Source organism: Bidens hawaiensis, unplaced genomic scaffold, assembly GCF_021521415.1.
Source record: "Bidens hawaiensis isolate Kalapana, Puna unplaced genomic scaffold, B.hawaiensis_p1.1 tig00018162_1, whole genome shotgun sequence".
Taxonomy (NCBI): domain Eukaryota; kingdom Viridiplantae; phylum Streptophyta; class Magnoliopsida; order Asterales; family Asteraceae; genus Bidens; species Bidens hawaiensis.
Genome location: NW_027492750.1, coordinates 160092 through 232180, shown reverse-complemented (window position 1 = coordinate 232180; position 72089 = coordinate 160092). Strand labels below are relative to the sequence as shown.

General features: G+C 34.4%; 4 protein-coding genes and 6 pseudogenes across 9 annotated transcripts in view; 5 read left to right on the top strand and 5 right to left on the bottom strand.

Annotated features, from left to right (window-relative positions):
- Positions 1–4066: 4066 nt before the first annotated feature.
- LOC143555594 (protein LOWER TEMPERATURE 1-like) lies at positions 4067–7619 on the bottom strand. The gene is made up of 6 exons (XM_077045116.1): positions 7452–7619; positions 6397–6442; positions 6082–6190; positions 5890–5954; positions 5400–5500; positions 4067–4135 (listed from the first exon to the last, which is right to left on the bottom strand). The coding sequence occupies exons 1-6, from the start codon at positions 7557–7559 to the stop codon at positions 4067–4069; spliced, it is 498 nt and encodes a 165-aa protein (XP_076901231.1). The 5' UTR covers positions 7560–7619.
- A 4892-nt stretch (positions 7620–12511) lies between these two features.
- On the bottom strand, positions 12512–14970 carry LOC143555580 (uncharacterized; annotated as a pseudogene). Its single transcript, XR_013139226.1, has 9 exons — positions 14786–14970; positions 14456–14531; positions 14328–14367; positions 13533–13591; positions 13410–13448; positions 13217–13280; positions 13083–13136; positions 12882–12983; positions 12512–12637 (listed from the first exon to the last, which is right to left on the bottom strand). The product of XR_013139226.1 is annotated as an uncharacterized LOC143555580 (transcript).
- A 1501-nt stretch (positions 14971–16471) lies between these two features.
- LOC143555593 (TITAN-like protein) lies at positions 16472–20832 on the top strand. Its single transcript, XM_077045115.1, has 7 exons — positions 16472–16779; positions 17403–17529; positions 17599–17878; positions 17968–18008; positions 18851–18911; positions 20184–20584; positions 20677–20832. Exons 1-7 carry the CDS (start codon positions 16472–16474, stop codon positions 20695–20697), a joined length of 1239 nt encoding a protein of 412 aa, XP_076901230.1. The 3' UTR covers positions 20698–20832.
- A 1096-nt stretch (positions 20833–21928) lies between these two features.
- On the bottom strand, positions 21929–25665 carry LOC143555579 (protein NUCLEAR FUSION DEFECTIVE 4-like; annotated as a pseudogene). Its single transcript, XR_013139225.1, has 3 exons — positions 25333–25665; positions 23230–24142; positions 21929–22451 (listed from the first exon to the last, which is right to left on the bottom strand). The product of XR_013139225.1 is annotated as a protein NUCLEAR FUSION DEFECTIVE 4-like (transcript).
- An 8309-nt stretch (positions 25666–33974) lies between these two features.
- On the top strand, positions 33975–37076 carry LOC143555592 (F-box/LRR-repeat protein At5g63520-like; annotated as a pseudogene).
- An 8262-nt stretch (positions 37077–45338) lies between these two features.
- Positions 45339–47072, top strand: LOC143555576 (UDP-arabinopyranose mutase 1-like). The gene is made up of 4 exons (XM_077045104.1): positions 45339–45650; positions 45748–45998; positions 46107–46275; positions 46725–47072. The coding sequence occupies exons 1-4, from the start codon at positions 45339–45341 to the stop codon at positions 47070–47072; spliced, it is 1080 nt and encodes a 359-aa protein (XP_076901219.1).
- A 4671-nt stretch (positions 47073–51743) lies between these two features.
- LOC143555577 (F-box/LRR-repeat protein At5g63520-like) lies at positions 51744–54973 on the top strand (annotated as a pseudogene). The gene is made up of 9 exons (XR_013139224.1): positions 51744–51988; positions 52071–52178; positions 52527–52796; positions 52865–52966; positions 53062–53101; positions 53191–53340; positions 53577–53762; positions 53864–53983; positions 54541–54973. The product of XR_013139224.1 is annotated as an F-box/LRR-repeat protein At5g63520-like (transcript).
- A 5125-nt stretch (positions 54974–60098) lies between these two features.
- LOC143555575 (uncharacterized) lies at positions 60099–64733 on the top strand. Its single transcript, XM_077045103.1, has 7 exons — positions 60099–60251; positions 60581–60762; positions 61358–61532; positions 62106–62314; positions 62971–63096; positions 63175–63281; positions 64127–64733. The coding sequence occupies exons 1-7, from the start codon at positions 60100–60102 to the stop codon at positions 64580–64582; spliced, it is 1407 nt and encodes a 468-aa protein (XP_076901218.1). The 5' UTR covers position 60099; the 3' UTR covers positions 64583–64733.
- Positions 64734–65755: 1022 nt separating this feature from the next.
- LOC143555574 (UDP-arabinopyranose mutase 1-like) lies at positions 65756–67217 on the bottom strand (annotated as a pseudogene). Its single transcript, XR_013139223.1, has 4 exons — positions 66891–67217; positions 66538–66788; positions 66272–66440; positions 65756–66113 (listed from the first exon to the last, which is right to left on the bottom strand). The product of XR_013139223.1 is annotated as a UDP-arabinopyranose mutase 1-like (transcript).
- A 4302-nt stretch (positions 67218–71519) lies between these two features.
- The window catches only part of LOC143555573 (UDP-arabinopyranose mutase 1-like), a 3226-nt pseudogene continuing 2656 nt past the window's right edge, over positions 71520–72089 (bottom strand). Inside the window, exon 4 of the transcript XR_013139222.1 lies at positions 71520–71992. The product of XR_013139222.1 is annotated as a UDP-arabinopyranose mutase 1-like (transcript). The remainder of the gene's footprint in view (positions 71993–72089) is intronic.

Genomic DNA, 72089 nt, shown 5'->3' with positions numbered 1-72089 from the left:
TGGACCAAGCTCATCCACAAGTTGCAAAACATGATGACATTGTGGCTTTTAAAGTAGAAATGTTGGAGAGATGTCGTTTGACTAAGGTAAACAACAAAATAGTTGTTTGTGATATGTAACTTCAAAAATGACACAGTGAATTTTATTTTGAGAAAATATTTGTTTATTTATTTATTTTTTTTAAACTTACTGTTTTTTTTAACAGTGTTTGAAACTCAGTGGCGGAGCCACATGTTGATCACAGGGTTCAGCCGAACCCGATCTTCTACGATTTTATACATAACCTATAGTATTGAATTAACAAGTGAATCCATACTTTTTCAGCGAGAGAACCCAGTTTTATTTAAAAAAAATCGAACCCGTGAATTATGAAAAATTTAGTTAATTTTATTTTAGATATAAATATTTTTTTTGTAAAGTATATATAAAGCTTAAAAAACTTTAAAAATTACTAACAATCATCGTGAATGGACAAATAATAACTCGTATATAGATTATAAAAAAATGCTCAAAGTTATTTATAAAATGGGTTAATAAGCCCAACCCAATTAGCATTCTTAAATATAACACCTAAATAAAAACTATATATAATGATGCGTAATTAGATAGGTGACGGTTGTATGGATGATGCTTGCATTTGTTACATTGAAAACGAGTTCTTTTTTATAGTCACGATTGAATATATGAACCGTTTTCAAAACATGAAAACGCGTAGGGAATAATTATAAAATGTTATACATTTTTTATTTAATATGACTTTGTATTTTATTAAATGTTGGATAATGATATTGCGTTTTATTTATCTTACCGAATGACCAAACTGACCCAACCCGATACATCCGGGTTTGAAAACTCTAACGTCTGAAAAAAATCGAGCACCGAAAATCCTGAACCCATAGGATAAATTTCCTGACTCCACCACTGTTAATACCACCCCCAATACTCGGCTGAGCCTTTCAGAGACGGGATGCCAACCGTCCATGCAGATTGACGCTCCAGACATGATTCACCCCAAAAACACCATCAAGGAAGAAACCAACCATTATGAGAAAAAACCTTTGAGCTAGGTCCAAACTTAAGGTCTTAAAATTCCAAACATTAGCCACACCCAAATGTCATTAAACCTAAAGACCAACTACCTTACTGTTACCAAACACACACTACCAAACAATAAAGATCATAAATTGAATAGTGTTTATTTTGAGTTTTATAGCATGACGAAAACACATTACACAGTTGCGGATTAAAATAGTAGACCTTAGAATAATAGGATAATACAGGTGAAAAATTGGCTCGTGTACAGAATAACTTTTTTTTTATCAAGTTCACGAATATGCTAAAATTTATTAACCCAATTATGCATCGTGTTTCCCTATATCTACAATTACCTTGTAAGAATCAAAGATTCTGTGTATTGCTGTGTGATATTGGGTTATCAATTGTCTCGGTTGACAGGTTCAGATTGAACTATTTTATTTATATAACATAGTTTAAACATATGATACACACAACAAGAATGATAAATATTAAATTGTAAGTTCAGTTTACACAACTGGTTTGAAGCTCTAAACCGTCATCTAAATAGTTAAACCCAATTTTTTAAACAATAAACGGAAACACAATGTCTTAAAGTGGCTTCATCAATTTCAAAGATTTACAAATGCCATTCGTTTTTCAATAAGTGATTTTTATTTTATATTTTTTTGAAAATAAATTTATATATCTTCAAAGACTTGAACTGAGAATTTTTAAATATTTAATAGGCGTTTTCTTTGTTTTTAGCTCTCTGCCACTTGACTACCAATCCCAACACATACGTGATTTTATTTTACATTTTCCTTTTCATTATCCACTAAAACTATCAACAAAGAATGAGATGCATAATACAAACCACTTTAATTTTATATTCCATTATATAAGTAGTAGTGTGTGAATCAGTTTTCGTAGTTCATTACTTCATTTAAATATAAGATACAATTTATACTTTTAGTTATTATAATATAAAAAAATTTATATTTGAATATTTTCATTTATTTATTAAATTTTAAAACTTATACCAAACACACACTACCCAAGAACTAGACAAGAAATTGAGAATAGTATTTGTTTCGATTTTTTAATCCTGCTTAACACATTATACACTATTACACTTACATATTAAAAAAGTAGACCATGTGTTAATAGGATAATATACGTGAAAGTGACTAATGTTCAAGCCAATCTTTTATTAACTTCAAGCATATATTTAAACTACTTTATGGGTAATCCAAATAAAATACAATACCCTTGTCAAAAGCAACGATTCGGTATTAAAACACTAGTGTTTTCCTTGTCGTATCAATAGTGCCAGATTGACAAGTTATGAAGAAAAATCAAATACAACCTATAATTTTTACTATTTGAACAAAAACAATCCTAACCCACACACACTCCTTAGAACTCGAACCATCACACACTTAAATGTTTTAGACGTGTTTATCAAGTTGTAAAACATGTAATGTTGGGTAGAGATGTTTTAAGTAAATGGTTTAAGCAATGGGTTAGATATGACAAACCCAAGACATTTTTGTTTGAAGACTTAAAGTCAGTTATATATTGACACCCCTAGGTTTATTTATTTTTACAATACGCTGTATGTTTATGACCAGACAATTCAGACCGCACACTGAGACTGAGAGTGGCTATATTAAAGCCTGAGTTGAGCTAAGCGTAAACTATCCCAAGCCCAAGCCTAAGCTTGTTTTATAAGCGAGTCCATGATATACATAATTCTAATTTTATAAATTATATATGTATTCAAATAATAACTATATTATTATATATAATATTATAATAAAAATATCTAAATTAAAGATACTATGTGATATGTAAAAATTAAAATTAGAATTAGAATAAAAATATATATACATACAAATCATTATGAATGTATTTAAATTAAGGTAAACTGAAAATAAATAATCTCAACTTTTGTATATTAACCGTTAATAATCCAAACTTTAAAAAATCACTACCAGCGGTCCCAACATTCAAATATTTTTGTCTCAATGGACCCCGTTAAATTAACACCGTTATGTTTTCTCCCAAGTTTCAAACCGATGTTTTAGGACTTTTGATCGAAAGAATGATACGATTCGACTAATGTAAAACTTACCTCGAAACGGTGATTCAAATGACTTGATTTTTGTTAATTGGAAATTCAAAGATGATTGAAGCATTGTTTCATCGATTGGATAACCGTTTCGAGATAAGTTTTACATCAGTCGACTCGTATTGTTCTTTTGATCAAAAGTCCTAAAATATCAGTTTGAAACTCGAGAAAAAACTCAACGACGTTAAATGCTTTTTGACAGGTCCATTGAGACATAAATAGTTGAAAGTTGAAACCTCTGATAGTGATTTTCAAAGTTGAGATTATTATCGATCAGTACACAAAAATTGGGATTAATTATTTTCAATTTGCCTTAAATTAATTATTAAATAATAAACAAGCCGAGCTTAGATTGACACCTACACGTGAATTGAGCCCCCACGGTCTAAGAGCATTCTCATTCGGTTCCCTAGATGTGTGTGAGGGAAGTTTGTAAATTATAGGGTGGGGTTTTAAATGGTTGTGAGTGTAAATTATAGGGTGAATATAGAAAAGGTAGTGATTTTTTGTAAATTTAGAAAAAGAATAGTGAGTTATTGTAAATTATAGGGTGAAGAGAAAAAACTTTAACGACTAAAGTATAAATAAAATATTATTTAATTATACAGAAGAGAGAAATGTAATGTTTTTTTGGGTAATTATAGAAATAAAGAATGTTCTAAGGTAGGCTAAACGTAACATCACACAAGAATCAAAATAACTGTATTACCAAAATGAACTACAAAGGTAACAAGAGTACAGTACACCCCATGTGCAAGTAGTAGGTCACATTCAGAATGCACATGCACAAAACTTCTAATTAAATAACTGTTAGGTGACAACACCACAAAACACAAGTATTGGGCCCAGTAAGAGTCTTGAGGGTACACTTAATATATATATAGATATATATATATTATTACATACTGATTCACAACCTTACAACGGGTTGGCTGCGGATGAGCTTGATGAACCAGCACTTGATCTCAGGCGTCCGATTAATTCGTCCTGTCACCACAACACAACACAACACAACACAACACCATATCATATTAATCTATTGCAAGATAAAATGAAGAGCATAAAATAAGGGAACCAAATACAAACTTGAGGGTTTTCTAATTTGAAACAATACATATACATACGCACACATATATACACACAGTAGCGAAAGAGAGAAAGATTAGAGTGTAATACTTGGGTTGGTTTTGGGTTCAAACCAAACTTAAAACAGAAAACTCAGAATTCGGAATTTTGAAAACAGTTCGATTTTGGTTTTCACAATGGGTTCGGTTCGATTTCAGTTTTACCAGCTGGGCTCGATTTTATGTTTTTAAAAATGATTAATTATAAATTTATAATGATTGAGCTTGAAAGTTTGGGCCTAATTATTTTTGTTAATTAATATGACTGTTTGATTTTTACTCATTGGGCTTAAAATTTTTGGACGATAACATTTATTACTTTCTAATAAATTACTTAAAATCATTTTTCTGTTCGGATCGGTTGCAGCCTATTCGGTTTTTCGGTTATTAGCAAAACCAAAACCCAACCAGAAAATTATTTTTTAAAAACATTAAACAAACTCTCGGTTTTTAATTGGGTTCTTCAATTAAGTCGGTTATTTAGGTTTCATGCACACCCCTAGAAAAACAGGCGGTTACAACACCAAACCAAAAACCTGTATGGTCCAGTTCTCTGCCCATGATCTGGAAAAAAGGCTTCCAGTCCGGTCCAAATCCAAACCCAATTTTCCTCAGTTCCAATATTTTGAAAACCAATAAGAAAAAAGACAGTTCAAGCTAAGTCAGACGGGCCTGGGTTTGGATCTTTTTAGTATTGAGTATGGGCCGATATATGCACACCCGTAAGTTAATATCCCAAAATGCTAAACTGGGTTATTTTCTGGCATAATGAAGCATTTAATCCTTGAAATTAAATGTGACTTTACTCGAGTTGTTTTCAACTGTACATTGATCAACATTTCTTAATTTGGAGGGAACATTAACGATCTTTTACAATTATGAAACTGGTGATTCAAAATAAAGTAACTATAACATAACATAGGACCTAAGTTCTAAATTCTTATGTGCTTATACGAACAAGACAAGAATATGTTTATCCATTCCAAGCTTTGTATAATACCAATAAAAAATTCAAGTGATTATTGTATGCAATATAATGATAAATAATTCATGTGATGTTTAAATGCAGTAAAAAATCTTAAATCGTTAAATGTGAAGAAAAATTAAATAATGCAAGTTATACATACCTTCTTCCCTCTAACGGACAGACCTCTCTCCTTCAAAAGCGCACGAAGTCTTTCAACGGTCAAACTTTGAAGATGTTCAGGTAACTTTGTTCTTGGCCCGTCTACATGACGAAGAAATGTCACTAAATGCATCATAATGAAAACTTTTGCCACCAAATTACCAAATGAATCGATCAATTAAGTTAAATTTAAGTAGCAGCTGCAATTCAACTCATTTACTTATAAACGTGTCAATTCCGGTTATTAGGTCAAACAAGCCAAAAAAAAACTAGCTTGAGAGAAAAAGGTTAAGCGTAAAAAAATTCAAGCGTTACCCAAAGTGTGTTTTAATGAATAAACCTCCAAAATCATGCAACTAAAAAAGTAATAAACAATTAATGAAATAATATAATTTCGTAAATACGCTAACTATTTATGGAAATTGTGTTTCGGATCAGTTTTGACTGGTACTTATTAAATTACTAGTTTTGACCCGAATCTTGACACGTACCATTTTGGGTGGTGGATGCGGCCCTCTTAGCCGAAGCCCTACCATCCGCCGCTTTTTCTGGGGCCCTATAAGTAGAATAATAATATGATTATTAACTAATAAGCAATAAACAAGAATAACTAAATACTTACCATCTTGAAGACGTGTGCCAAATATTAAAATTCAAGATTACGTGTAACATATAAAAAATACCTCTTTCTTGAGTTTTCACCAGTACTCTTTGACCCCTTTGAACTTTGTTGCTTAAGCACAAGCGATCTAATCAGTATGTTCACTTGATCCGTCTTTATAAGTTGACTTTCTGAGAAAACAAAACATCAAGTCAACTCTTACCGTTAAACATGCCACATTCGGTATTCCTCTGTTGCCATTATCTTTATCACGTTTACAATTCACTGTCAAAACGTGACGTAAACGTGCATTGCAGTTTTAACACAGCGAATCAAGTGACAGTCTTTATCGTGTCATTTGTATATATGGTAAAAAGATAAGATTTTTGAAACTGACCTGGAGGTGATGTGTCCTTCACAGGTACGTAGACCTTCATTACACCCTGCGTAATGAGGTGAAATCAACAACCAAAAATAAATTCATATCAAATGTCCCACAAATTTAAATCTTCACACATTTTAACATTTAGGTGTATCAATTTGGAAGGTGTTTATGACTGATCACAAGTTTAAAACAATAGATCTTTAATGTCAGCTGATTAAAGACCAATCAAGTTCAATTTTTGTCAAACAAAAACTTAATAATCTTAACAATTCAATAAAAAAATACAAAATTTGGGGGAGCTTAACAAACCCTAATTGAAAAACAATTTGCATTTCATCAAATTTATTAGTCAAATCCAAAGTTCAATTCGCATTCTAGATCCTCGGAAAGTAAGCATAACCCGATCGAATCACGATTTCAAACATAATTAGAAAACTTGAGTTACATTTCATAAAATTCAATTTAATTTAACAGCATTGATCAAATCTGAAGCTTGATTCGCATTCTGTACCATCAGAAGTAAAAATGGTCCGACTGAATTGCAATAATTTAAATAAATAAAAAAATTTGAGAAAAATTAGGGTTTTATTGAAAATTGAGTTACATTTCATCAAGTTCAAATAATCCTAACGTCATTTATCAAATTTAAAGCTCGATTCTCACTCTATACCATCGGAAATGAAAAGGGTCTGATTGAATTGCAATAATATAAAATAATGAAAAGAAATTGAGAAAAATTAGGGCTTTCATTGAAAATTGAGTTACATTTCGTAAAATTCAAAATACGCAAATGTCATTGATCAAATCCGAAGCTCGATTCGGATTCTATGCCATCAGAAGTGAAAAGGGTCCGATTGAATTGCGATAGTTTAAATAAATAAAAAGAATTTGAGAAAAATTAGGGATTTTATTGAAAATTGAGTTACATTTCGTCAAATTCAAAATACCCAATGTCATTGAACAAATCCGAAGCTCGATTCGGATTCTATACCATCGGAAGTGAAAAGGGTCCGATTGAATTGCGATAATTTAAAGAATTGAAAAAATTAGGGTTTTTGAAGAAGTACCAAATTGGAAGAAATGACGGGTGATGAGAAGAGGCCTTTGGAAGGAAGATCGATAAGGAACTTTGAGGCGCCGTTAGGGTTCTTAGAGAGAGTTGCAGGTCCGTCCATAGCGCCGATTGAAGACAGGTTTGATTTAGCGCCGACGGACGGTGGAAGAGGAAAGAATTTGACTACACAAGTGCCCGGGAAGAGGGAATTTATATGGTGTTTGTTTAGGTTAATTGTTATTATAATTTCTTTTTATTTATTTAAAAATTTAATGTTTGGGAAATTGATCAAGTTAATAAACAAATTTTAGAAATGTTATTTGAGAGTTGCTTGTGACTTGATGCTTTCTAGTAAAAGTTTAGATTGAAATTGGTTTGGTTTATAAATGAGTTTAATATAAGGTAAATATGACTTGCTACTGATTGCTCATTTGTCTCGTTTAATTGACCCTGGTTTTTTATATTATATATCTATAGTTCGAGCATAATTAATAGATGTTAGAGCTTTTATTTTTTCTTGTTCTAGCTTCTAACACGGACTAAATAAAAGTGAAACTAAATGCTTTATGCCCTTACTCCAGCCATCCTTCATCAGCTTATCGACTCATCAATCATCCATGATCATGCATACCCACAACTTAGGGATTAGGCAAGGTTCGAAGATTGCAATGTGGTTTATGAAATCTAAGAGATTGTTACTCATCATGAGTTCTTGATTCTCGCAAATTAATTTCCTTTCTTGACTCGTCCAATTAATTCGCGACTTAGGGCTTAGGTGGCTCGTCAGCAATGTTACGTAAAGATTCTGTAAGTGAAAGAAGTTAGACCTTCCGCATCAAGGCCATCCATAGCTTATGTGGAGGAAATTTGTGAGAAGAATGGAAAAGACAAGTGTTGTGGAGGTTGATGTGGAGGCCATCCATCCTTAAAGATCCTTCATCAAGGATGGTGAAGGATAGTGGTTTGTGGGTCCTCCATGTTGATGATATGAAAATTATGAGGTTGTTTGTGGGAAGAATGAATATGTTATTGTTGTAGGTAAAAGTGTTTGTGAAAAAAATAAATAGAAAGTTGACGTGGCAAGCTGACTAGGCTATTTGTAGAGAAAATTACTCTGAACTGATGCAGACGGTCTTATTCCTGATTTTGTTCTCCTAAAGATTGTATTGTTTAATGTAGTATGAAATTAATAATGCATGTGATGTAGAAATATGACTTTGAGCTGCCTTAGTTTTTATGCTTCTGATAATGTGAGTCTAATATGTAGCCATTCTTGTGTTCACCATACTTACAGGCGTTAGCCGCTAGGGGTTATATATGCTTTTCAGGATACCTAGGCTTCAGTGCATTTTTTTTTATGCTTTTGATATTTTGAGTTACATATTGTTTGTAATTTCAGGCTTTAAGTCATAACTCGGTGAACTTGAAGGACCAATATTGTCAAGTAGGTCATACATGTCATGTTTTCTTAATTACAATGTGTTTCCATTATAACTAAAATAAGTAATATCTTGGTTAGCAAGCTAGCTTAGTCTATAAAAACCGAGTTATGGCTAGACATTACTGAATATATGAGATGTAACCGAGTTAGGGTTCATCTAGAGTCGAACCGGGTTAGTTTTTGGGGTATTATAATCAGTTTTTTTAGTTATATTTTATGATTAATATACATGAGAGTTCTTCACTATAATCATTTTTGCATATTTACAATTTGGTGAGTTATGTCAGTTCGTCCTTGGCATATGCACCTTTGTTTGTGGTTTGTTGAATATATCTATTTATCATTTCACTAATTAAATACTAGTATTCCTTCACCTTTATTACTTCGTTAGTTGGTATCTGCTTTGTAAATATATTAGAGTTACGGGTTATTTAGCGGAAGTCTTTGGTTATAACAAAATATTAATTTATTTCAAAAACATCTCGGATAATAAATATCCAAGTGTTTGATTTTATAAACCTTGTTTGATCTTGTTCGCAATATTTTTAATAATTAAAACTAAGACATCTTCATAAGCGGACATCTAACTCCATGAGTGACTCTTATTCCCTGCAATCTGTACTATGCTTTGCTTTCCTGTAATGTGGGGGAAAAATACGTCAGCGATATGATAGCGAATCGCTGACTCTAAAATATTTAATAAATCTTTGACTGACAAGATAGTTTTCTTGAACAAACTCAGCATAAACGTCTCTTATTTATAGGAACTTGTGCCACTTGTCATACACACACAATTATGGTTTTCCGGGAACTGATGCCCATTTGAGAACTTTCCTTATGACTATTAGCCTGCAGCCATGTAGCCTTGATTGATAGGCTAGATAGATATGTTTGGATCCAGACACATGTGTACTCGATCTGAGTTACTTTTATTTTCTACCTTGTGACCTAGGGATCATGTAATCCCTTAAATTTAGAGATAACATAATCTCATATAAACATTTGACTGACTTGTTAAGATAAACAACCCGTTTATCTTAATGACTGACTGTAAAAGGTTTAACGTATTCACTTGTAATTGTCTTTTCTGAAGATGTGATGATCTTGTTTGAAAACCTTTGTGAATGAATGATGACTGGCCTATAATAAAATAAGTTTATATAAATACCCGGATCGTTTCTTGATCCAGCTAAAGACCTTTAGTCTGGTTTTGATAGCTTTAAACCTTGACTGATCACTTGTTTGAATAAAATATTTAGACCTGTAGTCTTTTCATTTATATACAAATCATGTGTTGAGTTTCTTTTTTATGAAGAAACATCTATTGATAGGTTTCTTCTTCAAGAAGAAACATTTGAATGACTATAATCTTTGTATATAAAACCTTATATTTCTTAATCACAAATAAACATAAATTTTAACTATATCTCTTGCATGCAATGTTTTTTAATCGTGAAGAAACTATTTCTAACTATATCTTCTTACATGTAAAAGCTTATATTTCTTAATCATGTAGAAACATTATTTTAGCTATAACATTTGTATGCATAAAGCTTTTGTAACCATATTTATGATCAAGGTTTTGGTTATACCCCTGACTATGGCTTAAGCCATATAATAATAAAATAACAATTAAATGGAACCCCTACCTTACACGGGTGTTCGGAGTTTATATGCCTAAGCTTGTACGAACAGCACCTCTACTTTCTATCGCGTATTGAGGCTTAAATCGTCAGAGCTTCGGAGTTTGGCACGTTTCACGAGGTCGGTATGCTTCTCGAGGTAAACGTTTGAAAGTGGTATGTGATTGGTGTGAGTTCGAATGTGCCGTAGACCTTCTTATTTATAGCAACTTTTATGCTCCTTCGTGTCGCGCGAAGGACAAAAGCAATGGCCGTTCGCATCGCTTGAACCGCCTTGTTATATGTTTGAATTAGTAACGTGTTTTGTTTATATTTCTATCATATAGCTGTTGGCCTATTAATGGTAAAGATATCAAGTTATTTAAAGCTTGTAATATTATGCATACAACGGTCATATTTTGAACTTTTTTTTCGAAAATAAGGCATTCGAGTTTGAATTTCAAACATATAGCCCGTTGGTTAACGTTAAAGATGTTAACTTATTTAAACCGGCACTTCAGCTTCTCTCCTCACCTCTTAGTCTATGTTCTTCCCTTGCTCGTTTTCCTGACAATAGTTTCTTGATTATTTTGTCAAACATAGTTCCCCTTAATTTCTAGTCATGCTTACATATTTCTCTTTAATGGGAATATTTACCGCATTCGACAACTATTTACTCTTCCCGGATGATCTTACGCCTCCAAATGATCTTTTGTGGCCAACAAAGTCTTTAAAGAAAATTCTAATGTTGGTCCTTATGGGCAGGATGGCCAGATGTTTCGGATCTCATGGATTGACATAATTCAGGTGATTTTTCTGAACTCTTTTCACTCTCCAACTCTTAATATTAATCAATCTTCGTGTACATACAGTATACTGCAGCGTATTAATTAGCTTAAAAATTTATTTAAACTATAAACTCATTATGGTCTTTATTCTGTTCATGGTTTTATGTAGGTTCGTTGCTATGCATTTGACGGAGCCCGAAGCATTAGTTCTGAAAAGGGGAAAATGGTTGATTCCTGCAACTCCCGTTCAGGAGACGATCGAGAGTCTTCTAGAATCCTCAGTTTTCTCATGACTCTCATGAGAGTTTTCAAGGATGAATTGGGTGACCGTGATGACCATGACAGCCGTAAGCCCATGCTTTTAGGACTAACAATTCGTGCTGCTTTACTAGACTCCGTTTTTGTGCAGACCGGTCCTGTTTCAAACTCAACAAGCAGTCAGGTTAAAACAAAGTGGTGTCTTTCTACATTTTACGACACCCTTCCTGATATCATTACCAGTGGTAAAACTGAAACCGTGAACATCAAGTTTCAACACCTAGGACAAAGGTATTGTAGAGTTTACGGGTGCTTGGTTGGTGGGAAGTTTTAAAGTTTTGGAGAAAAGCCAAAGACGGGCTGCAGGTCCACCTTGTTTTATGCAGCTGCCAGATGAACTCAAACTCAAGATTTTGGAGTCGGTTTGTGGGCCTGATTTGGCAAGGGGTGACTACCTTGTAGTATTTTTGTTCTAATTCTTAATCTTTGTCTGGTGGTTTTGGATTGAGCAATCTGTGTGGGTAGGCTTGTTAGATGTAGGCAGTGTCTGTTTGTCTTTGAAAAAGTTTAAATCCTTGTGTATGTTTGTGGTTTAAGATTTTATGTTGTTTTATATACATTTGTTAACTAAACATTGTAAGTAAGATAATTTACATTTCTATGTCAAGTTTTATAAAAGGTGATTTATATATGTGTCTTGTTATAACCATATCGCCACTCATTTACTTATTGGTTTACTGATATTTTGGCCCTTTGATTTTTAATCAATCCGTTTAAGTTAGAGGTGTTAGTCGGTTTGGCGGCTTGAATAATTGAGCCCGAACGTCATTGGGAAAAAAAAAAACTTTTTATGCTCTCAAACACGATTCAATAAACATGGTTTAAATATTTTAAAACACATATAACACGAGTACAACACATCACTATGAGTAATAAAATCACTTAAAAACCTAATAGTTCAAGTTATGATTACTTCATTTAATGGTATAAAAAAACACCAACAAAAAAACAAGCATACAGGTAAAATGATATTCTAAGTCTCGAGAAATCTGAGTAAAATCTGATTCATCTTTGGCTGATGTTTTCTAACCTGCAATTCAAAAAACACGTGTCTGCAACTAATACAAGCCGAAGAATTAGCTGCTAAACGAGTCGCATGTGAACCTAAACATGGCGCCTGTATATGCTAGTTGACACGAACATGACCCGTTCACAAAAAAAACATGTATTTAATTCTTTTTTTTTTGCTTTTTGCATATTAATACTTTAAAATTACAAATTCACATACAATTTTATTTATTTAAGCAATTATTTTTTAATCAAGGATAACTTACTTTTATGCCTGCTAGAGATAAAAGTTTGTGAGAAGCAGCATAAATAACATCAGAATTCTCCAAACTCTTTTCCACAAAATAAATAACTTCAGAAACGCCGGACTGCAATAAACAAAAAGTCAAGGGTAATTTCGTAAAAATGCAACAAAACCCAAAAGATAGAAAAAAAAATGCATGCTAAGAGAAGGGCTTCAAACTCACCTGAATGATAACTTTTGCACACTCGTTACAAGGAAACATTGTTACATAAAGCCTCTACACATTTATAAAAACAAAAAATAAAAAAAAACAACCCATACTCGAATAAAATATTTTCACAAAAAAGTTGGACCAACCTGCCCTGCAGCAGAAGCATGATTCGTGTTCAGGATGCAATTTACTTCAGCATGACTAACATAACTGCAAAATAAAAATAGCCAGTCAATTTGTTTTCTGTTTTATTGTAAATTGAGTAAAACAGAAAAAGTGTATTTCTAATGCATAAAACTTCTTAAACCATGTAATTAAAAGATAGCTAGCATCACTTACGGATATTTTTGTCTCTAAAGGATTGTCATTCTTGGATTTCTGGAAGGGTAAAAGGAGATTAGTGATGAACTTACAATAAAACATTAATAGATATTATTGAAACTTATTTTAGATAATACTGACTTTTGACCATGGAAGTTTGTCATCAGAACAGCCACGTGGAAACCCTTTGTAGCCGATGCCTGTATAGATCACGGTTATTAATGTAACAAAAGACAAACCAACTCGGCTAAATGGACGGGCCAAAATGGGTGATCATTTGGTACAGGTCAAAACTTGGTTGGTCAGTTGGATCAACCTGAAAATTTTAACTTTTGATAATAATAATAATAGTAATAATAATAATAATAACAACAACAACAACAACAACAATAATAATAATAATAATTGTCAAATATGATTTAAAAGTAACTATATAGTAATTTGATGAATAACACAAATAAGGAGGTTTTATGCGGTTAGAATTACACTTTGGACAACTTTTGACCCGTTCGACTCGTTATTAGTAAAATATAACCCGAATAGGCTGGTTATAAAAAACTTTAGGTTTCAAAATTTTCAAATTCCTTTGTGTTAAATTATTCAAGGTCCATATTCAAATTGAAATTTCTGAAAAGTCAACTTCACAAATTCAAACCTAAAATAATTTCTCGTTTATGCTTAATTATGTGTTTCATACGATACATTTAATAGTTTTGCAAATTTTCCCATTATCTTTACAGTTTTGCTTGATTTCACAGTCTAGTTAGCTTTCTTTTTCATTTGAATTGCTTGCATAATTCAGACCCGAATTCACCCCTTATCCACCCCCACTGGCCCGTTCATTTAAATGATGGACACACGTAATCTTACATAAGTGAATACATATATATTGCATAGATATCTAATGAAAACATAACAATATCCAAAAATTCTTACCAAGTATTATACCATCTTGACTCACCAAACACGCTCCAACCTGCAATAAAACATTAGCAACATGAAAAAACCATCAGGAAATCATAAATAAATCCAACATAATCAGTAATGAAGGGCAGAAATTCAACCTGCCTGTTAGGATCCTTGGATCTCTCAGCTGATAAAAACGCAATCGCCATAAAATAATCATCCCACGATAAGTATCTACAATACAATTACAGTATTAATAACTCCAATTTCTAGATTATAAGCAGATTCACAAATTTTCTTTTATATAATATAAAAAAAATGTATTCTTAATGTTTTAAGCCCATTTTATATTTTTATATTAGAAAATCACAACCCAAATCATAACCAACAAATAAGCCACTTAAATTTTTTTATTGTTTAACCCGAATAAAAAAACTCTTTTTAGTAAAGAAGGCCTAATTTATCGGAAAAAGTTAATTTAAGTTTACCCTTTGCGTTTGGACGGATCGTAAGGATCGTTTGAAGATGAACTGTTCTGCAAGACGTCTTTTGAATTACAAGTATCCGCCAGCAGCTTCTTGCTGGGGTTTACTACGAAACGAATAGCGAATGCGGAGGCCAATGCGCCGGCGACAGCCGCCGTCGAGATGAGAGTCAGTTCTCTTGAATTCATGGCCGGAGGATTTCACCGGCAAAATGGCTCCTCTGGATGTTGAAGATGAATTTTTGCCGCCAAATGCAGATGAAAAAGAGCGGGAGAGAAAGAAAAAAAGTGTGAATTCCGTGTCGGGCCCTTTTTTAACATAAGTTAGCTATTGGGCTTATATGGGCTTTTCGGGTATCGGTTAATTCAATTTGGTTAATCCGTTTTCACTTTTTCTTTTGTCCCAAGTCCTAACGGTTTATTCGGTTTTGTTATCCGATTGAAATGGTTATTATTGAGTTTATTCGATTGAGTTCAGTTCAGTCCAAACAAGCAAGATATGTGGAATGCATGATTGATTGTATGAATATGGTATGGTTTTCGTTTTTTTTTCATAGCTCTAATAACACTAACAAAAAAATTACAAATTTTCGTGAAAGGTTATGATGTTCACTATATAGTTAGTATATGCCTTATAATCTTTTGTAACAAAAGATTATGATAACCTATGAAAAGAACTAACCGAGTTAAGAATTTCGATCGATCCTATTGTAACTTTTAAGTCCATATATGAGTGCATGAAACTAGGATAATCCAGGATCATATTCGTGGCGTATAACAATATCCCTCAGATAAATATAAATACGTATCATGTCCATTTAAGCTTTGTAAGCATGACAATGTATAGAATTAAACTCATTGGAGTTGAGAAAACCCGTGAAAACCTTATGTAACATCGTTTTTTTTGTTGTTTTTTTACATATGTAATTAATATATGCTGTTACATTTAATACAAAACATTAAAAAAATAAAAAAAAATTTGTTTTGCAATTTTTTACATTTTTATTAACTTTTAAATATATTTTCAGGAGGAAGAAAAAAATATTTCTACCTTTACTTTTTTTATTAACTTTAGTTGTGTATCACAAAATTCAAACTTTAACAAAAAACATATGATTGAGAATGAGTTTCAAAAGTTTTCTCAGCTCAATTGAATTTTATTTTTATCATAACTATTGTAAGCATCGCACATTGTTATGGACTTATGTCCTTGATATGTAATTCAAGACTTACCTTTATATCGTTTTCTTTTAATTCAATTACCGATTATTTTTTTTAAATGTATATTGGTTTTAAATATTCAATTACTATATTTTGTTCACTGTCAGCCTCAGCTAACAAAATTGCTATTGACGGCCCATCTTTTACCATTTTTTCTACCAACAAACCCTGACTAACGTATCCTAACGCCATTAGTTTTTGAGGACGTGGCACGCTTGCATGTCAAAAACTCGCTTATATAGCATATACGCAGTGTGATTATATGGCAGATTGCACCACCACTGTTTAGTTTTGACGACACCGTGTGATGATAGGAGACACTGTAGCCAGATCAGTGAATTCAACAGGCTTTATCTCACCGATCGTTAAACACAAATCCTAACTTATTAAAACTTCTTTAAGCCATAACGGAGACCCAAACACACCTTTAATAATGTGAGTGTGGCCTGAACGACGATTAGGATTAGCGATGGAGACGAAGAAGTCAAAGGCGAACGGCAAGCGAAAGCACAGCGAATACGAATACGAATACGAATACGAATACGAGTATTGTAAAGTATGCAAGCTGAATCACAATCAAGGCCGTCGTCACAACTTCTTTCCCAACCACGTCAAATCTCTCTCCTCGTTCCTATCTCGATTCCACTCCAAAATATCCGACGTACGCTTCTTCCTCAACAACCCTACCTTACTTCCTCCCGATCTCGCTTCTCGCAACAGGTTTTGGTGCGTCTTTTGCGATTCAGATGTCACAGAGCACGGCAGCTCATTCACCTGGTCAGCAAATTATCAATATCTCTGATCAATTCAACTTGTAGATGCTATTTGTTTATGATTTGGAGGTAGTTAAGTATTTACGTGAACATAATTGTAGAAACTTAGGGTTTATAGTTTTAAATAATCATTGTTTGGTTCATATTTGTGATCAATTAGGGTTTCAATCAGCTAGTTAACGTAATTATGAATATGATTTTGATTCTCATGAGTTGTAATAATGGCATTTAAAGCTCCTAAACACCTTTATGTAGGGGTGTGCAGTTCATTTGGCTGTTAGCCTCAACTGAAACCGTAGCCGAAGTCACCGCTTAATCTATTTTAATAACCAATCGGTTTTCAGTTAATATGTTTGGTTTATTATGTTAGTTTGTCAGTTTTCGATTCGAGAACCATACTTGGACTAAAATTTTTGCTTAGAAATACATGAAACGGAGGTATAAAATATGAAATACATGAAATGGAAGCATATAAGCTTAGAAATGTATGAAAATATGAACGGTTCGGTTTGGTTACAATTACCGATAACCTAATTTTGGTTAATCGGTTAATTTCGGTTCTGTTTTGTTTGTTGTCGGTTAACAGTTCAGTTATTGCTGACCCCTGCCTTTATGTTGTTTTGTCAGTGAGAAAGGAGTCACTCATCTTGCAAGTGCAGATCATTTAAAAAACTTGAAAAGTTTTATGTGGAAATATGGTGGTGGAATGGATCAAATTGATCGATTCAGGTTTACTGAAGCAGATCTTTCTAAGGTATATTTATTTATTTTTGTGACAAGCATGCTTATGATACTTACGATTTCAGTTTACATGTTATTGCAGTATGAAAACAAGTGCCTATCTTTGAAGGATGAAAGTGGAAGTGAACAATCTAAAGGACATTTAATCGGGCCTTCAAATGATATCCACAATGAACGGAAGTTTGATTATGTAGATAACTTTGACAGCAGTCGTATCATGTCTCATAATTCAAGTTTTCAAAATAATGTTTTGCCTTTACAAAATTATACAAATGAGAAATATCAGGTATCGTATTCAGATTCATCGGGACATGTGGCAACCGGTACTTCGTCATATGCAAATCTTACAAATAACTTAAGAGGTGATTAACTTTTTATTATACACAGTTTTTTTTTACTTTAAAGATTTACATAAACATGTTTCATTAAAATTTTTTTGGTGGTTGTGTAGGTGGGATTGGCTTAACTGAAGGTTATAATCACAATGGGCTGGTATGTTTCTAATCAGTATGATGACTGTTATTGTAGTGATATTACTGTAGGGCTGAGCACGGTTCGGTTCGGTTTTTAGGTGAAACCGCAATCGGAACCGAAAAGTCGGTTTTTCAAATACACAAACCGTTCGGTTTTCGGTTTTTTTCGGTTTCGGTTGGTTATAATCGTTTTTTTTTTGTGTGTGTGTAGATATTGCAAAAATATTCCAAAAAAATGAAAATGCATATTAGATCCAAAAAACAAAAATAGGCATTTGTTACATGGAACCAAACGAATATAAACTTGCAAGAGTACTAGAGTTAAAATTCAACAAAATGCTTGATCAAAAAACACTAAACGTTTAGTTCCAACCTTCATTCTTCATCTTCAAAGTTTACTCTCAATCTTCACCATCTTCATAATCCTTATCACCATCAACGGTAGATCCTTTTGGTTTTTTGTTTCCAGTCCTAACATCTAAAAAAACACATATAATTGTATTAGTATTTAAGTAAAAAAACATATCGGTTCGGTTCGGTTTTTTCGGTTTTTTAAAAATGGAAAACCGAACTGAAACCGAAAATTCGGTTTTTCAAAAAAACAAAAAATAAACCGTCGGTTAATGCTTCGGTTCGGTTTTTCGGTTTGGTTTTTTCGGTTAATTCGGTTTCGGTTCGGTTGATTCGGTTTCCTGCTCACCCCTGTATTACCGTTATCTTATTTTCATGTTAATTACACGGTTTAATACCATTTATCATACAGCATTGTCTAGTATCATGATTTTGATCAATTTGGTTGGCTTTTATATTGTTTTTTGTTTGCGTTTATTGCCATTTTTGTGGCATATACTAATGTCATAGGGGAAGACATGCCAGGTATATGCAGAGAAAACGGAATCCAATGGTGTTGGTAGTTCAGCAGGTATCCTTAACAATTTCACTTTGTTTCTTGATTTGCCAATTTAGTTTAATTTATTTAATATTCTGGATGAGTCACGCATTTATCGTTGCTCAAGCATTTCAACTAACAGATTTTTGGTTTCTGAAACTGTTTGCCACCTGAAATTATTAGTTATGGCAATTTGAATCCACATACTTGTGAACAGGTTGATCCGGGTTCAGCTTGTTAAAATAAAAAAAAAAATAAACCGAAAAGGAATGTATCAAACAGGTTGAAGTACAATGGTCAAAAGCAAATTAGAAACAAGAGTTAATCATACAAATAGTGTTAACACCCCAAATATGTTACAAACTTAAAGCGTAAGGACTATCTTTGTAACTAGCTAAAAAGGGTAATTGCCATTTTTTATATATAACCGAGTTTTTAGCAAAAATTAGCATTAGACCTCAGACATTTTAAAATTTGAAAACCATAGATACCAAACATGTTATTTTATTAAGTTGGATCCCAAACCTGGTTTTCGTTTTTGCCAAAGCATAGGGACCATTATTTAGTTAACTCAAAAAAATTTACTGAAAGGGAACAGATCAAACATGTTGAAGTACAACCTCCCATATCATTTCTTCAAATACTAGATCGGTGTTATTTAGAAGTTTAAAAGTTTTGAATGCATATTCTTTTTGGTACCTACACAACCAACATGTTTCCACACATAACCAAATTACCATTTCGACCATAGTCCGTTTGACCCATTTCTCAACCCATCCCCAACCGCCACATTTAGGAGGTGTGCATGGGTCGGTTTGGGTTGGGATCTGAACCAACAACTGAAAATTCAGTTTTTGTGCATTTGAAAACCTTTCAATTTGGGATCTGAATTCTGAAATATTTGGGCCAAAAAATGTTGCCCAAAAATAATATATTTGGGTCTAAATCCTTTTTTTTAATTAATGATTAATTGATTATTATACAATTGGGCTATTTGGATTACACTATTTATTAAATTCTTATAAATTATTTAACATTCAAAGTTAAGAATGAAAATTCATAAATTCAGTTCCGTTTGGTTTATTCAGTTTTAATCAAACAAAACAGAAACCAAGGCGTAACTTCAGTTTTCACGAACATCTAAAACCAAGCCTTTGGGTTTTTTTTTTCCGGTTCGGTTATGTCGGCTCGTTATCTCGGTCTTTTCGATTTCATGCACACTCCTAACTGCATGTTCCATATCAAGAAGTAATACTAAACACACTCATGAGACGTAATAACACGACATGTGTTTTTTCTTTGCAGGTCTGCAGAAGCTTACGCAAATTTCTTCTACATTTCGTGAACCGAATACAGGAAATGTGCATTCTGGTGCACCTCCGCCTTGGTTTGACACATCTAACGGGAGCCATATTGATGCGGTCAACATTAAAACTAAAAGTAAAAAGTCAAAGTTACATCCTAAAAGGGTTGGTGCTGCATGGGCAGAAAAAAGAAAGATAGAGATGGAAATGGAGAAAAAAGGGGTGTTTCCTGTTAATAAATTTGATGCCAGCTGGCTTCCCAACTTTGGTAGAGTGTGGCAATCGGGTAGCAGGAAAGATTCTAGAAAGGAATTTGAGGTCGAGGTTAAGAAGCCGATCAAAGATGAAAGTCAAAGTCTTGATTTGCCAATGCAGTTACAGCCTTATATTAGCAAGAGAATGGTAAGATTATAAATACTTATCTTTTGTAATATGATTTGTCAAATTCAGTAAAATTTGATCATGTTTTTTAATGTTTTTGTGTATGATGTCAGCGCCATGAAGCCAATGGATGATGTTTTTGCTTACAGAGGAGTCTAGATTGAAACTAACTGCCAACTGACTGGGTATGTGCATACTGCAAGTAGATACAAATTTATCCTGGTCTGGTATGTGTATTGTTCTTTTGAATTACATTTTAACTTTGCAAGTCGTGCTTAAAATGGTCTTTAAAAACGACACATGTTACCAAATTATTATATTACTTGCAAATCACACTTCCAGTTTTGATTTAATTTGGATGTTTTTGATCCAACTTCCAATCTGTCAGCTTTATATGTGGTTACATATTAATATATTATAGTTTCAATGAGTAAATAAGGTTTTCTTACATCTTTGGGTCCCAAATAGTTCATTCTTTTAAACCTGTACCTAGTTGATAGTATACCTATCAAAACAGGTGGGCCGAGTTGGGCAAGATGACAGGTTCTACTGGGTTTTGATCAAATCAGGCCGTTTTAAAGAATTACCTGTTTGGTTCGGGTCATAACGGGGACTGGGTTTTGATCAAATCAGGCCGGACCAATGTAGGAGCTAATTATCTCAACTATCAGTTGTTTCATTAAATCCGAATTTCAAACAAAACCCCCTGGATCACACAGTGAATTATACCTGATCATACTGAAAACTGACGGATTATGAATGACTCCAAGTGCGATTTTCCAGATTAGCAATTTATTGTTCTCGAAATAAAAAATCTAATCGGATTCCAAATCAGCTAAACCGTGAACTAAAAATTAATTGTGTCGGGGTAAAACCTGAACACACATCTTTCTACAAATTTCCCAAAAGCACACAGACTTTTGGAACAGAAACTGCTAGCAAAAGCTCAAATTCTGAGTCAATACGCTGATAGTTGGTAGGAACGCTTATAGGTTATACATATCTTGAAGGATTTAACTTGGTAATTTCAAAAGCAGGATTTTTGTGTTCTTAAATCTTACAAAAGTACGTTTGTTACAATACCCATATTAAAAAAAACACGGGTCGAAAACTGCACTTTACAAATACAAAGAATAATAATGGTTTACATACACCTTATTAATCACTCTACATCCTCTTACCAATATGAATTCCTCCTGCTTGTATACAACCTTGGATCCAACAGGCTTAACCATTCTCATAACTCAATATGCAGAAAGACGAACCTCTTTTCTCCCAAAACAACACTAAAAATAACACCATCCATTCTAATGTTCCCTGATTGCAAAATGCAATCAATTCTTTAAAAGTTCATCAGCAACACCTTTAAGTTTGCGAATTCCCATACAATTGTGCATACACTCTTTTGGTTCTATGAACAACCACCATACTCAAAGAAACTGCGATTATGCAAAGAACCGATAATATCCCGCAAGTAAGCGAGTAACAAACTGTCCCGTAGCAAGTGAGTTCTTCGTTTTCTTGAAGAATATGATATTTCATTGAGTTTTGCTTTTTAGCTTCATAGTCGTAAATCCCACTAGCAATGACACCTGAGAAAATAAGAGAGCCTGCTGGGCTTGTGAGTGTAAGAAAGTTATAAAGCGCTCCAAAACTTTTCAAACCGAATAGTTCTGATGCTGCTGAGGGGACGATGGCCCAATGGGCCCCGTAACATGAGCCCATTACAACCGAAACAACGTATATTGCACCGGGTGCACCCATTGCGTAGTAGAAAAGGGAAACAACGTATATTGCACCGGGTGCACCCATTGCGTAGTAGAAAAGGGAACACGCCATTATGAGTTGAACCCCGGCCATTGCTACTGGTCTTGGGTAGGCATGTTTTCTGATATGCATGAAGATTTGTTAGGACAGAGACAATATGTTAAAGGAGTGGCAAATATAGAGGTGTGCATGAAACCAATAACCTACGTACAACCGAAACAACTGAACCCAACACAAAAGCCACGGTTTGGTTTTATGTTTTTCAAAAACCAATTTAAGGGTCAGTTTCTGTTTTGCATGTACCAATAACCACACATTCCTCACTTGTGGTCTAGTGGTAGAAGGCTTGGGTTCTCCGGTGGAGACACAAGTTCGAATCTCGCTTATGTCACATATAAGTGGATATTGGCAATGAAGGATTACCGAAAACCGAACGAACCTATTGAACCCAAAAAAACCGACTTTATAGAAAAAAATAATAAATGGTGTATCCTTAAAATTTTAGGCTCAATTAAGTGGATATTGGCAATGAAGGATTACCGAAACCGAACAAACCTGTTGAATCCAAAAAACCGACTTTATAGAAAAAATAATAAATCGTGTATCCTTAAAATTTTAGGCTCAAATTTTGAATAATCAGTTAATCATTAATTAAAAAAATGCGTACAAACTTTCAAGCCTAACTTTGTAACTTTTGGCCATCTTTTCTTCCCAACTATCCTCAAGCTTAAATGACAATATCGAAAAACCAAAACCGAACCAATTGTAAAAAACCGGGGAAAAAAACCGATTTTTATGAACACGTTGACCCAGGTTGATTTGACCCGCACACATTTTCAAATAATATAATCCAAAAATCAATAATCTAACAATTAATTTACCACACATTATAAACGCACCTTACAATCATCTCAGAGAAGTATCCGCCACCAACACGACCAAGAAAGTTCCAAATACTAATCATGGAAACAAAAATATGAGGATTTTCGTACCCGAGTGACTCGCGCATTTAACCAAGGTTATCGATAATTGTCAAACCCGACCCCGAAGCCAACACCAAACTAAAAAACAAAAGCAAAAAGTCTGCTTTTACCAACGCTTACATTAACGTAAAATTCTCCCCTCTTCGCGGACCCTTTTTGCGTTTCACCCTCACGGCTCCGTCGGCTGCAGCCTGCACCAACCTAGCTTGCAAATGGTTCATTCTTTTTTGCCTTTCTTGAGCCGAAAGTAAGTCGATCTCCGAACCCTTTTCATCTTCCACTTCACTAAACATCACTTCGTTTTCTCGTCTTTGGTCCTCGTTTAAAAGGGTATCCTCTAAACGAGTCTCGGCTCGTGAAGACGAGAAAAAAACCAAGAAAATGGGAATCGCAACGGGGAGTAATATTAAAGCCAGGAGTCCAATTGTGAGCCAAGTTATAATGGTTTGGCTTAAATCAATCACATCTTGTAATATTAAAACAGCTAAAAGATAAGCTGCAAGAATGAGGCAAATGCTATAAAGATATAAGAAACTTGTGTTGTCGGATTGTTGGGCTCGTTTATGACCTCCAACGGGTCTAACTATGAACATTAGTGAAGAGATTACGATTGTGGGTCCCACTGCAACCACAAGTATGACCGAAGCTTGATTCGGAAAATTTAAAACAGTATAAATTTGAGTTAATATTGCACCACTTAAGCCCGCAAAACCCTTAAGTATCCCTACAACAGGTCCACGGTTTTTAGGAAGTTTTGAACACCCGAAACAAGAGCCCCCGTGTTAAAGTAGGTTTCACCATTTGTTCCGACGAAAATGCAAATACATAACTGCAAACAAAAACCGAAACTTTTAAAAGGTTTTAAAATCTGTGGATCAAACTTGTGATTTTTAAAACCTAAGGTTCAAACTAGGCGATTATTCGTGCAACTCTTTCATAAATGTTTAGACTAAGTTTTACAATTTTCAAAATCTGGGGACCAAACTTGCAATATGGCCAAGCCACATGGACTATCTACGCAATTTTTATTATTTATACATATAGCGCATAACTATTTGAACAATAAATGTTGAAAATCGTTCAAATAGTACACGTTTGGCATGTTACATGTCATTTTTTACCGACTTTAGTAGGACATATTTCTGGGTTCACACAAAAAGTCACCTCAAGTGCAATTTTGTTCAAAATCTTTACTAAATTTATTCAAAACATTAGATTGTTGTTGATATAATATAGCTTTAGAAGTCACAATTTGACCCTAATTATTTCACATGAAATAGTGTGAGAAACATAAGATTTTGCCCAAAGCATGTTAGTTATTAGAAAATATATTTGTAAAAAATATATATATTGGAGTTGGAAACTTTATTCAAACATGAATGTTGTGGTAAATAAAGTCAGAACTCAGAACTACCGTGCTTTGGTAAATAAGTCCAAAACTAATATCAGGACATAAGTTTTGACAGCAACACGTGTTGGTCCAAACATGTGTCGGTAAGTCGGTAAGTGCATATCTTTGCTCTTAAAACATATTTTTGACTTATCCGAGATTCTGAGCTCCAGTTCTTGGATGTTTATGATTAATAAATATTTATATATTTATACTTGTTAAATATATGAGAAATTGTTTAAGCTTGGCTTGAGCTCATGTACACTACCTTAAACGAGCTAAAGCTCGGCTTGAGCTCGGTTGTGCATTGTGAAATTAGAAATGCAAGAGTTAAAAACTTAAAACTTAACAAGACTCGTTAAAAGACCCATTAAAACTCAACGAGCCTAAATATGATCTTCCCATACAAGGTACGAGCTCAATCTCAATAACAAAACGAGTTTTATTGGAGGCTCGGGCTCAGCTCGTTTCGAGCTTTCTATGGACCCGATCTCAAGTAGCTCGCGACCGATTCAGCTTGCTTGCATCCCTTATTCCCAAACACCCCTTAAAACAAAATAATCAGTACCAAATCCATACCTATGTTTTTGCCAATCAAACAACTAAAGTATATATCAACAGAAACTAACCACCCACAAAGGCAATTCCGGCAAGGTGTGTATAGTGGTGAGCCAAACCAAGCCATAGCCAACCAAATTCTGAACCACTCCAATGAACAAAACGACCCAAATCGGAGCAACTTCACACAAACTACCCGCGATAAAGCCGATAGCATCACCGATATCTTTAGCCACACCCAGCATGGCAATTTGGCGCTGGTTATAACCCATGGTTTTCTTGATCACCGGAGATATGCTCCCAAACATGTAGCCGATGCCAGAGCATGATTGGACCCACATTGAAGCCACAAAAACCAGCCATATGTTGTTGAACAAACTCTTGGTCTTGTCATGTAAATTCATTATTTGTTCTTGTGTTTTTGTTTTGTTTTGTTGATCACTAGCGAGTGAGTATTAATGAACCGGATAGAAGATTGGTCTGTGATTGATGATATATTCGATTGTGGGGTTGAGTTTTTGGAATGGCTTGGAGGTTATCTAGTAAATGAAAATGTGGTGGACGTTGATGGAGTGAATATAATATTGTTGCTTGTGGGATCAGTGTGTTACAATTCAAGAAATATACGTAACAATTCTAGACCTGATTAAATATGTTTAGTTTTAGAGGTGGAAAATTTTAATATATAAAGGTTTGTTGCAAACAAAATCCATTAAATAATTGTCAATGTATTTTTATATAAGTTTTAGAATTATTTTATCAAATTTCAGCAGATCTTACCATTTTATAAATATTAAATTAAAAGTAATTTGATAAACATATTATTTTGGTTTTACAAATTACAAAATTTAAGTTTTCAAAAGAAAAATATCTATATATATATATATATACAAAGAGGAGTTTTAGATACATCACCCTATTTTTACTAAAAAAAACCCATCAATACGTCCCGCATATGACTATACGGCGGGCGCGTATAGAGTCCATTATAAGCCTTGTAGAGTTCTATACGGGGCAAATAAGGCCCGTATATCTCCGTATATAATCCTATAAAGGAATTATTGAGATGTGTTTGGTGTTTCTAGTAGGACCCCGTACAAAAGGATATAGATGTGGGCGTGGCACCGCACCTTCCGTCACAAGTCACAACACTGCATATCGGAATATTATAGTTTTACACCTGCTGTGGGTGCTCTTCCAAATTATTATTGTAATTTTCAGAAACCTTGATTATTATCTTTTTGACTTTGAAAAAATTATTATTATGAATTTTAAAAAATAATTAATACGCTTATTAAAGTTGGTTGTCTGGTCCAATGATATGGAGTGATTGTTAAGTCTTGGAATTTTTAGGTCTTAGATTCGAAATTCAAAGGCGTTTTTTTCACAGGTTTGGTTTCTCCTTGATGATATTTCTTGGTGAATCAGGTCTAGAGCGTCAAAATCAATATAAATAGTTGTAGTGTAAAGCTAATTCGAGTATTTGAGATAGTTCCAAACGCAGTTAAAAAAAAGTTCCTCCTCAACCATCCACAGCTTACACTTGTGATATTTTCTCTCAACCAACATTTTTTAACGTTAAAATATAAGAAGAAATATGCATGAATTAGTGCAATTCTGGTTTGGAGAGGGCACAACAGTAACTTAGCAAATTTTTGTAGAAATACTAAATTATTATGTATTTATCCATGAGAGCCGGTTTTATTATATTTTTTTTAGAACAGCGACTTTCTTTTGTGTTAAGGCACTATACACTTCAATTTGGAGCGTCCGGTACAAGGAATGGAAGTGTGGGTGAATCGACATCAAATAGAGGAATTCGCCTTTTCTTTTCAGCAATAACATGAGAAGAGCATCCCTTTCACAAAAACCTACAGACCCCCCTATCATGTTCAGCAACTTGTAATCTTCTCAAAGATCATTACGAGCCCTCTCCTATCATTTTTATTTTGAAAAAAAATTCATGGTGGATCAGGACGAGAATGAATTAGGTAATCCAGGACATAGGACATACTCATCCTGGAGCTTATGCTCTCCTCTAGGGAGGGGGGTTTTCTAGAGAGGTAAGTCGGGGGTAGCCTCCCGCTTGACTGATTTATCGGAGTCAGAGACTATTCCAATTATCTATACTATATAGCAAATAGCAAGGACCTTTTAAAATTTAAGTACAAAACTTTTTGCATTATGTATAATTCATGATGCATAAAACTATTGAGTTATTAGGGGCAATTTGGTCTTTTAGTCACCAATGTTTACGGTCAACTTTCACTCTCAAATAAAAAGTAAATCCTTGGTCCCTCAACTTCACTCACTATTTGTTAATTTAAAAAATAGTTACATGTATACCCTCTATTTCAAAATCAACTATCCCATGACTTTTTAGCGGTCATAACCTTTTCATACATTAATATTTTTTAAAAACATTACACCTATAAAATGAACATTTAATTCTCTTTAAATCGAGTATGGTATTGTTATACTTTTTTAGTTTTAAAAAATTAACATGTTACGTTATTACCTTACAGAAACGCCAATAGGTCGAGTCGATTGAGCTCGGGTCATGTGTAAAACTAGATTAAGGTTGGAACAAATTGATACAAAAAAGGGGTTAATCTGGTTCCACACGGGTAGGGTCGGTATGGGTTCGAGTCAAAAGGGGCCAATGTCATAACAAGTTTCAAGTTACAATGACGTCAGATCATAATGAGATTCGGGCCAAAACATTTTTATTTAAAAAATTATTTATTTGAAGTAGACAATAATTTTAATGTTAATTTATTATTTATTTCACATATGTAACACATATGAAATGTATATCACGTTTGAGGCTGTAATAATAATAAAATTATTTAATAAATTTTTTCAGATATTATATAAATAACAAAACTAACCGAAGTACTTTATATAATATATCACGAATTAAATTATGAACCAACGTAAATGAGTTTTACAGCGGCGCTGTAAAATGCCGCCGCTGCAACATGGATATTCTACTAGTTTTAGAAAAAGAAAATAAAAAATAAAATTAAAATATATGTTGTTGTCTTGTAGACTTGTAGGACATCTAAACAGACCCATAAATTATCAAGAAAAAGACATTTCCGTGTTTTGTTTGTTTTTGATTTATTGTTGAATTTATGATGATACCTAGTTACCAATCATCGTAAAAGATAATAATATAAATTTTTTGGACCGAAATAAAAAAATTAAAATAATAGACGGGAGCTAGTGTTCCTTGGCCTAAGCGTTAAAGGTGAGACATCCAAATACTTTAAATAAAAAGTATATTGGTTTTTATTAATCTTAATTATTGTCTTTTGTTCACTACATGTCCTAACTAATGAATTGGCTACTGACGGTTCCAACTTTTAACGTATTTGTTCCTAATGGTCCGCGACTAACAGAATCCTAACGCCATTAGTTTCAGGTCGTCGGAAAAACGTTGTTGGCTAGAAAAGTCAAATATGTTGTCGGAAAACACCACCTGAACACCACTACCACCACCAATTGACTCACCGCCAACCAACTACCACCACTTGAGCACCATCAACCGATTCCGACAATGGTTCTAGGGTTTCATCCGGCCTCAATAATTGGGATTTTACTAGAAAAATGTTCCTAAAGGTCCAATATAAAGTTACCAAGTTGTTTGGGACAAAAATGTTGAGTTTTCAGGGAAAAATAATTGAGTTTTTCCGGCAACCTGTAACTAACGACGGACCGTTATGAACAAATACGTTAAACGTTAGGACCATCAGTAGCCAATTCGTTAGTTGGGACCGGTGGTGACCAAAAGACGATACTTGGGATTAATAAAAACCAATATACAACTAAACAATAATATAGAAAACATATATTTTATGTGCTTTCAATTGTCGTTTGGTATATCAAAAGGTGCTACTTGTGACATTCGTCATTTTCGTTTAATAAATGTAGTTGTTTTATTTCCCGTTTTGTAATTGGATCTCTATAATTATTAAAGACATCAAAGTATTTATTATGTCGTTCGTTTTGTCCGTATTAAAGAATCGAGTAATTTCACTTTCGGACCTTAAACTTTAGTTTAACCAGTTACTGAACCCAACCCAACCCAAACAACAAGGACTAATCTGCAAACATTATTCAAACTTTTCTCCTCCTCTCTCCTTCCCCCGTCATCGGCCGCGACCCCCTTTCTTCCGTTTTGATTCCTTTGACCCCGTAAATCAAGCTAATTAAACGAATACGTAATATCTGCAAATCATAATCAACATTAACAACAAGAAACGGCTCGTAAATTAAGTTATAATAACCAAAATCGCGTGAACATAGGCCGCGGACGTTTTTGATCTTGTTAGCCTATATATACATGCCAAAAATCCAATTCACAAGCACCACACCATCGCCTCACTATCACGACACCAAGCCCCATCTTAATTGCATCGTTGCAGCAGTTCTTGGACTCGTTTGATCCCATCCTTGGCCGAAAACCCTAGGTTCTTGTTCTTGATCAATCCTTAACCATTTCAGGTAATTATAACATGCATATGGGTCGAAAATTCATCCTCTACGAAACCCCTCTGTCAATTTTGATTGACAGAGGGTGTAAGATTCGATTGTTAATTTAGGGTTTATATGATTTGGGGGTTTGTTTGATTAACTGGTTATATAAATTCTTTTCGGAACCTTTTCGGAACCTATTAACGAATTGGAAACTGGCTCAGATGGCCACGTATATTACGTAAAACACTTGACCGGCCAGGGGCGCAGTTTCGATTCCCCCTGGTCTGGTTTTGGTGTATTTTTGGTATTATTTTGTTAATTGTTTGTTTTAATTAATATAAAAACTATATTTACATAAAACCATATGTTTGTTACACTCGATTAAACGAACCAAACTTCGATGATAAGTTTATAAAATAAATTTCATATACAAATATATATATAAGTATATAAATTTACATAATCATTTATTATATATCTATATTTTTACATTAAAAATAACAAACATAATAATAATAATAATAACAACCATAATAGTAGTAAATGTATTTCTTATCTTTCTCTCTTGGTTAACTAAATTGAACCCCGTTAAAAACTAGTTTAGATTACATAAAGCATTTTTCATATGTCAGAATGTATATTATATAAAGGAGTTTTCTTTGTTAACTAAATATGACTTTTAAATGATTAAAATTAACAAAAGTTAATTACATAATTATCAATAATCTATGAACTACAACTAATACGTAAACCCCAAATCCGTTGCAAACCCATCTCCTTTGTGTCTTGCTCATTACCTTAGTTTAAGTATTTATTTTAATTATGCCTTAAATAATTAGGACAAATTGTCGGGAATTATCGCGGGACCAACTAGCTTGCTCTAACCTTTACCCTCTTCTCGTACCTTATTCCTTATTCCATGTGAGTTTTTCATAACCTCATTTTAACGTTTTATGATATTTTGGGGGTAGCACGTTACAAGTTTTTCATTCGTTAGTTATGTGATTGTTTACAAACCGTTTCACATATATCGTGCATGTTAATATTATTCGTGCATATTGTTTATGATTATACGTGAACTTGCTTGCAATGTGTTTATTGTTTTTATGGTGGAAGTTACGCAAACGCAAACGCATACACATAGTGGGAGGGTCCGACGGGAAGTACCCGCGCCGTCTAACGTTACAACTTCGGTTGTTTACGTAAGGTGGTTCTCATTTCCCCGACTTCAACGGCTTCGGCCAAATGAACGGGAGGATGACACTATTTGATTTCATTTACTTTACGCTTGAATACTTATTGCATGACGATTGTTGAATCGCGAGTTTTCTATATATATATACGCAAAAACTTATGAAAACTCACCAACTTAATTGTTGACAAAATATATTATTTTCAACGTGTTACAGGTTGAATCGATGGTGTGCTAAGGACGAAGATCACTAGTATGCCTTAGGATATTGAAATAAAGAACTTGATTATTTTTCGATGGAGTGTTTGTTTTCTTTTATCTATGAACAATGGCTATACTTTTGATGATATGAAATGAATTATTTATAATTAATGTCGCTTTAATAACGTTACGAGCTTATGAATGATCTGTATGTTACACCCGGGCGTATTCCGCTTAAAGCCGGGGTGTTACACTACTCTAAACAAGTAGTTATATCAAATATGTGCTCCAAAAAGGATCCGTTGGAGAACGGCTATATATTTGTGGGCAGCCACACAACCACTGTCAAGTGCCACACAGACACATGTGCACAAACACTAAAATCCAGGTATGCAAAAAAATCCAGTTCAGGTATGCCAAAAAATCTGGTTCAAGTATGCAAAAAACCCAGGTTTCGGATATAACTAGAATTGGGTTTAGGGTATTATCGGGTTTAGATTGGGTGCGGGTTTCAGCATTGAAAGTCATACTCTATTCGTACCCTACGGGTAGGGTCGGGTCCGGATCCAGGTATTAAAAACCCGGGTTTAAGAAAACCGATGCTGGGTTTTTTTTTCGGGTTCGGGTTTTTTTCCACCTCAACATGAGTTGTTCTACAAAATTATTGAAAGATTCTTATTAAGTGGCAGGCAACATCATCTTGCCTTCTCTAGTTGAGTGTTTGAGTAAAAGGTGGTCAGTACAACTTTGTCATGGTCTTCATCTTCCTACTAGAAAGTAACAATTCTTTAAAAGAAATTTAAAAGAAACTGAACAATGAATACTTTAACTCGAATAAATCCGTAATATTACCGGGCCACGAACAAAAAAATGTGGCAATCATGTAACATATAGGGGTGGGGAGGCGATCATTCATGACCCTATCACCCAAATAGGCCTGGAAATTTTTTTTTTAAATATATACTGTTATGAAAGAATTTTTATTATTAATGTCGAAACTCCAATTACCCAATTCATTTAGACTCATTTTTATAAAAAGAATTACTAATAAAAGAATTTGAACAACTCAAACCATAACCCAGTTATCCAATACGCCTATTTAACATTTAATTATTCTAACTCATTAAAAAAAACTTTTACTTACTGCCCAAATTTTTGTCGCCCTCGATCAAAATTTTTTTTAATGGTTTTCAGAGATGGCTATGCCAGTATACCATAGGGACAATTAGTAAATCAGAGTAAGCAAAACCTATTTGCAGTTTGCATCCATCAAAAACACGTCTTTTTTTTTTCAATAATTCAATTAGTAATGATGTGAACGTTCCGGCCTAGTTTTCCCAAATCCAAGTGGAGGAACCCTTTGTAACCCCCAAGTTCAGTGAGATTTATATTGGTTTTGACGGTTTAACAGTTTAGAACTTGGAAACGCTTGTGTATACCTAAACGCCCATTTAGTTCTGTCTTATTAAATTTAAGAATATACAATTCTAGATAATTATTATATTCGTAACATATTTAAATAATATGGTTGTGTTTTTTTAAAATCAACTATTGTGAATTTAAAAATTAGATAAACTTACATGAAAATAACATGCTGAAGTACAACCTAACAACATCGTTAATAAGGTTTCTTAACATACTCGAACCAAACTAGTTGGTATGAAGTTTTCCAAAACCATGAATCGAGAAACACTTTGAATCGAAAGTTTAGTGAGTTAGATTTTATTACGGGTTGAAACATCAAACACCAAACCATCCCAACCTAAGCAAAATTAGCTTACTTGAGATTTATACTAGTTTTGATGCTGGTTTGGTCAATAGTTTATAACCTGAAAAACCTAATGGTTCATTTAGCTTTTTAAACTTACTTTTCATTTTTACAATATGCAATTGTGTAAATGTATTATATTCATAACATAATTAAATAATATGAACGTGGTTTTTTAAAATTAGCTGTGTGAGTTAGAAAATTAGATAAATTTATATGACAAGGACATGTAGAAGTACAACCTAACATCACTAACCGGGTTCCTTATGTTAGGATTAACGCATATACGAAACTGAATACGCACGCGAAAGCAATAAATGAATATCGGGATTTAACGTGGTTCGGTCTAAACCGATCTACGTCAACGGGTGACAACCAGATATTCTTTATTGAGTAACAAGGGATTACAAGTACATAACGTCATATATATAGAGATTGATCTAGGGCTTACAACTTATTAAACAAGAAATCTAAACCGGAGCCCGGCCACACACACCCGCCTCTTTGACTTCATATAATAAACCAGGCCTACACCAAAAGGCCTACGAAACCCAAACCTTAATATAGTCGAACCAAACTAGTTGGTATGAAGTGTTTCCAAAACCACGAAGGGAAATGGTTTAACGAAGTAAAGGAATGTGAGGAGGTAGGGGCGCCACCCCACCATCACTTCTAATTGTAAATGTAAAGACTGAAAATTATTATAGTTAAATTAAATGTTATGAGATGACGCTCAAAGCCACCTCACCACGTCAACCCAACCTAACCCGCCAAACCATTAAGAAGAGCGCCCAAAGGCATCAGCCCATTTGGGTGGTATGCTGGTAACGGGCGTGAGGCATTACGGGTGAGACCAGCCTATTTTCCAACCAATCAAACTATATCTTTCAATCTTTAAAACAGAAAGAAAAAGATTAAAAAGGAATTATTTTTAGTTAAACCATCAACCGGTTTCTAAAGAAAAGTTAGTAGTCAAAATATTCTTTTTACCGTTTAGTTGAACCACTGTTGATCAAGTGAAAGAAGTGTAACTGATTGAAGGTCCCACTGCTGTCGTAACGTAACCGAAAATGACGTCACCGTCAACCGGAATCGCAACAACCATTAATGTCATCGGCGACGATCTTCTCCAAAACATAATCTGCAGACTTTCGGCGGTGTCCTTCGCCTACGCCGCTTGCGTCAGCCGCTGCTGGAACCGTTTCTGCAATCGCGTCCTTTGTCGCCCCAAGCTCTCGTCCGCCTGCTTCACCGATTCTTCACTCGAAGTAACTTATATTCATTCAAACCCTAAGTTTTACGTCAATCGTAAATTATACTTCAATTCGTGTTATTCGTCCAGCGTATGCCTTAATTTTCATCCACGTAACTTATTTCGAACCCTAGTTCGTAGGCCAGTAAATGAACCGAATGTCGATGAACCGTCCGGCGGGATGTTCGTTTATTTAGTTAAACGAGCGTAGATGAACACATGCTTCTTTCCTTTATTTATGTTCATGAATGTTAATTTGAGTATGTTCGTTTACATATAATGGAAAATAATTAAATATTATCTTAGTCATCTACTTAATGATTTCATATTTGTTCGTTTGTGTTTATTTAACATTTATGTTCGTTTATGTTTGTTTGTGACTTTGTGTTCATTTACGTTTGTTCATATACGTTCGTATCTTTTGTATAGTGATGTTCGTGAACGCTCGTTTATGTTCGTGAACGTTCGTTTAGATTTTCAACGAATGAGCATAAACGAACATGAATACAAATATTCGTTTGACTAAGTGTTCGTGTTCGTTCAGTTCGCCTACTAGTTCGCAAATTTTGACCTGTTTATGCCCTAATTCTCATCAGGTCGCTGTACAAGAAGTGGTGAATAAAGTACTATCCGAGCCAATTCGTCCTCATTTTGCCATTGCTTCTGTTGGTTATCTGTTCAATCAGCAACAGGCTCACCAACTCGTATGGATGTTATTTTGACTTCAAAATTGATATTAATTTAATTAGTTTTATTGATTTCCTGAATGAATGAATTTCAGATTTTTGCAAAACTAGGCTCCAAAATTCCGGTCATTACCAACCAGCACAATGGATGTATGGGAGGATGCATCTTCTAATGAATATGAACAGGTTTACTCTCCGAATGATGTGCATTTATATGTTGGTGATGTAACTGAAACAATCATGTTAGTCATTGGATTTCTGCCAGGCATAAAAGTTAAAACAATCCCTCTCCTAAAGCAAATTCAGGTAATAACTTATCATGATACAGTAGATTCAAATTTAGTTCTTTTATCAATCCTTTATTATAAGTTTGTATGTACGTTTATTAGGTACCACAAGCTGTCATGATTGACAAATTTGTAAGAGACATTATGGAGTTCTCGGATGCCATTTCAGGATGTAAATCCCCTGCTGCCATAATAATGTTTTACCATGATCACGACATGTGGGCTGTTATGGAAAAAATGGGTGAGTGTTGTATCAGAAATACTTCACCGTGCTTTGCTAAATTACTTTTTATTTGATAGTTGTTTTTTTTCCCAGATTATGCACTATCACTAGAAACTATCATTGTTGGTGAGTATGTCGATTCATCACGACATACTAGCGGAATAACCGCTTCTGAAAAAGTTTGTTTCCGATGTCGCCTTGGTATTTGTTGTGGATAAGAAGAAACCTCCTGGTAACTTCTAAATTCACTTACAGATATATATATTTAGTGTTTTAGTTTTCTTTAATTTGATGCAATGTAAGGTTAATCCCGGCTAGTTATGAATTTTTTTAAACATTTTTAGCAGGTATTGGAGAAACTCATTTTCATGCCGTAATGTCAAGTGGGCTGTTATCTGTAGGCCCTGCATACAAGGTGACATCCGTTAAAAAAGATGGACCCTGTACTTTTCTCACCGCAAGAAGAGAAGGGTCGGATGAGAATATTTCTGGCGATGCAATTTTGAATCAAGCTTATGAGGCTGCTTACAAGGAAGTATGTTAAATATCAACAACTTTAAATACGTGATAAAGGTAACATAGTTTGGTCACATTTCTATTTAGGAGAATATAGTATTTTCACTCCTAAAGAGGATTCATCCGTAAAAACTTCGATCAAAAGTATCCAAAATTTAATAAGGTTTGACATAGTCACCGGTAAAAGGGGTGACGTGAATAAGGTTTTGCTGATGTGGCACTAACATGATGCTGACTTGGCATATGAAAACTGGTTTACTCACAAGAAAACCATAAATTAAAGGACTTTAAGAGTTATTTTCTTCATTTTTCTAGAGTGTCACATTCTTTTGAATACAACTAAGACCAAACTATGTTACATTCTTCTTTCTTATATATGCCCTTCTTTTTTCCCCAAAGTCATTAATTTTAACCGTTCATAAATAACGATAGTGGACATATGATCCTCTTTTGTACGTTGGGGTAACAAACAGAAGAAAATGCTGCGGTGGGCAAGAAAAAGAATGGATGACGTCTGTTGCATTTCATAATGTTATAGAGTAAGATAACATTTTACTACTCATTTTATAATGTCATTTTTTTAAAGCGGCTACGAATATTATAGTTGTAACTTATAACTGTGGTTGTTTTAAGCTAGAAATGAAGAATAATATATCAGGTAAACGTCTTTAGAAGTTTCTTATTATAGGAAACTGATTATTTTGAATTTGCTTTAACTTTCTAAAATAATAATGATGATGATTAACTAAATGGGTCAAAACATGCCACCTCTAAGGCTCTAACTATAATCATTTTGATGTAGTGATAATGAGGAGGGTCTGCTTATTATTGGTGTAGCTAAAACGGGCGATACCTTTCATGTTTACTTCCCAGATACAGCTGCTGCTTTATCTTCAGTTGCCAGTGTCTCTAACCATCTAAGATCGTTCAAGCAAGGGCGCACCACTGGCGTTGATAAAAGGGAGGTGTTTGGCGGTCTTATCTTCGCTTCTTATGGTCAGGGTGAGTCATATTTCGACCAACCAAACTTTGTCAGCTCTCCATTTTTGGACAACTTCCCTGGCGTGACACTCGGTGGGACTTTTAGTGACACTCAAATTTGGCGTGGCAATTTAACATATGTTAAAGAATCGCAACAAAAGTTGGGGCGCTATGTTGGTTTGCATGAATGGGGTAATGTCTATCTGATCATGCCTTACACTCCATGAAAAGGGAGTCATATTGGGCTGAACAAAACTTTTAATACAGTCTATGCTAGACGTATCTGCCATAGGATCTTATGTTTTTCTGCATTTATATAATTTTTGTCCATCTAGACACAGCCAAAGGTTGAGTCTTACCGGGCACAAATAACTAATAACAGACGAGGGTTTAACACTTTGACCATTATCAAGCGACATCGGCTTCTTCTTTGTATACAAAGTTGTTGATGTGATCTCTAACAGAGTAACAGATATATACCAATTGCCATTACCTCTATAATTTGGTGGGTGTGTAAGTGTATACACACACAATAGCGAGAAAATGGCAAAAAATATGGTGTATGCATTTCTACTCATGATTCATCAAATCTATAAACTTGGACCCTTAAAATTTTATAAAAAACCAGAAGCTCAAAAATTGTTGCTTACTTGAATACAAAATAATATAAATATAAAAGGTGTACCAGATAATTGTGCTTTCTAAACAAAATCTGAAAATGATAAAATAGATTGCATATTTGCATACATGAAATTTGTTAGTAATTTTAGTGGACCTACGTTTTCATCTATGTTACTAAGGCTAGGTGTTATACCAGCTGTCAGAAGCAGGGAGATGAAGTAACGTGTGAACGGAACACCATGTTGAATTATCATAACTGAAATTAATCCAAACCAAGTAATCAACCACAAATTTGAGTTAATGTTATAACACAAATTGAACCAGAAACATCAAAATAGTATAATTCATCAATATGTTTAATATGTTTGATGTAAAAAGTAAGAATATTTTGTTGAATCATGATAGTTTATAAAAAAAAGTAACGTATTTAATTTATATATACACAATATCAGGGGTCGGTAGGCTTCAGTAGTTGTACAACATGTTTATGTTTTTGTACCTTCTCTTTCCTTCCTCTTTAATAGATCTCAGACCACATCCATTGGATCAGAACTTCCACTTAGTATCTCTCTTTCCCTCTTATGCATCACCCCTCATTCACCACTGTCATCACTCATTTATCAATCACAACTGTGTAACGCCAAACCATCATCGCTTACAAACCCTAGGTGATGGTCGTATCGATTTCGACTCTACCGATTGTTTAAGGCAGTGTCGGATCGCGCCTTCAATTAACACTGTTTTCGGTATCCGTATGCTCATTATCTATCTCGGAGTATAGGTCATTGATAGGCCCGGTCCCAGGGAAGGGTGACCGAATCAGGCCTACTCTCCCTAGAGGCCCATAATTGTTAAAAAAAAAAAAAATTTATATTTTATATATCACTTTTTAACACAAAAGCCTACTAAATTAGTAACTCTTTGGTTGAATTGAAAGTTTCCCGGACTATGGAAACAATGTTCAATTCCCGCAATTAATATTGTTTTTAATAGAAAAAAACTTTCATTTGTTTTATATGAGTCATCTTAGTAACATGTTTATTATTATTTGTTTATTTTTGGTTTTTGAAATGTAATCTTATTATAGAGGTGCACAAATCGGTTTTTTTAAAAAAACCGGTTCGGTTATTAACCGGACCGGTTTTTTTCGTCCTGGAAAAAAACCGGTTCGGTTAATAACCGGACCGGTTAATAACCGGTTTTTGTGCATGAAAACCATAACCGGTCAAACCGGTTACGACCGGTTTGGGAACCGGTTAGAACCGGTTAATAAACCGGTTTTTTTATTAACCGGTTTTTTAATAACCGGTCTAACCGGTTAACCGGTTTTTTTTTTTTTTTTTTTTTTAAATAACCATTATTTTTTCACAGTATAAACAAACCGGTAACTACAAGGCAAACCGGTAACTACAAGCATTAAATCGTTATCGCATATTCGTAACTCAAAAATACATAACTTTCATTTATAGCTTTTACATTAAAAATACAAACATTAAATCGTTATCGCATATTCGTAACTCAAAAATACAAACATTAAAGAATGCTTAGACACGATTACATTAACAACTTGCTGTTTCTTACTCATTATTTTCATCGCTACCCGATACCGAGCTATTCCTTAGGTAATCGTCGTACGCGGCTTCTTCATCGGTCATTGGTTGAGTGTGTCCTTGATTGACCTCGTCTTCATACAAGCCCGCCTCATAGTCCATTTCCCCCTCGAGTGAGCGTTGATGTTGTGCCCTATCTAAAGCGTCCAAGTAATCCTTGTAGCAAATAGACATCTCTACAGCTGGTGGAGTGAGTCGAGTCCTCCTAATCGATATAACCCTGCCAGAAACAGAAAAAGCAGACTCCGAAGCTACCGTGGAAGCTTGGACCGTTAGTAAATCTTTGGCCATGGCGGCGAGGATCGGAAACTCATCCTCCTTACCTCTCCACCAAGCCAGCAAATCAAGACTTCTAAATTCATCTGGAGTCATGTGTTTCACAAAGTTGGTACCACCATACCTTCCAAGTTCACTGCTTGGGGTGTTTACCTTTTGACGTTTACCGGCGTCTTCCCAAATCATGTAGTACATCCCCATTTCAAGGTCGGTTTGGGATTGGGATTGGGCAACAGCTCTTAACGAGTCATGAATTTGGGAAGACGACCTGTATTTTGTAAGGTAAACATCATACATGTTAGACAAGGTGGTGTTGAAAGCATTCTTTAAAGTTTGGTTATAATAGGGGTTTTGATCGTCGTTTAACTCTAGCTCATCACAAATTTTTTCTATTAAAGCTTCAACACCACCAACATTTATGCAAGGGTTTAACGCAGCAGCACATGTCAAAACAGCGGGTAGTTGTTGAAAATATTTTCTAAATTTTTCTTTCATTTTTACACCCATATCAAAATAAGGTGCACCCCTACAATGAAGTTCACTCAACTTTGTGCACATGACAGCAATTTTTGGTAAAGCAATGAGGCTTGTTGGATAGTAAACCCCGGATAAACTTGTTGTGCAAGATTTAAAAATTTGAAGTACCTCCGTAACGATCTCAATCAATAACCAGTTTCTAGGATCGTACGGTGCACATTTACCCCTACTTGACATTATTTGATGAAACGCAACTAGTGATTCTTTTTGTTGGATGGCTTTCTCAAACATATCACAAGTCGAGTTCCATCTTGTTGGACAATCCCAATTGGGCCCCAACCATTGACAATTAGCTTCATCACAAAATTTTTTGTATCTTGAAAATGTTTTATTGTTGCTAAAAACATCTCGTAACATTCTTTTAAAATTGTTTCTTTGCGTTTCGATCACGTTTAACCCATCTTGCACGGCCAAGTTGATAATATGTGCAATGCATCGGCTATGAAAAAACGCTCCATCACAAATAGGTTTATACTTTAATTTTAAATGGCCAACCGCGGCCGTATTGTTGGACGCGTTATCAAACGAAATTGAAAAGATTTTATCTTCAATCTTGTATTGTCGAATGACTTTATCCAAGAGTTTAAAAATATTTCTGCCCGTGTGCGGGTAATCAAACAATTGAAACGCAACGGTTCGTTTCATCATTTGCCACGACCCGGGGTCAACCCAATGAGCCGTCACACAAATGTATGAGTCGGGCGAACCATTAGGTACTGACCACACATCCGTTGTTAAGTTTACACCAGTTTGTAAGTTTGAAAAGTATGAAATTAGTTCGGATTTAGCGTTTTTCCAAGCTTTAAGACAATCTCTTCTAAGGGTCGAACGACTTACGTGTTGGTAGCGTGGTTGAACATACTTTTGCATCATCGACGTGAATTGAGGGTTGTCGAAGTGGTTGAAAGGAAGTGTATTTTGAATCACAAAGTTTGAAAACTGTTGACGTACCTCTTCAAGGTCGTACGTAAACACCGTTCCTTGATTCGTCATCTCCGGCTGCGAACTACTTCCTGATTCGTCCTTCAAGGCCTTGCAAAAGGGCCTTTGTACATGCGCTCTTAAAGTGGAGTTTGCATCTTTGCCATAAAACTTCAAACAATGTTTGCATCGAGCTTTTTGGGTACCGTTAGACATTTCGCATAGGTCGAAATGTTGCCAAACATCTTGGTTTCGTTTCGTGGGGATGACCCGAACGACCGTTTCTCCCGTGTTCGAGGCACCTATGTTGACGGATGAAGCAGCACTTTGGGAGGCCATGATAATCGACTACGAAATAAGAGCGTATGGAGTGGTAATGTGGTATAATTGAGCGTGAGATAACAAAATAATCGCGTATGTAATAAACGTTTAGAGCGTTTGGAGTTGTATAATCGAGTGTGATCTAACCAATACCCAACCTAAGCTATATATAGATGTTTGTGGGGGTAAAATGGGAAAAAAAAAAAAAAACGGTCAAAAATAAGAAAAAACGGCTATATGGCCGTTACTCAACGGGAAAAAACCGGTTTTTAACCGGTTAACCGGTTTTTTTATAACGGTCAAAAACCGGTTTATAAAAAAACCGGTTAACCGGTTTTTCTAATAACCGGTTATTAAAAAAACCGGTTTTTTAAAAACCGGTTATTAAAAAAACCGGTTTTTTTTTAAACCGGTTTAGGCTCCAAATTGTGTAACCGATATACAAACCGCCGGTTTGTAAACCGGTCAAACCGGTTTACAAAAAACCGGTTTTCTTAAAAACCGGTTTCCGGTTTAAACCGGCAAACCGGTTCGAGGACCGGTTTTTTTGACCACCTCTAGAATCTTATTGATAAAATTGTCAAATTATTTATTACACAATTGAGAAGCCGATTTTAGAGGCCCATTTTTTAACTCATGTTAGGCCCCAAAATTTTAAGAGATTCTTGGAGACGGCCTCGCTGATGTTGGTTTTGGTTCTGGTTTATCTCTTTCCGGCCATCCAGGGCGACAACTAACGTCTATGGTCTGCTACAAGTTTAAATGTTCTCAAATTTGATGGGCCATTTGGGGCATGTAATCTAAAACATTAATTATTCTTTTATTGATTGTTTATGTAGGATGTTGCCTTGATTTTAGATCAATAACAACTAACAGTTGTAGTATTGTACCTCTGATTGATTTTTGAATCAAACGTGGGTGCTTGACTTATAGTTGAAGTTGGGAGTTTCATGTGTTGAAATTTGTAATTGAGCTTGAAATCAACATGATTAACTTTAAAAATGACATAATTCTCATGCATAGCTATTGAAATTGTTAATGGTTGTACATAGCTAACTTTAGTTATAGCTTCACCTATCTTGCAGTTTATGCCGAATGCATTGACTTAAGCACGTTTGGTTTGTCGTCAGGTTTGTTATCAAGAGGCAGTGATGAGTTAAGTAAACACCATTTCTTGGCGTGAAAAAATCAGAGTACGGCCAGTGCGAGAGAATTTGTTGTCAACCTTCATAAACATAGGAAAACAAAAAACTTACACCCAACCCAACTGGTTCTTTTATAAAAGAATCTATAACTTTAGAAACACGTTTTTAACTAGAAATGTTTAGTCTTTATAAATATCTTTTTAGTTTCTTTAAAAGTATTTCTTTATAAGCGTTTTTAATTTTTAGATTCATCTAATTGTTATAACAATGAAATAAAAATCTTCACTTTTTAATATGGTGTACTAGGTTATTGACCCGTGCACGACACGGGTGGAAATATAGATTCGTCAAGTAAACATATATACAATTTCAAACGACTAATTATGTTTTAATATATTTTTTGAAACAACATGATTTTTAATTGCAATTCATATTTATACGCAAACAAAGTACTTAAATTGATAAACTTACAAAAAATGACTTTATATAGTATAATGTCTACTAAGAAAATTTAAAACTTTAAAACATAAACTTCATAAACTTTAAAAACATATATGAATATAAAACAAACAAACTTTACTAACATTATTCTGGAAAGTAAACAAATCAGAAAATAAGTATCAAGGAAAGATTCCTGATAAGCATTCAAGAATGATTCGGGCTTCTTTTATTCCTGGACCGGGAACACAATTAACGACATAAACATTCATATACCAATCTAACACACATAGTGACTAACTAACTACGAAAACTGATTTTACATTTCATGTGAAAAGTCCTGCACCCTCATAAACTGAAGCACATTCAAAGCTCATTTAAGAGCCAGAACCAAATCTAAACCTTTTTAAAATGACGTTTTGACCAGAATCAAATCGTTACGCTTTTAGAATGACCCGGTTTAACACGAACCAAATCGATATCTTTTAAATTAACACGGTATGACCAGAACCAAATCAATGCGATTTTAAAAAGACCCATTGAAACCAGAATGAAATCGATGCCTTATATTTGACTTGTTGACCCGAATTAAACTAATACCCTTTTAAAATGACCCGTTTTGATCCAAGCCAAAGCAAATCAAAAAACATTTCTAAAATGACCCATGTTCATAAATGAAAATAATAACACAATTGCATATTAAGAAGAAAATGAAGGGTAACACATATAACGTTCTTAGCTTTTGAAATCCTTTCTACAAAATGCGAATTCATTATTAGTGGCTGTGAAGATTCAAAAAAAATATATAAAGCTTCAATAACTTCAAAACACTTGAAAGTTGAAACCCATGCGAACCTTTCACTTATTTTGTGAACCCTTCATATTATTTCATTTTTCAATAGATACTAAAACCAAACACTGAACAAACTAAACAAAAATTGAAACGAAACTAAATTGAAAAAAAAACTAAAAGAAAACAAAAAACGAAAACCTAAATAAAACCACATACCAATAAAACCAAAACAAAAACCGAAATGAAACTGAAAAACTAAAACCGATTAATCTGAAACCGAACTAGAAACAAAATTGTAAAAACCGAAACAAAAAATGAATAAAGTTAAACCCGTCTAAAAGGAAACTGAAACGAATCAAATTTATAAAAACTAAAACCGAACAAAACCCAAAACCCAAAATGAAACCGAAATAAGAATAACTACCATGAAACTTTGAAAAGAAAAACATGATAGTTTTTAATTTATATTGAATTATATATTGAATGTGATTAAGTTGAATGTAATTTAATTTAATTTTGAAATATTTTATTAGTAAGAAATTATGAGAATAAATGTTATTTTTGGAAATAGTTTTTTGTTTTAATAACATTTATTAAGTTGAAGTAAAAATTTGATTTGTAACTTCCAATAAAAGATCGCTTAAAAATAATTAAAACAATTAAATATTAAAAAAAAAAAACATGATTTGTAACTCTTCAATAAAAGATCAATCGAAAAACAAAATATAAAAATAAATTATGATTTGGATAAATTATGTTGTGTGAATATAGAGCGTGTAAGTATGTAGTGCGTGATGTAAATATATTGCATAGGGTTGAGTATTGTGTAAGTATATAATGTGTAAGCATGTTGTGTATGATATAAATATGTTGTATAGGATGTAAATATATGATTCGATGACTTTCTGACATTTAAAATGTTAATGAATTTTGTATAATAAAAAGGAAAGATTTTCTTATTTTATTTAACTAGAATATATGAAGTTTATATTTCAATTTAAGATTAATAGTTACCATCACTAAAGAAAAAAATCGTCACTAATTTACCATTAGTGTTAAAATTAATCATAAAAGAAAAGAAATTTTGTGAATGGTCCAACTGTCTTCTGGCACTAAAATCACTTCTTGTATATTCTTAATCAGGGAAAAATTAAAATACAAAGGGAGATAAAAATGAAAAGTGTGAGAAGAATTTGTAGCAAAAAAAAAATCACAAAAAATCAAAAAAAAAAACAATAACTCAAAATATAAATAAACAGCGAAAAAATTTTAAAAACTAAAATATTTTCCCCGTCATTCCCGTTAAAAGAAAAAAACGACGAAATGACACAACACCGAGAAAAAGGCATGATGATGAAACTAACAAAAAAAAAAGAGATGTTTAGAATTAGTAATAAACCCCATATTAAAACGTTTTTATAAACAAATCAAAACGTTTTTTTGCAAAATAAATAGTGTAACCAAAAGTATCAACATTATTGATTATAGAAAAGTTTGAATGTAGTCAACATGAATAAAACTACTTGAATCAATTACTACAGAATCATTAAATAGTTTAATTTGTATTAAAAAGTTAAGACAAAAGTATCAAACGTTAATTATTTGGTTTAAAACAGGAATTAAACTTATTAATCAAAACATTATTTAAAAAATAAGCTAGTTATAAATCAATAGAATTGGTTTAAAAACAAGATAATATATGTAAAGCCTTCAACACAGAATTAAATGGCATTAACTCTAATCAATAACAAATATTACAAAAACTCTTTATTTAAACTCTAATCACATCCTCTGCTATTCAATTTCAATTCCCAAAATTCACCCACCATGTCTTTCACTACATTGCCTTTGGTTGATGAAGTAGACATTGTGATCCCCACCATCAGAAACCTTGATTTCCTTGAGCAATGGAGACCTTTCTTCCAGCCTTACCATCTGATCATTGTTCAAGATGGCGATCCGTCCATAAACATCCAAGTACCCAAAGGATATGATTATGAACTCTACAACCGCAAAGACATTAACAGGATCCTCGGCCCTAATGCCAGCTGCATTTCGTTCAAGGATGGCGCTTGTCGATGCTTTGGATTCCTTGTTTCCAAGAAGAAGTACCTCTTCACCATTGACGACGATTGCTTTGTAAGCCTAACTTCTGTTAACTTTTCTGTTAATATGTGTAGTATATTTATTATATATATGCATGAATGTTGATATGTTTTTTTGTGTTGAAATGAAGGTTGCTAAGGATCCAAGTGGGCAAGAGATCAATGCATTGGCACAACACATTCACAACTTGTCAACACCATCAACACCCTTCTTTTTCAACACATTATACGACCCGTATCGTGAAGGTGCTGATTTCGTGAGGGGGTATCCCTTCAGTTTAAGGGAAGGCGTCACCACCGCCATTTCTCATGGCCTTTGGCTCAATGTTCCTGATTATGATGCCCCAACTCAGCTCGTCAAGCCTCGTGAACGCAACACCAGGTCCAGCCGGTTAATTTTCACTACAAGTCACAAGAATTTATTTATTTATTTTTATTTCTAGTCATCTAGGCATGTACTCAATGTGATCAAAATCTTGAAAATTTGTAGGTATGTGGATGCCATCATGACCATCCCAAAAGGAACCCTTTTCCCTATGTGTGCCATGAACCTTGCCTTCGATAGGGAACTCATCGGGCCCGCCATGTACTTTGGGATCTTTGGAGATGGTCAGCCAATTGGTTGGTACGATGACATGTGGGCCGGTTGGTGTGCTAAGGTATTATGTTGTTTCATTAAGGTGGAAGCATTGATGGGTAGGGCCAGGTCGGGTCATAACACTTTTTTCCGGGCTGGGTTGGGTTGGTGGGGGTTTAGCTCATTAAAACCATTTCATAAATAAACAGGCCAGCCACATATATGTATATGAACAAAAACCTATTTGGGCCATATATTGATAAATTGCCACGCATATACGTGTGTAAAACTCACCAATGGTTTTGTGCTATCACAAGCTTGCTTGGGTGGTCGGGGGTTTCCATAAGGTTTCCTCGTGGGGAGGTCTCGAGTTTGATTCTTACAAGTGTATTCCACTTACTAGGGAGAACATCATTGTTTTCCCTTCGGGGACCTGTTAGTCGGATTAACACTTTTAAAAGAAAACATATGTATGTAATCCAAACCAATTTGGACCCATGTAATATTGATCAAGCTATGTTGAAATTGTAGGTGACATGTGACCATTTGGGGCTAGGAGTGAAAACAGGGTTACCATACCTTTTCCATAGCAAAGCAAGTAACCCATTCTCCAACTTAAAGAAAGAATACAAAGGCCTTTTTTGGCAAGAAGACATAATTCCGTTATTTCAAAATCTTACCCTCCCAAAAGAATGCACCACCGCGCAAGAATGCTACATCGAGCTCTCAAAATTTACAAGGGAGAAACTTGGCCCGATTGATCCTTACTTTGAGAAGCTCAGTGATGCCATGGTTACATGGATTGATGCTTGGAATGAGTTCAACCCCTTAACCAATGGTGCAACCGCGGTCAAGGTCAAGCCTTCTAAATCCAAGTAGACTTGAACTCGCGTAAAATCTAGTTTTCTTTTTAATTTGTTGGAATAATGTGTTTGTTAGTGAATTTGTCATCATCGGATTTAGTTAATCTTTGTTGCGAGTTTATTTGAGAGGTATGACTTATATTTCTATTTTTTTAGAAATGAATGTATGATCTATTGTTGTTTTGGTTGTGTTTGGATATGTGTTTTAAAAGGTTTTATATAATTGCAAACAAACTGCATACAACCTGGGGTAGCTCAACTATTTTGAGGATCTAAATCAAGGTTGGTGGCCTAAGGGTTGTGACAAAGTCTCTTAAACACCTAAAGATCATGTGTTCAAGTCTTAGGAAGTAAAAGAAAAAAATCACAGTAAAGTGTGATTATGGAAACCGAATATAGCGAGAATTAAAAATGGTGTTTGTCTTAGTTAAGTTGATTTGGTATTTTCGGATTGAAGAAAGTTTCAAACATTGTTCATGTTTGAGTATGTAGAGCTAAGCTGGAAGCCATGGTTTAAGCTTTCAATTAGAGGTGTTATAACTTAATTGGATTTTTTTCATTAGCTCTACATATAATATATATTTGATTTCACGTTTTTTTTAGTTTTTGGGTCTACAATTTTTGTAGCATTTTAAAATAATTGGGTTTTTTTAATTAGGAAACTAACTTGAATCTATAAAGTTGTTGTATTTTTAGCACATTTTCTCAAACAAGAGTACGTTTCATAAAATGTCTAGAAACCAACTTATATCTTCTATTTATATGAAACCACAATGTACACATTTTTTTTATATAGAAATTGAATAAGCACATCTGTTGTCATTAAACTTTTAATCATGACAAACTAGGCCTATATTAAGATGAGACACTCAAAGATTTCAATTTAACAAAAAATAAAAAAAGGTTTTGGGTTCAAGTCCCATTTGAGAAAAAAATAATAATAAGGGGCTTAAGTTGGGCTAGGTGGGTTTCCACCTGAGAGTGAATAATGATGATTGGGTGGGTTAATGACCCGTCAGTGATCCACATTGACCGTTCAAAAAAAATTATCACAAATAGTTCTCATAAACCAGACATATAATACAAATATATAATATAAGGGAGGATAAAAATATTGTCTTACCTAGGCCTAGCAAACGGCCAGGTCGAGTCAGAACAGGTTAGGGTTGGAATGAGTTATGGTCGAAATGGGTCAAATTAAAAAAATGTTTTGGATCGGGTTGGAATGGATATGTGTCCAAACGAGTTCGGTTCAGAATGGATTTTGGGTCGAAACATATCTCATGCCGAAACCCGTCCCGACCCGAAACATGCCTCAGCCCGAAACCTGATCCGAATCGAACTTGTTCCGATCTGAAACCCGTTTGAAAGCTATCTCATGCAGAATCTCATGTCGGCTCGAAACCCATTATGAACCAAACATGTTCCGATCTGAAACTTGCCCCATTTCCTTTAGACACTAATCCACATCGATCCATTTCTTTAAATTTTTTGACCCACTTTGACCCGAAACTAACAAGGTGGATATTCAACTGACACATTATGACCTTTTTAGTTGAAATATTTTACCTAAATCAACCCATATAATTTTAAAAGCAACCCAAACTAACCCATTTGAAAAGCTTGATTGCCCCATCTATTATTACCTTTGCTACCTGTTGTTAGGCCTACACGAAAGTAATTTGCAAGCAAAACAAGTGATAATCCTATGGTGGGCCATTCGATGGGCTGATGGTTTCATACGATTGGGCCATATATAATAACATAAGTAGATACGGGGCTGATGTGAGCCAAAACTGGGCTTAGCGTTGTTATGAGAAATTTGGAATGCTAAAGTTCAGGGCGATTAAAGCGGGCCTTATCATTTATTTTTCTATTGGGCTATATCAAGAAATGTTATTAAAAGCTAAAAGACATATTAGGCTAATATTAGGGATTGTCTGATAATCTTACTGAATCATCAAGATACTTGACCGCCTCTAAACCATTTAGTATGTTTTTGAAACTTAACTATTAAAAGCTCTATGAACCATTAAGATGTGTCTTTTTTGATGAATCAAACACACTCTACCTCTTACCGATTTAGAAGTATTCTCTTATTAGAATAACTAGGTTAGTTACCCGTGTAGCACACGGGTTGGAATAAATAGATTTATTTAAACAATAACACAATGTCAAATACAAAAAATTATGTTCAACATACATAAAGATATATTATACGGTAGAATAAATTACACGTTACAGAATATGAAAAAAAAAGTCGTTTGAAAATTCATAAATCCCTAAATATTTCGTTGTACATAATATTTGTAGTTTTATTTGTAACTTTACTTTCTATATCAAAACTTAGTAGTTTCATATTGTTTATGCTTTTAACTCTAGATAATGTAACGTATAACTGGCCACAAGTTAAAATAAATTGGCCAAAACAAAGCAACCATCTATAGTGGCTGACCGCTTTTATTAATCTTCATTGCAAAACAAAAAAAAAGTGTAAATTCCATTCTTTGAAATTAATCATTTTATCTAAAGGTGTAGGATTTTTCTTTTTAAGAACATAAGTGTGAGTTCCAGTATTACCTCTGAATATGATTTCCGCTTCTATAACACGGTTATCATATTGTATTTTCACATGTATTCTAGTTTCATTGCACATACCACTTAAGCAACATCACTTCAACGTTTAGGACTAACCTATGACTTGACGAACTTAGATTTTGAGACGATTTAAAACATCAGGAAACTAATACTTTCTTGCAATGTTTCATTTTATGTCTGATAGATACCATCTGAATAATGGTAATATTTTAAATCTCCCGAAAACATGGATGGCGAACGTTTGCTAATTTCTTGAACGACCTCGTTTTTTGTTACAAGTATACTCGTTCACTAAAGAAATCATATTTTTGAAATCTTTAATAATTAAGGATATACAAAGTCAATTTATCATCTGATTAACAGTGTGTTAATATCTAACATTTGTATTCCCAAGGTAAGAAGTTGTCTCATCCACCTGAAAAACCAAAACATAGTCTAGTGTTAATATTTTTTTGTGGATTTTTAAGTCAATTAAAAAAGAAGTTGTAATGTCTATTTTTTTAATACAACCCATGGACCGGAATAATTCTAATCATAAATTGTTTTGACCTGAACCATGTTTGATACTTTAACCGGGTAAAGAAACCCGCCCGTTTAAATTAACATAAACACTAAGAATACATCAATAGTGAATTTGTATTTTAAGGGTCAGAAAAAAAAAACTTGTAATTTAGTAAATATCATATATTTAATAAGTTAAAGTTTATTGAAATTTCAATTGTAAATTAATCTTGCCTATTATTTCTTATAAAACCTCAATATTAATTAACTAATATAATATATTTAAAATCTTAATTTTTGAAATCATTATTCAAAATGAACGTAAAAATTGGTTACCTATAAAAACCTAATATTAATAACTAATACAATATATTTATATAAATACATAATATATCTATGTTGGTATTAAATTTTTTAAATCATGAAAGAATTATTAAAAAGAGAAGATGAAAGATTAAAAAGAAAAAAAATGAAGTAAAAAATTATTAATAAGAAAAAGAAATATATTTGTGATGAGAAATAGGAGGGATAATATTTGTAAGGATCATTATGGTGGTGACACATGACATTTAGAAAGTTTGTTTAGATAAGCCCAATGCATAGTTATAAACTTATAACTGATTGAGAGATTAGTTTATGAAAATAATTGGATATTGGATATGTCGATATGCTAAGTTTATGAAAATAAGTGGGTTGGGCCTATCAAATTTTGATTACTAACCATAAGCTGTTATTGGTCATATGGTTAAAACTTAAAACTGGTTATTTATCACAAACGGTTTCTAGGTTTGAAAACAGTAACATGTTTGACCGGTTTTGGTTATTAACCTAGCTGGTTAAAAATAATTGGTTTATTAAAAAAAATAATTAATAGTTAACTACTAAAATCTATAATAAACCAACTTTGTTAAACTAAAAATGAAATTAACGACAAAAATATATAAATATAGAAAGAAAAACAAAACATAACAAAAACACCAACACATATTTTTGACGATTTTGTTTTCGTTACATCGTCTTCATCTTTAGTTGCCAGCTCCTAAGCCTTAGCCTTCATTGTTTTTGTTTCAATGTCTTCATGTTTTGCCAAAGGAGCTCGCGAGATGGATTTGGACGCCGTTTTGAGGAACACTGTGTAATTTACAATGAGTCATTTTAGTGTATCCGACATTAGAAACAAATCAACCTTGGTGAAAATTTATGGGCTTCTATAAGTTTCTAGTATCAAAACAATGTTTTATTTATTTGCCATTAGAGCCTTTTGGTTTGAGTGTTATTAAGAAATAGAGGCAATCATACCTAAATATCCAATACTTATTCATACTAAGTTATGGGGTAAAATAGTCAATAACCAGCTTCTAACAACTAGAAAAAACGGTATAAGAGTCAAAGGGTAAAAAAGTAAAAAATCAAACCTTATTAACCGATCAGTAACCTATTTAAAATAAACGGTTTTGGTCATGAAAACACGTTTCAATATTCTTTATAACATAGATACATTTTTTGGTGTTATCGGTTTAATTTAACGGCGCGTGGGTGGTTAAACATTCTTTTAAAACTATTTTTTGTTCGGTTTAAAAATGAAAAGAAACCGAAGCACAACTCCCTCGTCACACAGAGATGGCGTCACCGTCCCGGAAACTGTCTTCCACCGGAATCGCAACAAACATTAATGTCGTCGGCGACGATCTTCTCCAAAACATAATCGGCAGACTTCCGGCGGCGTCCTTCGCCTCCGCCGCTTGCGTCAACCACTCCTGGAACCGTGTTTGCGATCGCATCCTTTGTCGCCCCAAGCTATCCTCCGCCTGGTCGATCAATCCTTCACTCCAAGTATATACTTCTTATTTCAAACCCTAGCTTATGCGTCAATAATATTATTTTGCATCCTTAAGCCCTAATTAATTATCACCAGGTTGCTATAGAAGAGGTGGTGAACAAAGTAATGTCTGAGCCGATCCGTCCTCATTTCGCCATTGCTTTCGTTGGACGCGTGTTCATCACGGACAAGGCTCACCAACTCGTATGTTATTCGGACCTTACAGTTAGTTGATATGAATAATGCGTGACATGTATATTAGTCGTACATGACGCCTCGTCTCGTACAGTAAGATAAGCATATAGTTTCAAACTATATGCCTCGTATAGGCGCTATATGACTCGTATAGGTATAATATCTCATTCTTAACGTCGTATGACACCCTATGACATCCATATATATATATATGAGAAATATAGACCTATACGAGTCGTATAGATGTTAGACGTTGTGTTTTATATCGTTTGGGTGTCTGTCTGAATATCTCATGCCATAAGATCATTTTTAGGTGACATAGTTTGCATACTTGTAAATTTTATTGATGAATTGCAGATTACTGCAAAACTAGGGTTCAAAGTTCCAGTGATTACTAGTAGTTCCCGTGGAATTATCGGAACGGATGTGATTTCTGATGAATGGAATGATCTAAAGACTCAGGATATGTTTTCTGGTCAATGGAAAGACCTACCGACTCAGCGGGATGATGGTGATGATGATACTTCTGTACTTGTGTCTCATATTTCAAATAGAGCAATCATGTTGGTTGTTGGATTTCTACCAGGCATAAAAGTCAAAATAATCCCATATCTGAAGCAATTTAGGGTAATAAATCTCATCCTTGTTAGTCACACTGTTTTTCATATTATTTATAAGTTTTGTTCATGTAACAGACACCACAAGATGTCTTGATTGATAAATTTGTAATGGACATTTGGGAATTCTCGACTTCCATTTCAGGATGTAAATCCCCTGCTGCTATAATAATGTTCAGTGTACGTAAGTTATTTTTAAAAGTAACTTTTAATGGTTTTTAAACTAAACTATATTTGCATTGTATGCTATTATGGTCACCGAATTTTATGAGCAGGAATCTCGACAACACATAACAGCTATTATGGAAAAAATGGGTGAGTGTTGTATTTAGAACAACACTTTACCGTGTAATGCTAACTTACTATAATTAATTTTCTTAGTTTGTTTCTTTTCTTGATTTTAGATTATGCACTTTCATCAGAAACTGTTATTGTTGGTGGTTGTGGACCTTCTTTACGACATGCTAATGGAAGTTCAAGGAACATAACCGCCACCTAAGAACATGCTTCTGCTGCTGCCTTAGTTTTTGTTGTGGACAAGAACAAACCTCCTGGTAACTTCGAAATTACACTTTTAGATGTTTTTCACTTTTCAGCATTTTATATTTTGGCATTTTCTTATTCTTGTTATCTTATCTTCATTTCTTTAATTGATCATCTACCTCTTTATTTAAGTTTTCTGTAAAGACTGATCACTTTTTCGGTAGCATCTATCTAGTGTTAACACTCAGATTCATTTTCCTTTAGTTAATTCCAATTTGTTTCGAGTTTTAAAAATGTTTCCGAGCAGGTATTGGAGAAACTCGGTTTCATTCTGTAGTATCAAGTGGACTATCATCTCTAGGCGGTGTTGTATACAAGGTGGCTTCTGTTAGAGCGGGAGACTTCAGTTCTTCGACTTTCCTCACCGCAAAAAAGAGAAGGGTCACGTGAAGTTCTTGGTGGTTATGCTATTAAGAGTCAACTCTATGAGAATGTATGCTATTCTTTACTTGTAGTCTGAAATAAGCAATTCCACAAACAACTTTAAATCAACTTCAAAGTCGGGGAATTTTAACCTGTTTTATTTAATAACAGGCAGGAGGCCAGAACAATTATGGCCCTTTATGTATTGAGGTAAAAAAAAAGAAGGAAATGCTCAATTGGTCAAGAAAAAGGTGGTTGGGTGACTTCTTTTGCATTCCCCCAAGTTCTACGGTAAGATAACTACCGATAGCATCCGTTGTAACTTACAAGTTAACTTATCATTGTCAATTGATTGTTCTTTAGTAGAGATGATGCACCTTTACTTGAATGTTACTTTAGAAGTTTCTTTCAAGTAGGTCTTTGTGATCTCTTTTGATTATAATAGTATGCGATTTGAAAACGCAAAATATAATTTTGAAATACTGCTTCAGATTGGTCATTGGAAACTAATAAAAATAATAAGATCATAATAGTAATAAAAATCAGATTACTATTAAGATCTTGTTATTGAAATCTGATTATTTCACTTTTTCACGTATTGTGTCAAGATAGGCAGCTTTTTGTGAAATTTGGGTTGACCCGAAACATTTGCATCCAAATTTTTAGAAAGTTAAGTAGTGTGTGAAATATGATTATAATCTATATTATTTCAGTAATAATCGTTTTCTTGAACAACATGACCTAGAAGGTTTCATGCATCAGGGATACACTTTTACCCATTTGACCAGTTTGTAGAAATAACAATTAATGAGCAAATGGGTAGTTAAACTATAATCATTTCCATGCAGGACTGACCAAGAAGGTCTGACTGTTGGTGATATTGGCGTCAACATAGGAGATAATGGCATCAAAAGAGGCGATACTTTTCGTTTTTATGGCCCAGATTTCGCTGCGGCCGTATCTTCTGCTACCGATGTGTATAACAATCTGAAATCTTTCAAGCAAGGGAGCACCACTAGCGGTGATAAGCAGGAGGTGTTTGGCGGTCTTATTTTTAGTTCTCTAACTTTTGGCAGGTCATTCTTTGTCCAACCAAACGTAGGCAGATCTCCATTTTTGGACAACTTCCCTGGCGTGACCCTTGGCGGGAGCTTTTGTAGCATGGGAATTGGGCGTGGCGATTTAACCCTGCATGTCAAAAAATCTAAACAACAAAAGCCGGGGCTTGGTTGCTTGCCCAAATGCAGTGATGTCTATTTAGTCATGCCTTACACTCCATAAAAATGGAATTATGGTGTTTCTGTGTTATAAGCAGTAACTGCATGATCAACATCAACTATGATCAACAACCTGGATTATCTACAACGAATACTATGACTAGTAACTAAGCGGTCAACATAAAATTGGGCTATTAGCGCCAACTTGGGTGATCAATAACAAGTGACTATCGATAATCAAACATATCCAATCTTGAGTGTTGGAAAGAGATTCTCATGTGTTAAGTTCTTGAAATTGAGAATCTAGATATGATCTTTTGAGATCTTCATATTCCTTATCATCCTCCTGATTGAATTCTCTTTCTCAAATGATACATTTACTTCCTTCAAACTCAGCCTTAAACCCGTGTATCCTTAATTGCTCTAGGCTTAAGACATTTTTATAATCAAATTCAGGAATGTAAAATACACTCTGAAATGTTAATGTTTTTACATTTAAACTCAAACTCACTTGCCCAACACCACGAATGAAAAGAATCTCGGTCTTCTCTGTTCGTGTTTCAAACTCGTATGAATTTTTAATTTTGTCGAACTGGTTTAAATTATGGGCAAGATGATTTTTATAACAAGGATTGACATACCAAATTTCCAGGGGCTATGTGTTCGTCAACATAGCCAGTAGCGGTTCCTTGATCTTGAATTCCAATGTTAATTGCAAGTCACATTAACATGGTGGATTCATCTTGTTACTTAAGTTTGCAATTCCTGATCTTGTGACCCTGTTCTCTGCTGTATAAACATAGTCGCTTGTCATAGCCTCGATTCGCAGGTAACAAAAAGAAGGAAATGCTCAATGGGTAAGGAAAAAGCTGGATGGGTGGCTTCCTGATCATATGATTACAAGTTGATGTTAGACTTTGTTTGACTGTTTGACTTGGTGATGTTATGCATGCCACTCGACTGGTTACCTTTTATTTATTTTATACTTTGTTTGACTATTAATCTACAAAACTGACGTCAAAAGTAACAAAGGGAACTGAGCATTTATTAAAGTCATTTTAGACGTGAAACATTATAAAACAAAAAAAAAAATAAACAACATACTAAAGTCAAACAATATAAATAAGTCAAATACAGACTTATTTCCAATGACATTCATCATTTGATCATTCTGAATCTAAATCATGCTTGTGTTCATATGAATCTAAATCATGCTTGTGTTCATATGAATGATGGTACTGAAATACCACATTATTTGCGGGAATATCATAATCCCAAGTCTTTTAATACATCATGGTCATAATCAACCACCGCCTCCTTCTTATATTGTTCTTCCCGTATGTATTTGGTATGTTCATTTCCACGGCTTCTTTTTCTTGCACTATAAAAAAGGCATCTATTATTTTTTCTTTGCAATGGACCGACGGGGTCAAGTTATTTTACAAAGGAGGACAAAAATGAGAAGGATGAGAAGGATTTATAGCAAAAAAAAAAACCCTAAAAAAATAATGAAAAATTAAGAAAAATTCATAACTCAAAATTTAATTAAAAAAATAATAATAATAAAAACACAAAAATGTTTCCACCGTCTTTCTCGTTCTAAAAAAAACACAATGTTGAGTAAAAAATATCATTGTGTCCTTTTGTTTATTATTGTGTTTTGTATTTATTTCAACATTGATTGTGTCTTTTTTCTTAACATTGTGTTTTTTTTCTTAATATTGTGTTATATTACTCAACATTGTGTTATATTTTGTTAGGCATTGTGTTATATTTTGTGATCTATTGTGTCATTTTTTAGTTATAATTGTGTCTTTTATTCATTTTCGTCATTGTGTCTTTGATCTCGCCATTGTGTCTTTTCCTTTTTTTTTTTGAACATGAATGATGGGAGAAACATTTTAGTTTTTTAATTTTTTATTGTTTTTTATTTATATCTTGAGTTATGATTATTTTATTAGTTTTTTTGAATTTATTTTTAAGGGGTTTTTTGTGTGGTCGCAAATCCTTCTCACACTTCTCATTTTTGTCTCCCTTGTATCTAACCTTACCTTGGACCGACGTCCTTTTCAACATTACCAACTTCAAGATGGTTACTACTAATGTTTTCATAACCGGATCGGACAGTGAACCGGATGGGTAACCGGTTCACTGATCCGACCGGTTGAACAATTTTTGTCTAAAAAATGGCGGTTAGAGCTAAAAATAATTTTTTTCAAAAAAAAAATACTTTTTAATAGTAAAACCGGTTCAACCGGTTGGTTTTCCGGTCGGCCGGTCTGACCAGTTCGGTCCGTCCGGTTCTCTAAAAACCGAGCGAACTGCATAGAACCGAACTAGTCAATAAACTGAATACCGGTCCGACGGCCGAACCGATCTGGCCTCAACAGCATTGGTTACTACATGGCTGCCTAAATATAAAATAAAAGTTGTGACTCAACAAAAAATTGTTAATCTAGTATAAGATAGTGAACACATTGGACCACGAGAAATAGAAGCTTATAAGATAGTTACGAACTACATGACTACTCAAAAGCTAAGTACATAAACAACAAAGACCGTACAACTAATTTCTAACACAATCTTCAATTTTGTGACTTTCGTAGCCTTGATTCGTGCAAATTCGTCTTTTTTTGTTGACAGTTCTGACCAAAGCAGGGATTATCCTTTCATATCTAGGACATGTGAGAGTATTAGCTCACCTTAGCCATCCATATATAACTAGAGGTGGCAATATGAGTGGGTTGGGTTGGGTTGGGTTGGGTTGGGTTGAATTTGGGTGATGGGTTAGGATGATGGCAACCCACTCATATTGCCACCTCTAGAATTCTTGCAAATTCGTCTTTTTTTGTTGACAGTTCTGACCAAAGCAGAGATTATCCTTTCATATCTAGGACATGTGAGAGTATTAGCTCACCTTAGCCATCCATATATAACTAGAGGTGGCAATATGAGTGGGTTGGGTTAGGTTGAATTTGGGTGATGGGTTAGGATGGGTATGAGTCAGGATGGATTTTTAAAATAGAGGATTAGGATGGGTATAGGTCAAGATGGGTAAAGTTAATCCATCTTGACCCAAGTAAAGGTTAAAATGCAAAGGGTTTCAAAAACCCCTCAAAAAAATTTTCAAAAATTTTAATAAAAAAATAATAACTCAAAATATAAATCAAAAACGCAAAAACTAAAATAACAAAAATGTCTCTCACGTCGTCCTCGTTCATTAAAAAAAAACCTCGGTTTCATGTCGGTTCAGGTTTGGTTTTTTTTTTGTTCATTTTTGCTTTTTTTTCGTTTCGGTATCTATTCGGTTTTTGTTCGGTTTCGATTTCTCGGTTTTATTCGGTTTAGGATGGGTATGGGTCAAGATGGATAAAGTTAATTCATCTTGAACCAAGTAAATGTTAAAATATAAAGGGTTTCAAAAACCCCTCAAAAAAATATTCAAAAAAATTAATAAAAAAATAATAACTCAAAATATAAATCGAAAACGCAAAAAGTAAAATAACTAAAACGTTTCCCCGGTCTTCCTCGTTCATAAAAAAAACTTGGTTTTTTCTCTGTTCAGGTTCGGTTTTTTCAGTTTTTTTTCGCTTCGGTTTTGTTTTTTTTTTTTTTTTTTCATTTCAGTCAGTTTCGGTATATGTTCGGTTTCAATGATTTCGGTTTCGATTTCTCGGTTTCTATTCGGTTCCGTGGGTTTTGTTTGAAATAAAATTGGATAAAGCTTGTTTTAGTCCATTCTAACCCATAAGCAAACTCATTCTAACCTATAACCAAAAGTCACTAGTATTTTTCCAACCCATCTTGACCCTCTTGTAAAATTCTTTTAATCTATCCTGACACATCTCAATTTTAAAAGTTATCCAAATTGACCCAAAACAACCCATTTGGGTTTGTTTTGCCACCCTTATATATAACTCCCATGTAATGAAATTAAAAAATCAATCAAATTCAGACATTCAACAATAACAAATTACAACTTGCAACCTGCCCTAAAATATTAACCGAATTCAAACATATAACAACCTTAAATCCTAAAACTATATCATCCAAAATCAGCATAAAAAATGATCACCAACCCTAATTATCTGAAGTAACAGCAGAAGTTTGAGGATTGAAAGACTTACACGACACAAGAATCTTCGACCAAGGCCTGCATTCATCCTGGAAATCCGATAGCACATAGCTGAACCACAAGAGCGAATCCAATCTGATAAATCGTAGCCTATGACTTCGATCTCGTAGATGAGAACTGTGAAATATTAGGTAGGGCTCGAATTCAGTGGGAAGGATGACCAAGAGTTCCTTAATCGCCACAAAAGCACACGAGATTGCTGATTGATCAATCGAAGTGAACGCGTGTAAATTATGGTTTCCATTGTGAGTTAGCATGCACACCTAAGGGCATAGTAGTAAACAACAATTTAACGAATTTTCAGGCAGTAAAAGTTAGGGAAAATTCCCATATTAACCATTTTAGAAAATGGCATCTTTTACAAAGAATTCCCAAAATGTCCATTACGAAATAGGCGGGACGACTTTTTGATAATCCAAGACGACTAGTTTGTAGAGCCAATGAAAAGCGAATGCGTGTTCATAAAGCTGACATGACGACTGGTTCATGAAGACGATCTAAGCGCCAAGAGAGCAGTCGGCCTGACAATTGCATTCGTGTCTATGTCGGGCGGATTAGATCATGAACGTGCCGACTAGATCACAACTGATTAGATCACGTTGTTGAAAAACACGGCCCATAGCAAATTATGTTGGACGACTAGATTATATAAAATGAGATTTTGAAAAGGCATTATAAAAAGTTAGGGACGACTATATCGTGAACATGCCGACTAGATCATGATACAAAAGAATAAAAATAAAATAAAAAGACAACTAGATTATGATACAAATACAATGGGACGACTAGATTATCATTTTAAAATGGTTTTTTAACAACATGATCTAGTCGGTTGTGATCTAGTCGGCGTTTTCGCGATCTAGTCGGCCCGACATAGACATGAATGCAACCGTCAGGCCGACTGCTTTGTTGGCGCTTAGATTATCTTCACGAACCAGTCGTCGCGTTAGCTTTATGGACTTAAGACTTAAGTTGATCTTGCTCACACGAACACAAACAACAATTGATTTACTATATATATTATTATTTTCAACTCTTAGTGGTTGTGGCAACTAATGGGCGGCGATACAGGGGTTTCCACCATCGAAGATGACTATGAAACCTTGAAAATCGAAGCAGATGAAAGCCGGATTACCAGTGACTACGATGATTTGATGGATCGAGTTGACAACATGGAGCTCCATAATATTAAAACTAAACTTTTGAGGTTTTCTTTTCCTATTTCCATAATTTCTTAATTCAGGCAGCTGTAACCCTACACACAGATTAAGGAATTTTAATGAATTGGTCTATCCACACACTCTTTAACGTGGGGTTCCATTCGTATTACGTAGGGTGTGTGGATAACCAAATGGTGTACCAACACCATATCCATATCCCTTTTGTATATAATCATAATTACTTTTTATCTTGTTCACAGCATTACTTTACAGTTGTACTAATGATTATGCCGTTATCAGTTTGTACTTTTTTTCTACAAATATTTGTGTATAAGGTTACAATGTAGCATATATGAAAAATTTGTATGTTTCCCAGCTATACACCGGGATCATGGGTCGAAAACGTAGGTGGCGTGACCATGAGTGACTACAACGTGCCAAAAACGACCACTCTTCTAATAATTGGCCCGAAAGGATCTGGTAAAAGTAGTCTTGTTAACAGAATTACACGGGTGTTTGAAGATGACAAGTTTGCACCAGAAAGAGCCCAGGTTACATGTACGTGATTAGTCCATTGTTGTTAAGTGTACTTAGGCCTGTAAACGAGCCAAACGAACACGAACAAGGGCTTGTTCGTGTTCGTTCATTTAACTTTAAATGAACATGAACACAAACACTTAATCAGACAAATATTTGTATACATGTGTTCTCGTTTGTTTAAAATCTAAAAGAACAATATCGAACAAACATTAATGAACAACATCGAACAAAGATAAATGAGGATAAAGGAACATATATGAACAAACGTAAATGAACACAAACGAACATAAATGCAAACAAACAAATATAAAGCCATTAAGTAGACGGCTCATTCAGATAATATTTAATTATTTTCTATTAATATGTAAATGAACATAAATAAACGAAGCATTCATGAACATAAATGAGCGAACAAAACATGCATTCATGTTTGTTTGTCTAATTGAAGGAACACAAATTTTTTGTTCATGTTCGTTCGTTTATTAAATTGACGAACATAAACGAAATTCCCGCCGAACGGCAGTTCACTGAACGTTCAGTTTGTTTACAGGCCTAAGTGTACCTGCAGTACTTTTTGTTATTGGTAAGAGTTTAATAATCTTGATTGTTTTAGATAATTCATCCATTTGGGATGGCACGTGTTTCCTCCAGGAGTATATGGTACCAAGAAACTCGACTTCTTTCTGTTTATATGACACGCGTGGATTTTCAAGCGATTTGTGTGAAAATTTGGAGATCATTAAGCAATGGATGACAAAAGGCGTCCGCAATGGAGAATTTGTGAAAAGGTTGTTTATGTAAATTGTGTAGGAAATGACGTAATGACTGTAGCCAAAATAACCTACATAACCGAACCCACCCCAAAACCGAACTGAAGCCATTGTTAAACTTGAAAAACTGAAACTGATCGGTTTTTGAAAACCCAAAAACTAAATTTTCGGTTGTTTGTTTGGTTTGAGCCCCAAACTGACCCATTCACACCCATAGTTATAAACTGTTGAAACCGACCAAACCTAACAAGCAGAAGCAATTCAGCCGGTTTGAAATCTCACGGTTCTGTTTTGGCAGTTTGCTCGATTGACAGTTTGGTCTGGTTTGGTACTTGGAACCGGCTGTGTAAACCAAACCAACCCATTTAACTTCTATTATATAGGGTGAGTATCATTACAGAACTCTTAAATTATTTAAGAACTTGAAGGAACTCTTAATAACTAAAGTTTTTTATAAAAAAAAATTGTATGTTAATGTTGTTTGAGTTTATTTTGTCACTTTTTATATCTATATTTAAGTTTTGAAAGTTGATTACCCTAAACATAGCTCTTTCTTGCTATACTTATTATTAATGACATTTTTTATGTTAGTGCCACGGATAGGACAAATTTACGAGCCAGAATGAAGTGTAAAGCTCGCCAAGATAAACTCCCGAGTTATGAAAGAAGGCGAGTTGACTTTGTTATATTTGTGGTCAACGGGCTTTCGGTTTTGAAATGTATGGAGAGCAGTGGAGCCGACACACAATACATGCATATGGTTACTGAGGCTTTCAGTTCACCATTTTTGTCTTTTAAAGGTACCATGACATGTAATATTAACACACTTGTTCTATTATATTTGGACAGGCCTGTAAACGAACCACGCAAACACGAACGGAGCATGTTCATGTTCGTTCATTTAACTTTAGCCAAACAAATGATCGAACACGGACAAGGTTTTCGTGTTCGTGTTCATTCGTTCATAAAGAAAATGGGTGTGCTCGTGTTCGTTTATATTCGTTCGTTAATAATATAAGAGAACCCTTCACGAACATAAGCAAACGTAACTAAGCGAACACCAGTCAAAATTACACGTGTACAATAATTTGTTGGGCTGAAAAATTAATAAAAGTTGACCAAGTTGTAATAAGTGATATTAAAATTTCAAAATACCAGATTAATTTGTAGTGGATCTAAATGTTTAATGAGCATATAAATGAACGAACTTAAACAAACATACATAAATGAATTTAAATGAGCGTAAACCAACACTCATGAACTTAAATGAACGAACGAGACATGTATTCATTTCCGTTCATTGAACTAAATGAATAAAAAAAAATTTTCATGTTCGTTTGCTTATTAAATAAACAAACATGAACGAACTTCCCGCCGAACAGTTCATTGGACGTTTGGTTCATTTACAGACCTATATTTAGATAATTTTCAACTACCTTCATGGTCAACGTTTCAGATCATAAACCGGTTATTGCAATTACACGTGGAGATCTACTTCCAATCTCTGAGCGTGCGCGCATTCGTGTTTATTTAGGACTTGCTCTTGGTGTTCATCCAAGTAAACAAACATTTGATATTCCAGGTGAAGATTTCATAGTCATTTCTGTTAGTGTTCTAGCTTGATAATGAGTTGACTGGTCAATGCTCTTTGTGATTTCAGATAACTGTGAACCCACAACAGACTTGACCATTGTTGACTTGGTACGGTATGCTCTTGAACATGCAGACAGAAATCTTCCCTGCAAATCCCGACCCGCAATTAACAAGGTAAGAGTCTGCAATGATAATAATAGTAGTAAAAATAATGATAATAATAAGAAACTAATTACATGGATGGCTCTCGTAGTTTGCACTAATTTCATCTTTCATTCCTAGGATTCATAAAGTTTGGATATTGTCCCGATTGTTTGTTAGATCGTTACACTTGGAAAGGATGTCAGTTAAGTTTTTCTCTTAAGTGTGTAAAGTGACCAAAATGCCCCTTAATATAAAAAACAAAAAAGCCTAAAACTCTTTGTGGGCCCATGTAATTTTAAAAATATATGTATTTAAAGTAACAAATATATAAAATGGCCACTTTAAATAATTTAACAGAAAATCTTAACTTACATCCAATCAAGACGAAAAGCGTGAGAATCTCGCAAACAGTAAGGACCCTATTTGTAGTCTGTTAATCCCAGGGAAGAAAGGTGAAATCCGTGCAAACCACGCAGACCATCTGACTAAATTACTCTAATAATAAAAATTATAGTACCTTTTGTTTCTCTTGCACATACAACTGGTTTCTATGTGTTTTTACTTCAGCAATGATGCTGATTAGACAGGAAAATAATCAAGTTTGGTAGTGGGCCAAACCTGTATTTTTTTAGGTATGCGTTGGAACGGGCTGGGTCGGTTTGGGCCAACCCATACATCAACTTTTTTATAATCTTAATAGATAAATAACATGCTAAATATGATTACATAACCTATATCATCACTAAAAAATCCAAGTTTTGTTTAATTAATTGATTTAGGAGGTTTTATGCATTCTACAGACCCGTTTCCTTTTTATCTAAATCCTTTAGTTTGACCATTTGACGAATTAGACCCACTATGCATATATAATGCAGGGTTCTACTATGCTGCTATGGACCCATTTGCTACTCCTATTAGCTGTTGGAATCTTCCTGCTTACAGTCTATCTTCACGGGTTCAGTTCTCTGAAACTTAATCCAGAATGCGCTCCTGAACTGAGCCTGGAGGTAAAGAAAGTTATAAAATGTGATCAAGAAAGTGTTCCCAAACCCGACATGAAAATAAACAAAGTTACAGAAATTGATCCCGAGATTGTTCCTGAACCAAGCCTGGAAATAAGGAAAGTTATGGAATTTGATCAAGAAAGCGTTCCTGAGCCACATGAACAAGACCTGGAAATAAAGGAAGTTAAAGAAATGAAGAAAGTTATTCCAGAAAGTGTTATTTCTAAACCAAGAAAGAAAACAAAGAAAGCCGAAACAAAACATAATGTGAATAAAGCCAAACCGATCCAGGAAATAGACTGGAAAACGATTCGACACGTTAGGTAAACATAGGCTTGTGGGCGTGTACTAGTTCAACCGACACGCAGATGTGTATAAATAAGTTTACATCTTTTTGGAAAGCATATGGAAAACCGGATGTGATGTTTTAGAAAACATGTAAATTGTATGTGAACGAGTTTTTGTACCCTGCCCGTTGCAGCGTGCGGGTGTTATTAATATATTGACGGTTGTTGATAATGAAAAAGAATACATGTACGGTTCGATCAGTATCGGTTTGGGTAGTTATGGTACAAAAAATTATAATATTCCCAACACCACTCGTACGATACAAAAAAAAAGTTTGTTTACAATTGTTTTATTACACAAAAGTTGTTTACAATTGTTTTATTACACAAAAGTTGTTTGATCTAACCAAGCTATTCCCATGTTCCGATCTTTCCATTTTTTTAACACATTTCTTGGGTAAAGTAGTTCCTTAGGGGCTATTTGGTGGTCTCTTAATAGTCATTAAGAGGCTACCAAACAGCCACTTAGTTTTTGGACTGGGCAAGCGGGAACCAGGAGGTAACACATCTGTTAAAGCAATTGGACAAATGCAACACAAGTCAAGATCAGCGATAGCGAAGCCAAGCAGGATAGGCAAGCCTACTCAACTAATCTCATAAGTTAAGGCGTGTTTGCATCGCAATTAATAGAAATAAAAACAACTGCTACACTAGTTAACAATATTCATTACCTTTCAGAATAAAAAGCATACAAATTGTCTATAAAAAGAGTACTTATTTATAAAAGATACTTTTGCGCTAAATGGTTTAGCGGTTTGCGCTAACAGGCTAACTGGGTCAGTTAAATCAGATTACGGGTTGGATATATCAGGTTAAACAGGCCGTGCATCGATTTTTAGGTAATTTAAATGTCAGCAAACCATAGAATTAACTTCGGTTTCATTGGTTAGATCGATTTCAAATGCTTTAAGAACACCCCTACTGTTTTGTTCAAAATCATATAAACCCTTTAAAAGTTGTAAGGCATATATTCGAACACGGAACACCACCAAAATTACAATATATAAGATCATATATTTATAGATACAAGTATAAGTTATATCACTCTAATAAACTTGGTAAATATACCCGATAAAGCTCACGACGACAAATTATATACTTATAACACCAAAGGAAACTTAAAATAGCAAGCTAATGCAAGTAGACATTACTCGAGTACACGTCTACTTGGGTTTAAAAGGCTCGACCCTGACCGCAGCTGCACCATCAGCTGGAGGGTTAAGCTCATTCCATGCATCAATCCAAGTAACCATGGCATCACTAAGCTTCCCAAAGTAAGGATCAATCGGGACAAGTTTCTCCTTGGCAAGCTTTGAGAGCTCGAGGTAGCATCCTTGCGCGGTTGTGCATTCTTTTGGGAGGGTGACATTTTGGAAAAATGGAATCATGTCTTCCTGCCAGAATAGGCCCTTGAATTATTTCTTTAAGTTGACAAATGGGTTGCTTGCTTTGCTATGAGAAAGATATGGTAACCCTGTTTTCACTCCTAGCCCCAAATGGTCACATGTCACCTACAACATACGGGCCCAAATAGGTTATTTACGTAACGGTTTTAATGGGCCAGGTCCACAAGCCCATTTTTTCTAACCCAATTCAGCACAAACAAAAAGTTAAACGTTCTGACAGACTCGACCCGGCCCATTGCCAACTCAATGAAACACTAAAATACCTTAGCGCACCAGCCGGCCCACATATCATCATACCGACCAATAGGATGACCGTCTCCCATGAGCCCGAAATACATGGCGGGCCCGATGAGTTCCCTATCGAAAGCAAGGTTCATCGCACACATAGGGAAAAGGGTCCCTTTTGGGATGGTCATGACAGCATCCACATACCTACAAAATTTCCGAGATATCAATCACATTGAGTACATATCTAGAAATAAAAACATATAAATTCTTGTGACTTGTAGTGAAAATCGACCGGCTGGACCTAGTGTTGCGTTCACGAGGCTTGACGAGTTGAGTTGGGGCATCATAATCAGGAACATTGAGCCAAAGGCCATGAAAAATGGCGGTGGCGACACCTTCCCTTAAACTGAAGGGGTACCCCCTCACGAAATCAGCACCTTCACGATACGGGTCGTATAATGTGTTGAAAAAGAAAGGTGTTGATGGTGTTGACAAGTTGTGAATGTGTTGTGCCAATGCATTGATCTCTTTTCCACTTGGATCCTTAGCAACCTTCATTTCAACAAAACAACATAAATCAACATTCATGCATATAATAATTGTACAACACATGGTTAACATATAAGTATATAAGTTAACAGAAATTAGGCTTACGAAGCAGTCGTCGTCAATGGTGAAGATGTACTTCTTCTTGGAAACAAGGAACCCAAAGCAACGACACGCGCCATCCTTGAACGAAATGCAGCTGGCTTTAGGGCCAAGGATCCGCTCAATATCATTGTGGTTGTAGAGTTCATAATCGTATCCTTCGGGTACTTGAATATTTATGGACGGATCGCCATCTTGAACAATAATAAGATGGTAAGGCTGGAAGAAAGGTCTCCACTGCTCAAGGAAATCAAGGCTTCGAATGGTGGGGATGACGATGTCTATGTCGTCGACCGAAGGCGGCGGTGTTACAACGGTTGTTGGGTAAGACATGGTGGTGATGTGGTGGGTGAATATGGGGATTGAGAAGTTGGTATTTAAGAGTGTAAGCATGCAACTGTTGAGAGGAAGATGTTGTCATGAGGATGTGTTGTTGATGAGAGATTTTTCGTATAGAATGCTACAAGTTAACCGAAGTAGATATATCAGTGACGTGTATTTAAAATGTATATAGGCTAAGATTAATAGTAAGAATAATATTTTACTTTCAAAGTGACAAATTTTACCCTTAGTTTAATGGTTTTTCTGTTTTTGAATTTTAACCAGTGCGGTTCAACCCGTGAGCTACTATGAGGACGCGATGAGAATTCGGTTCATTACGTTGCGTAAAAAACTAAAGATAAATTGTATATATTTTGTTTTACAGTATATGCACAAATAAGTTTTAAAACTATTTACGATATAATTTGGTTTTTAAGATAAGTCAAGGCAATAGAACGGATAAAGTGACGGTTTTATAATTAGGTCCGGTTTTGAAATCACCACATCGTTGTCGCTATCATATACGGTCACCACTGAGACCAACAGCCACAAGCACATTGTCATATTGCCATGCCCAATGCCGCCACCTAGCCACATTGTACCGCCACAACCCTATCGTGACTTCAGCCACACGCATCACAACCCGGACCCGCTTTCTTTCTAAAAACTTGTTTTAGTCTAAAATTTTGTTTTGGCAAGTACCCGTTCGACACTTTTTGGAATGTCTTGTATTTACCTTTGACTCAACCCATTTTACGGCTTGCCCGTATTGCCGAGTTTTATATATAATTTATGCAAATTTAAGAAGTATTTAGTCTTTAGCTATAAGGGACAAAATTCAACCGATCAAACGTCCTTTTATGACTAGAAACGTTTTCAATAACTCTACACCGTAATTTATCATTTTATCTTTGTAATTTGTAGCCAAGACGAAAATTCATCAATGATATTACAAGTGGGTCAATTAGCATCGAACAAGTATAGAGAACACTTAAAAATGCAAATAAATGTCTTTCACTTGGATTGTTATATATCACATTCAATGAACTAGTGGTTCACACGAAGCAATTTCTACAACACTTTATCTAATCAACTTTAACTTTATAGACTATGTATGTGTTTTCTATATTACTATTATATAATATAATTAACTAATACTTATAATAAGAATTAGGGTTATTGGATTTAAATACTCCCAACTTTCATCGTTTGGTCGACAACATAGTATATGTAATTACATAATTACACTACAATGTAATTACATAATTACACTACTTGATTCTTACAGTTAGCACGTTAATTTAATTTATACATTAACTTTTCCTCATAACTTATAATACCCATAAATAATTGAGTATAATATTAATTGCACAGAGGTGACTATTGCAAGGTATTTATATGTTTAAAATGATGCATTCAGAACTGGCCAGAGTAGGGACATCAAGGCTCTTCAAATTTGGAGAGCGCGGTAGCCTAAATACAAGAAATTCGTCGTTTAAAAAAAAGAAGGTGGGGGTCTCAAGTACCATAATGAACAATGGTGTATAATTAGGAGTAATTAGATTGTGAAAGAAATTTAACAAAAAAGAATTGAACAAATAAAAATATAGCATATAGCTAGCCATATAGTATAATGCTAACAAGTAAAATTTTGAAAATTGTATTTCTAATTTGATACTTCTTTGTACTTAAAACAAGGGCTACAGGCTACTCTTACAACTTAAAACTGCTATTAGGATATTTCCTTAGCTATTTAGTAACTATCAATTTCGAGTACATAACTAATAAGTTTCCTTAGACAGAGATAATTAGTATCACATCATATGCGGATTTCAAATCACTATGATAAAAATACTAGGTCATGAGAGATGTAAAATACAATATGTTTTGAAGATATTAAGTATGAATGAAAAGAGAACTTCACATTAAAACATACTAGTTTGGTATAATAACCAGTCGGCCAAAATCAAAGTTCAAGCTCCTTTGAGCAAAGCATACATCACTAGTTAATAACTTGATATGATGTTCCAAATGTCATAAACAATATCACCGTCACTCTTATTTTGTGTCTTTTTACAATGATCGAGCAAGCCTCACTGAAAACAACGAGTCTCAAGTAGGGGGAGGATTGAGGATGTACTTGTAGCACTTTAGGCAAATTACACATCATTATTTATTTTTATTTTTTTTCACAAGAGGAATAAAATGTCTTAAGAAATGTCTCGCTTCAAACATAACCATTTTATTCTAGCGCATTGGTTGTGGCTTTCTTTTTGGTTGTTATAGCGTATGTAGATACCATACCATTATCGTAACAAAATGAATCGATATCGACCGAGCTCCTACCTTGTTCTCACCTCAGCGCACAGGCTGATAGTATTAGATAGTTTTATGTTACATGAGTTGGTGAAATTAATGACATATATTGTAAAACCGACAGTCAAAGTTAGTAGTTAGTAATTAAAAAAAAATGACAACCATGTTTAACATTATTCTGTTAAAAGTTAAAACTATGAGTTGTTTAAATCTTTACCAAATTCTATAAGTTAAACAATATTTACTTTACAAAAATAGTTATTAACTTATTATATATAGTATAGGATACCCATCATACCCAAAACCCAAAATAACAAAACACTTCCAAACCCAACTAACGAAACCCCCTATTCATTCGACTTTCATAACTGCGGAAAACCGTTGTCGTTTCATCAAACAATCAAATTTCAAACTGAAATCACTTCACAAATATCAATCAATCAAATCCCATGAAACCAGGCTTCTCTAATCTTGACCCACTTCAAAAACAATTCAAAACCCTTGAATTGGAATGGGATTCCATCAAGCAATCAATCTCCAGATCCACTCGCCGGAGCTCCACCACCATCACCGCCGACCATAATATTATTCAGCCGTACACCGATTCACCTAAAGAACTTATGTCATTGTTACAGAACAATGAGTGGTCCCCTAATTTAGTACACCGTGATCATGAGGCTGCACTTGATTTTGATGGTGTGTTAGTTGGAAGAAGATTGTTTGAAGAATCCGAGGTGGGTTCCCAGGATAATAATAATAATGGATGCCAAGGTTTATGTTTTGATGTTGATGAAAAGAGTGAAGTTGGTATGGAGTTTTTGTTAAAGGGTTTTGGAGAATATGATGTTTTGGATTCGGGACATTGTGATGGTCTGTTGATTGGAAGAAGATTGTTTGAGGAGTCCGAGGTTGGTTCGGAGGATGATAATGTTATTCATGGTGAATGTTTTGATGTTGATTCGAAAAGTGAATTTAGTACGAAGTTTTTGGTGAAGGGATTTGAAGAATGTGATGGAAAGAATATGGATTTGATGAGGGATGGAAGTGTGGTGGCCGTGAAGAGTGGTGGCCGCGGTGGAAGGGGTGGTTTAGTTGGGAGATGGTTTGTTAGTGTGATTATGGTGGTGTTTGCACTTGTAATTGTTGCATTTGAGTGTAGGAGTGAAGATAAAGACATTCTAGTTCCAACATGAGATTCAATCTAAATGTGTTTTTTATATTACGTTTGTTTTCTTATCTTTGAGTTCTTGTTTTGAATGTTTGACATATTACATTCTGGAGAAGACCTTCTCTTAAGCGTTTAGAGAGATAAGTTTTGTGGTGTAAACGTGTCGAGCTGGGGAAGCTCGAGTTTGGCTCATAAGTAGTTTGTCAAGATCGAGCTTGTTTAGGCACTGATTCGGGCTTTTAGTGAGTTGAGTAGCTCATTAGCAACTCGACTGGTTTACACCCTAAAAAATTGGTCATGACGCCAAGTCAGGTTAACAGTTCCTAGCTTGAAACTCGTTTAAAATAAACTTAAGAAACTTGCTTGAAATCGGCTTGTTTACAAACAATGCCAACTTAGCTTGGCTTGATTGTTTTACTTCATTATCTTTTATATCTATAAAATTATAAAAGTGATTGTGAGTGGTGGATGGTTTTTGGCTATATACTTTGTAAAAGCGAAAATTATACTTTTTTCAATTTAATTTTCTAAATTTGGCCCAATGCCCAATACCAACTGTTGCTCACTTGCTAATTCTCGCTAGAGATCTTCAAATAGCTAGCGACTTGAAACTCGTTAAAAAAACTCACTTAAAAAATCGACTTTTTAACAAACCAAACCAGCTTGGCTAGCATCGTTTATAAACCATGCCGAGCCCGGTTTGCCTCTTTCGCAAGCTGAGGCAGCCTGGCCTGCCTTGTTTACAGTTCCATAGAACTTTTGGAGTGTCTACCATCTATGCTATTTTTTTAAAACCATGTGAGTATAACACCTTTTGAAACATATATCGTCATACATTCATATCTAGAAACACAAGTCACATCTCTCAAATAAATTCACTAAGACAAAATAAAGCCGGTGACAACAAATTCCAAACATTATTCCAACAGTAAAGAAAACTAAAACCAGACATTACTCAAGTCCAACTCTACTTGGCTTTAGAACCCTCAACTTTACTCGCGGTTGCCCCATCCGTCACTGGGTTGAGCTCATCCCAAGTAACCATGGCATCGCTAAGTTTCTCAAAGTAAGGATCAATGGGGCCCAGTTTCTCCTTCACGAGCTTTGAGAGCTCGATGTAGCATTTCTGTGGGGTCGTGCATTCTTTGGGAAGCGTGACATGTTGGAAAAACGGAATAATGTCTTCTTGCCAGTAAATGCCTTTGTATTCTTTCTTTAAGTTGACAAATGGGTTGCTAGCTTTGCTGTGCCAAATGTAAGGTAACCCGGTTTTCACACCTAGACCCAAATGGTCACATATCACCTATATGTTCACAATAACTTGATCAATATATGGGTAAACGGGTCGATTCGAATAATAGGTAAAAGCAAAAAGGTTTAGCTACATAGAAACAATGAAA

Bases quoted from the DNA above. Each gene is read 5' to 3' on its own strand.
- LOC143555594 (XM_077045116.1), bottom strand. From the start codon at position 7,559: ATGGACGGACCTGCAACTCTCTCTAAGAACCCTAACGGCGCCTCAAAG. The intron at 6,443-7,451 runs GTACTTCTTCAA...CTCATTACGCAG, and splicing joins CCGTCATTTCTTCCAATTTG to GGTGTAATGAAGGTCTACGT. The intron at 5,501-5,889 runs GTACGTGTCAAG...TTCGTCATGTAG, and splicing joins CGCATCCACCACCCAAAATG to ACGGGCCAAGAACAAAGTTA.
- LOC143555593 (XM_077045115.1), top strand. From the start codon at position 16,472: ATGGAGACGAAGAAGTCAAAGGCGAACGGCAAGCGAAAGCACAGCGAA. The intron at 17,879-17,967 runs GTGATTAACTTT...GTGGTTGTGTAG, and splicing joins TCTTACAAATAACTTAAGAG to GTGGGATTGGCTTAACTGAA. The intron at 18,912-20,183 runs GTATCCTTAACA...TTTTCTTTGCAG, and splicing joins TGGTGTTGGTAGTTCAGCAG to GTCTGCAGAAGCTTACGCAA.
- LOC143555576 (XM_077045104.1), top strand. From the start codon at position 45,339: ATGTCTTTCACTACATTGCCTTTGGTTGATGAAGTAGACATTGTGATC. The intron at 45,651-45,747 runs GTAAGCCTAACT...GTTGAAATGAAG, and splicing joins CCATTGACGACGATTGCTTT to GTTGCTAAGGATCCAAGTGG. The intron at 46,276-46,724 runs GTATTATGTTGT...TTGAAATTGTAG, and splicing joins GGGCCGGTTGGTGTGCTAAG to GTGACATGTGACCATTTGGG.
- LOC143555575 (XM_077045103.1), top strand. From the start codon at position 60,100: ATGGGCGGCGATACAGGGGTTTCCACCATCGAAGATGACTATGAAACC. The intron at 61,533-62,105 runs GTTGTTTATGTA...TTTTTATGTTAG, and splicing joins AATGGAGAATTTGTGAAAAG to TGCCACGGATAGGACAAATT. The intron at 63,282-64,126 runs GTAAGAGTCTGC...TATATAATGCAG, and splicing joins CCCGACCCGCAATTAACAAG to GGTTCTACTATGCTGCTATG.